The 61,464-nt window shown below is 43.7% G+C and overlaps 1 protein-coding gene across 2 annotated transcripts; it reads left to right on the forward strand.

The window, feature by feature from the left end:
- The first annotated feature begins 32,627 nt into the window (after nt 1-32,627).
- Nucleotides 32,628-60,251, forward strand: prox1a (prospero homeobox 1a). Of its 2 annotated transcripts, none has more exons than XM_058612747.1 (5): nt 32,628-33,082; nt 35,909-37,996; nt 41,771-41,878; nt 46,849-47,043; nt 59,156-60,251. In XM_058612747.1, exons 2-5 carry the CDS (start codon nt 35,975-35,977, stop codon nt 59,339-59,341), a joined length of 2,511 nt encoding a protein of 836 aa, XP_058468730.1. In that variant the 5' UTR covers nt 32,628-33,082; nt 35,909-35,974; the 3' UTR covers nt 59,342-60,251. The 2 variants fall into 2 exon arrangements, with proteins under 2 accessions (XP_058468730.1, XP_058468731.1); XM_058612748.1 differs by lacking the exon at nt 32,628-33,082 and adding an exon at nt 33,117-33,381.
- Nucleotides 60,252-61,464: the final 1,213 nt, after the last annotated feature.

Raw genomic sequence — 61,464 nt, forward strand, 5'->3', positions numbered from 1 at the left:
GGCCCCCACGTCATTTGAGTATTCTGGTCCTAATGAGACATTGTTGTGGTCAAGAAGCCAAAGAGGAAGATGATAACCATGGATGATTGCATGAGATTATGTGAGGAGGTTCAATACATGTACAACTCAGTTTATAGACTACAAGGACATACAAAAGAGGGCAAACTCCTGGTGAGAAATTTCCATGACTGAAATGGAATGTGAGATCGTGTACACATGCGTTGAATGCTCGACTGATGCAGACCCTTGTTTAGTATAAACAGAACTGTGGTCATGCGGTAATGTGAAGCAGCTCCCTGCAATCATGTAATATGGAAAATATGACCCGCCCCACACAGATCTCTAACCCTGGATCTTGCATCTGGTCCATGGATGAAATGTGACAGTGCCTGTTAAAATCTCTATCCTCTAATCTCTAAAATGTTTTACACTTTACAAAGTTCCATCCGGAACCACAAAGGACATGACTGCTGTCAGAGGCTGCACTCCTCAGTAACTAATACATTTATTTCTAAGCATGTAAATGATGATTTTGAAAACAGGGAGCACACTGTGTGTTGGTGTGTTTTCATCGCAGGAAGTGGGTGGCTGTCATCTACATCTGTCAGTGGCAAAGCGATGTCACTGTCAGACACAGGCGACACGATACACATTCATTTCAAAAGGAAGAGATCGTGATGACACCAATGATAGACGAGTGTGTTTATGTGTCTCCTTGAGCATTGTGCGTTTGTGTGTCCATTCCCTGAGCTAACAAGCTGCATGAAGGTAAACCCGGGAGCACCTGCCTCTATTGTCGTGCTCTCACCCACCCACACTCACACACCTTTCCCTTGAGCACACAACACCCAATACTGAGTAAAGATGAAGAAAGGGGCCAAGCCCTGCATGAGGCAAAGGCTGCCTATTCAAATAAAGATGGTAAACCTTCTGTCTTTTCTCTCACTAAGCCTTGATATATTCCTCAAAGCCACTGGGGCCTATTGTGTGTCTCTACCTTTGTTGTCTTGTGTTTAAGCAGCCTGATGATTATAATGATGATGATGAGGATGATGTTGATAGTGATGATGACAGCCACGGCAGTGGTTTAAGGAGAAGCAGCTGCCGAGGGGCACAGACAATCGGCCTGTTTACTCAAGAAAAGGTTCACTCTGGATGTTCAAAGTGACGACTGAAAGGGAACTAACTTAGCATATGGCTGCGTGTGTTTGTGTTTGTGTGTGTGTGTGTGTGTGTCCATCTTACACAGTCTGCAATTACTGCGTCAGTCGTCTGTGTGCTTTCAGTTCACCTTTGCACTTGACATGTTCTTTGAGGGTTTATATGTATATGTGTATTGCTGGTCTGTGACAAAACATTTAACAAGCTAACAAGAATATGACTGATACACATAATTCTGGAGGACAGATTAGTTTCTTGGACAGCAGCCATGTTGACATGTTTTAGCAGTAAAAGCACACTAACAATGGCTTATAAGTCAGGGCAATGTGACAATGGTCCACCGTGTTCCCTGAAACTGAGAAAGCTAAGTGGAACTCAGCCATCATTCATTTCATTATTTGATTTCCCTAAAATGTGTGTGAGATGAGCTTTGCTCAAACACAGGTACTTAAAATATATTATTAAATATATTTCAACTCTAGAGGGACAAGAGAGCTGTTAAAGTTGGAGGCAATGTCTTTCATTTTACATCCAACCCAAACTAGGATCTGTCATTTTTTCTGATTGGAGTTCAGTTTCAAGTCTCCTTGAAGCAAATAAATGACAATGGTACGAGGCTGTTTGACTACTTTGTAGGGAAGGTAGATCTTAGCAAAAGCTTAGCGTGTCACTGTGATGTGACTTAAGGCGCTCATCGATCTGCTCTCATTTACATTTGTGTGGCATGACCTGCTCTTCCATCTTGCAGCATGTTTCCAGGATTTGCTGTTCCCCCCTCACCATGGCGACAGCGATATTTCCACCCTACTTTAGCTCCAGATGCTGAGAGGCTCCTTGTACTGCCACTGCTGCAAGAGGGCCAGAGAGGTTAATGTACCCAGGGAGGAGGACGCAACCAGCTGTTGGCCTTCTAATGTTTAAAACCTCCTCCCCTTCATCCATCCATCGCCTCCATCTATCCTTTTCTTTTTTTCCCCTCACTCCACCCCTCAAAGAAAGAAAGCACAGGCAATAAAAAGAGCGCAAACGAGGAAACATCTGCTGGGAGTATTTCAGTGCAGCCAAGAGCGTCTTAACTCGTCCTGAGCAACAATTTGAGGCCTTTTTTCTGGGCATCGGTGACAGGGAGTAAGAAATAAGTGGCAGTAATGGCTGGATGGAGGACTTGGGGACTGCTAATGCACACTTGGGAGGTCCACACAGAGATGGGGGGGGTTGGAAGGGGAGATGGAAGGAGGAGAAGGATATAGGAGGCCAGAAGAAAATGGTTTGCCAAACAATGCCTCCGCATTAGCATCATAATCTGGAACAACGCTTGATTTAGTTAAAGATGTAGGTTATAATGGGGGAGGAATGTGGGCTGTGCACATTTCTGTGCATTTGGGGGCGCAGAACTGTGCGTGCATTTCTATATGACAGTATTGTCTCCACGAGTGCATGTATGTGTGCAATTCAGACATAGGAACTGTATAATGATGTAAAAAAAAAAAAAAGAGCACTTGACCATGCAGTCACAACATAGGATGTCTGAATGCTAAGCAGATTATGGGCTATTACAGGCTGTCTGCATTACACACTGTTTTGTCATTCAACATTTATGAATCTGACTTACTTGTCCTCAGTGTGGTTCAAAACGTGGAGTAATGCAAGATTAAGTCACTTCTGAAAGGGGCAATATCAGAGTTTTCCTCATCCAAATTAAAATTCACAAGCACTAAGATGCACTTTATGGTCTCATGGGGTTTCTCAGCCTCACTTGGTTTGACCTGTAGCTTATGACTGTGGCTAATGTGAGCTAAATGTTCAGAGACACTGTTATATGTGTGGGTGTGTGTCTGACATTACTGCATAAGTTTGCAGACCTCTCTGGTCATGATTTTCATTTTGCCGTCACTGTGCACTGGCAGTGTGCAGACATTTTATCATTGTCACTGCCAAATGTGAAATATTTTCTTTAAGAGACTGTCTTCCTGTTACAAATGACTGTTTTACATGATCTATGATTATCATTTTCTAGGTTTACTTCTGAAGTTTTTCGTGAATCAATTGCAAAAAAGTGTCATATCACTGTGTTTTGACTCGAACACCGTTTGTATTCATGACAAGGATCAGTTACTTGATCATGTTTTTCACTAATTGAACTAAATATAATCTCAATCTCAAAACCAGTAGATATGGTATAATATAATATAAGATTATGGGCTGAGACATAAGAAGAAAGTGAGAGGAACAGTTCAAAGTAAGGTTTGAGACACACACACACATAAGTGTATTATGTGCTTATCACATGCACTTGTCATGTAATCTGAAAGTGAGGGGGAGCAACAGCTGAGTAAGGCACTGTGTCTGGACTGTGTGTGTGTGTGTGTGTGTGTGCTTCTGTGCGTCCATCCTCCTTAAGTGTGTTTTAACGAACTAATAATGACATCTTTGCCATTTACTTACATGCCTACGTGTGTATGTGCAGTCAGCCTTCATAAATGTGTGAGTGGTGTGAAAAATGCGTGTGTGTGTGTGTGTGTGTGTGTGCATGTGTGTGTCTCAGAGCAGGCGCCACTCACCCTGATAAAAGCCCTTTGACACTCAGCTGTTTAACAGCTCAAACTGTCTTTGCTCAGTGGATTAATCACTCATTCACACACGCACGTGTGCCCACACTACATACACACATACATACGCGGCCTCACCCACATGCACACACAACTTCAATGACCCCAACGGCACCCTCTTACACCCCTCCCCAGTTAAGAAGAAATAATGCGCACACGTGTTTGTGTTTAGGAGCGAGTGCATGCGTACTGAAGCATTTACACACATATCCAGTGGCCTGCTGAGGGCGTCCTACTCCATGCAGCCCCTCTCCTCTGCATTTTAACACTTCGGTGACAGGTGCTGGTCCAAGAGACAATAGAGCCCCTCCAATGCTGGCAGCCAGCAGAGGCGCACAAAAAAGGAGGAGGCTTTTGCATTTGTGAGCCAACGCAAAAAGAGACTTTCCAAATCTAAATTCAAAGGTGCAAATGAGTGGTTTGAAGAATTGCAAGAAAGGAGCGTGAAATGGTGTGGAAATGAGACTCAGGGACTGAGTAAGAGAACTTGAATGCCACAGAGAACAGGAGACACAAATAACAAAGGAGCGCGAAAGACGTGGAGCTACACCCTGTTCACAGAGCTCTCAGCTCAAAGGGAAACTAAAAGACTGTTGAAAGTTTTCAGGGAGCCTTTGATTTCCACCAGTCTGCAATGTGACTCCTCACAAGTACAAAGACAAGATGGCAGAGCCAGAGCCCTTCTGTTTTGTTTTTTTTGCACCAGCCACACAATACAAACCCTCACTGCCAAACTGGCGTCTATGGCTCCGGTTCAACATGTTTGGTGGTTTTCTCCGATTATATTTTTAGTAAGAGCAAATATAAGTTTCCTGGGTGAGAGCACATACAAATAAATAGCTCTGTGTCACTTGGACACTCTCTCCCTCTCTCACACACACACACACACCAATAATAACGCCCCCCTCAAAATTCTTAAAAAGCATTACCCACACACTGGTGCATGCACAGTATGCATGTATGTGTGACAGATTATGTTGTTTAGTAAGTATGTTTAACTTAATCTAAGGCTGATTTTGATTTGAAAAAATTATCAAAAAGTTCTCAAATCAAAAATTCATTCTGTTCTGTTCAACACAGATGTGTTATTTTATTTCCTGAACAATGTACTGAAGGTTATTTTATAAACTATAAGCAAATGGTACTCTCCACAAACCTCTATACAACAAACGATTATGACAACAATCGACCGAAATATGTGCAATTCAGCATAAGTATTTATGAACTGCTGTTTGAAAGTTCTCTATCCACAGTCTTCTCATACGTATGTGGATCATTCAATGTGTGTCTCATGTGTTGTCCAGTGGAACAAGTTTGCGTACTGAAGTGTGTGTGTGTGTGTGTGTGTGTGTACTTGGCATGTCACTGGGGCCAGGTGCAGGGCTGGGTTGTGATCACGAGTATGGGTTCTGCTCAGGATAAACAGGGTCTCTTTCCCATCTCCCTGGGGGCTGCCATTTCCTGGTACTCTTTGTAATGGGAGGGACACGACATCACAACAGCAGCAAAGATCAAACAGTGGTCATTTGCTGAGTCAGGGTTAAGAAAAACTACGAGTCGGCTCAAAAACATGCGTGACTGTCGGAGATAAATCTGCAGTGCTGGGTCGCAGACGTATTTTGATTTAAAAAAAGGTGGCAAATCACACAAAGCAGATGTCACAAGTTTCTCACAAGGTCATTTTCTGCTTAAAACAACAGGTTTAAATTGAATACTACTTTTTTTTGTTGGTCATATCGGTCATGTGTAACATTTTCTGTGACTTTTCTTTTTGTGACTATCCCACCATGTTATATGTTGGTTTTTGTTTCTCTTCTAGCAACAGCACTGAAAACATGCAGATATGATCTGATTCAGTGTGTCTGACCTTATTTTCAATTCTTCATCCGAGCCTGGAGGACAAATGTCTCCGTTTTTTTTTTCTCTTCAGAATTCCCCCTTCAGGCTGTGATAACCTGTTGTCCATCCTCACCCCTCCACCCCCCCCTCCCTCTGCCTTGTGGGGCAGGAAGCGATGAAGCTCAGACGTACTGTACAGTCCCTCGCGTCTGGGCCGGAATCAGGATGTGTAGCTAGGCGCGGGGATGATTGTGTCAGCACTTGTTGGCCGCTTCGTTTCCTTACAGGTGATCTCCTGAATGGACAATGACAGATATACGTTTCCTGCTATTTTTCACTTCTGCAGGAGGGGATCAGAAAAACACGGGACTCGGTGACCACAGGGCCAACTCCACAGGCAGGCAGGCAAGCAGGCTCCCAATGTTAGCAGGGCTTCAGACCAGCTGAGACAAAGACACATTCAGACCTTGCAGTGACCCCCTCACCTCAGGCTGGAGGCGGGTGTAGGGTTCGGTCAGTGGAGGCTGCAAATCCGGGTGAAGGGGCGGTGGATGATGAGGAAATATTGAGGAAGCCACTCTTGATTTCTGACGCGTTTGATGAACTTTGATGGGTAGAGGGTCGAGGAGGATGAGGTGATGGTGTGGCGAGGGGGGGGGTGCAGAGAGGAGGGAGTGGGCGATGGCGTGTGGCAGGATAGCTGAGGTCGTTCTTTTGATTTATGATTTTTCAACTTGCTCTAACTGTGGACACTGCGGAGTGCATGCACTGCAGTGGAGGGGAAGAGGGGGGGGGAGGTGGTGGTGGGATGGGAAGTCAAGGAGGGATGCAGCGGGGTGTTGAAGTGGAGGGGTGGTCACGCTCTTTTGATTTATGACTAGGGTGATTAATGCCTAAGGATATTACCCCTTGGAAAAAAAGTGCTGGCCCCTTAACTGAAGTTGTGTTTTGCTACATGTCTGACAGGCAGGAGCGATTTGGCCTCCTTTTGTTGTGCGACGACGGCGTAAAGAGGGGTCATCTCTTGTTCACAAGTCAGGAAATATCTTAATGATCCACTTATGTAAACCATAAGCAGTAAACTGGTTAGATTTATGAAGGTTACAATTACGCTTTTGATGAGACCAATAAATTTGTGCGTTAGAATCAAATTAAACAAATCAGATAAACCTCCACGAGTGCCGTTATTAAGTTCCTTAAGATCGACACAGTCATAAAATAAATGTAGGTGCACACTACACAACTAAATATAAACAGTTCTATATAAATATATATATATAAATGTTTCCTGTCATTCACAGCAGCTTTCTGGTCTAGACAGTCGGTCTGGACACTGCAAATACAAACAATGCATCAGATCTTGGGGATTTTTTGTCTTAGAATAACACTGATTATATGACGTTTCTATGTGCAGTTTGAGAATATATCTTTAAATCTTTCAACCTTTCTTTGACACCTTTGACAGTAGCCTGTGTTTACTTTTCAGGACAAATATAAATAAAGTCCAATCTGAGTATATGCATGTTTTTGCGTGCCTGGTGACACACACACACACACACACACACACATATGAGATGAAACAGTAAGGTCAGCCATGGTCTGGGACCTTTGCTCAGCCATCTTGTTTTTAAAAGACATAAATCACATTAAATCCACCGGTTCCTCTACTCTTCAAAGGCCTTTGTTTTACAGCCTGGGTACAGAGGTTATCAGTGGGGCAGCAGCAACATTGTGTATAATAGACCTACTTAAACTGCCTGATAAGATGCACTGACAATCCACAACTCTCACTTTGGGCTGTCAATAAAACAAAGGAATCACAGGTTGGGTTTTTTTTTTTTTTTCAGACTTTGAATTATGTTGCATCACCGTGGCTATGACACAGTTTTGGAGACTTTTCCGCCACTATAAACCGTGAAAGAATTGTTTGGGTTCCTGTCTGTGGGTTTCTACGACTGAGCCTGTCTGGGGTGATTAAACGGCTCCGTGCTGCGAGTCTCAGTGCCATCATCCACGGCTGGATCAGAAGGTTATACACACAGCGGCGAACGTGTACTGTAGATATTGATGTTGTCAATAAAAGTGTCTCGGAGTTATGTCAGCCGACTAGATGCTCCAAGGTTAAGCGGTGTTAAGCACACCTTCTACTCTTCGTTAGACACTGTTTGTCCCAGTGTCAATCACGCCATATGTCAGCCTCTTTTATGTTTGCTTATCCACCCACAGTGGCAACTTCTTTCTTGCACGCCTTCCTCCCCCCTGTAACATGCACATCTAACACATCTAATCGTAGGTCACCCTCACGGTAACGCATGTGTTGAACCAAGGAACACGAGTGGTGGTGGTGGGGGGGGGGGGGGGTGTATATCGGGTATTACTAATCACTAACACTATGGCTAACAGTAGTGCTGTGGAAGCAGCAGCCGTGTGATCTCCAGCTAACCTTGCCCACGGGCCTCTTTTGTCTGCACACTGCACACGGCTGGCTCCATCCTCTCTCTGTTATTGAGCGGGTTGTTGGGGTGGGGGGGGTGGGGGGGCTAAATCAATGGCAAATCACTGGCACTGTTCTCAGGACAGTGACCGAAGCCCAGTTTGTTGGCCGCCTTTGCCTCCCTTCCACTGAACTCCCCATCTCCTGCCTCCCTCAAACGTTCTTCCATCCCTCGTTCTCCCCCTCCACAACCCCTCCTTTCTGATTGACACTTGAAAGGTGGCCGAGGATGGGGCCGGAGGCGATGTTCCACGCTCTGGAACCCTCCATGCAAGGGAACAGCTGGTGACATCTGCAGAGAGGCCCACAAAAGGCGGTTGAAAGCGTGCATTTGCGTCCCCTCCTTCTCTCCTTCCCTCGTCTCCCTCGCTCTCTCCTTCTCTGTCTCACCCTCTGCTCTCCCTCCTCCTGATTTCTCTTTCATTCTCTCTGCTTCTGACCCCCCCCCCCCCCAGATGTCCCCTCTATCTCATAAGAGCTGGCCCTTTTGTCTAAAGCAGTGATACAGGCACCCGAGTGCCTTTGAAACCCATGCTTTAAACTTGAAGAGCTTACGCTGCAGCATGTGTGTCTGAGCAAAAGAGAAAAGGGAGGACAGAGAGAAAAGAGGGGAAAAAAGGCAAGGGACAGAAAGTAAACGCTTGCATGTTGTACAACAGCTTAAAAAAGAATGACTTTTCTCTCTTTAAATAAGCTCCCTGTGGTCATTCTGTTCATTTATCCGCCTGCGTCTTCGCTGAGAATTCACCCAGTGTCTCTGCGTTTGATCTTACATGGAAAACTATTGCCTGTATTGATATCCACGTGCACACACCCAGTTAAAAGCTGCCTTTTAAGAGGACCCATTGTCCCTGTTCAATGGCATTACCCCAGCTCAGCTCACAGTGAGTGCTTGGGAAGCGGAAGGGGGTATCGACTCCCGTTAAAAGAATCCAAACGCGTTCGCTGATGAGACACACATCGCCCACAGGAATGTCAAACTTCCGACCCTTTCCCCGCTCCCTCCCTCTTCTTCTTTCTCTCATCACTCCATCGCTCTGTCCCCATGCACAGTCGGATGCTAACACGATGCTATCTGTCCTCTGCCGGGCGTTTTTTTTTTGTGATTTTTCACCTGATTCAAAAAAATTAAAGGAGAAACTTTTCTGTCATGTCACATGTATCACTTTCACACTTTACTGCTCAGGCTCCAATTTTGTTTTTCGGAGCCCATTTTCACGCACAACCAAAGAAATACCCCCAAAAACGTGTAAGGCTTTTCCACCTGGCCACACCTATCACTTCAACCCCCCCAAACATCCTCCTCCTCCTCCTCCGCCTCTGCTCTAAGAATGTACAGAAGAGGTCAAATGGTCGGCGTGCTACAGGTGCCCTCCTGACATCAATATTTCAGAGCTGTGCGAATCCCTCCTTTCAGGGAGCAGCTCTCGCTGACTGAAGGTATCTTCAGGACCCAGAGGCCGGCTGACGGATAAGCACAAAGCACCCGTCAGGTTACGAACAGCGGCACAGCTCGCACTGTCGGTGTTATGTGTGTGTGTTTGTCTACGTGTGAGCCTGTGTGTGTGTGTGTGTGTGTGTGTGTGTGTGTGAGCGGAAGGCTCGGGCAGCTCCCCTGCGGTCTCCTTTGTTGGGCTAACCTGCTGTTTGAATGGAGTGGGAGCTGTGAGTGACAGAGGAAAGTGTAGCTGGCTGTAAAGTGAGATATTGACCTCTTAATCGCCATGGAGGGCAAGCGGGGGGAGTTAAGCAGTCACCAGTTGCGTACGTGAAGGTGTGTGAAGTTTATGAATACGACTGTAAAAAAAAAGGTCAAAGGACGGAAACTGTAGAGATGGATTAGATTGATTTAATTTGGCGCTTGTGGTTGCTTGTGTCTGAGTGTTTGGAAGTGAACTGTTCCTGTCAGGTGATGTGACAGTGCACCCAGCTCGCCTCTCAGTAACATGAAACAAGATTCCCCCCAATGATAATATTCAGTTTCAGCTCTGCCAGCGTGTCCTGTCTGCCCCTGTCCAAAGCCCCTCCAAGACAAAGGGGGAAGGAGCCTGGCGGGGGAACAGTAGCTTCTTGTTATTATGACATGCGGTAACATGAACTCCTTGGAAGACTTCTCCTGTCATCCCGGCCTGAGGTCCTCTTTATTCCACGGGCAGGGGATGTGGAGGTCACGACCTCCTGGATAGATTATGCTGGAACATGCCATGCCGTGTTGAAACCGACTTGAATAAGTTTATTGGCTGAGCCGGTAGTGGCCCTTTGTCGGGAACTCCCTGTGGACGCTGGATACAGATTAGTCCATGGGTTGATTATTCATATCGAACTCTGAGTCCGAGTTTTATCTGAGATTACGCACATATGAGCATGAGCACATCACCCCTGATTTAAAATCACTCCACAGGCTACCAGTGCAATACTGAATCACCTTCAACGTTTGATTTACAGTCGACAAAGCTCTCAGCGGTTTAGCCTCGCAATATATGCCTGTTGATCTGAGAGCCATCACTACAGTCACCACGTGAGAAAAAACTTACCTTGGCCTTCACTTAAACACCCTGTCTCTGTGTGTGTGTGTGTGTGTAATTATGAATGAGTGTTATAGGGCATGTACCATTTGAAAAGTGTTGTGTCGATTTATTCTTTCTGTGCACTTTATTTGATAATTGTTTGCACATTATGTGTTTTACTTTACTTTATTGTTTTTATACATCCTTCTTGCCTTTTGTTGTAAAGCACATTGAATTTCTCTTTGTTTGAAATGGACTACTTAAATAAAAATGACCACTGCCATTACACAACTCACTGCCTTTACTGAGGAATTCTTGGGGCTAAACAAATCACTCCATCCCAAATCACCACAAATCCCACTGGCTGAAAGTTTTATTCTCCTCATTATTTCAAAGCAAAAATATAAAGTGTTACACTAGAAGGAGACTTGAGTCACCAGTCACATTCAAATTTCATCATAAACACCCTCTGTCATGCTTTTATTGATCACTTTTTAAAGTGAAAGTATGAAAAGTTAAACAATAATTAATTTTTCACTCTGGGTGAATTGAGTGTTTCCTGTTTTAGCTAATGTGTCTTATTGATGACCCGAGACAAACTCCTTTGAACTCCAACAAAAAACCCTTCTAGCAATGCTCGTACTTTCAATAGAAGACAGAAATTCAAAGGACTGGCGGGAAGACAGAGATATAATCATACAGTATAATAAAAGGGAGGTGTTTGTTTAGAAGCTTCCGTGAGTTAATGACTTCTGATCGCTAACTTCTGAAGTCCTTGAAAATCTTGTCATAAAACATGACAACAATACTTTATTCCCTCCCCTGTCGGTCAGTCTGCTGTGCAAAAAGTGTCGGCGACATTTGGACCCTGACAGAACCCTGCTATTTTTAAAGTCTTGTTTGTTGCACTATTAATATTCTCACTCTGTAGATCGTGGCAGGGTTCAAAGGCGCACGCCACGGTGCAGGAGATGACAAGTCTGCCGTGGCACGGAGCGAGCCAAAAAAGTGACAGCAACGTGGCTGCTCTCTCTTGTTAACGAAATAAATAAATGTGCTCTGAAAAGCCAATAAGCGGCGGGCAGGAAGCGGAGCCAAGGATCGCTGCGTCAAAAACAACCGCTTCAGCCATTAATCTCTCTAACTCTTTTAGCCCCCCTTCTCACTTTCTCTCCCTCTCTCCTCTGAGAGAATTACTGCCATAGATGTATAATTCACGGTGGTTTGGCTTTAGAAGGCAGCGGTTCTGTTGGAAAACACGGTGACAGCCAAGTTAGCGCACCCTCTCATTCAACTCAGCCACCTGTTCACTGGGGAGGGGGCAGAGAGGGACGCTTGATTTATATTTCATCTTTCCTCCCAGTCTAATGACTTTGTTGCACAGTCAGGCAGGAAATCGTCTCATGTATTAAAGATGACAACTTAAAGGAATCCTAAAAACCCTGACATGATTGAGCACTTCGGCCGACACTTTTGGTTGTAGTTTAGATTGCTTGTGTCAACTTTAACTTGTCAGGTTTTTTTTTTTTTATTCCCAGGACCAACTCATCATTTCAAGTCTAATCAGTGTCATGAAGTTTAAAAAAAAAAAAATACAAAACTTTGTGGATTTGAATGTATGAATCTGTGATGAACAGTTTGGCAGCTTTCCTCGTCCCTCGTCTCTCTCTCTCTCTCTCTCTCTCTCTCTCTCTCTCTCCGAACACTTGTTCTCATTCTTATAATGTAATGACTTAATCAATCAAGACGGGTTGAAGAGATTTTTGTTGTTAAAACTACTATTTGTATGTTTTCTGGATTGATGTGTACCAGTGTCAGTTTGGCTTTTCACACAAACGCATGGCCATGTCAGTGCCATTTATTAGCGTGGCGTGATTTGTTGGAGGTGAGGAGGAATAACAAGTTAGGAGTTTGGCAGCCGCTCGCTCTTGCCCATCTGCACCGCTCCGACATCAGTCTCAGGGTTTTCCTCGCCGATGATGAGGGCTGTCAGGGGCTTTTTAACCTCCTAACTGCTGCTCCCCACTGGCCCTAATCACACATTAATGACATCAGGAAGACCTCGGGGCTGGCTGCGTTACTGCTTGCGCAGGCAGAGTACTGATGAAGAGGGCAATTACCGACCAGCAAACAGCATAACCTCCGCTGATCTGTACAGGGGTTATGGGCTATTAGCGCACAGGTTACGCTCACAAGATACAGCAGGGGCTTAAGGAAGGATCTGGTGCCGAGTGTAATTGGGGAGGTGCGTGTGTGTCTACGTGCTCTGGTGATGACGAGGGCCCATTTGATTTGATTCTATAATAAAAAGCAGTTTTCACTGATACCCCATTCCCACTGGTTAAAAAAAACCTGCTTTATCCAAAAATGAAAACTTCTTTTGAGAGTGGGAATGAGTTTTATCTGCAATTACGCAGAGGTTTTTATTGATCCAACATTAGTGGGAACACAAGACCCAGATGAAGACACTCATTTGTCTGCTTCATTTTTGGCCCAACGTAGAGACATCCATTAATCTATTTGCTGTAAGCGCAGCCATGCGCCATAAATGATTTTAGGGAACCTTAGTCTTTACAACTCGAGACAGAACTCAGTGTTCTAATCTTATTAGCATATTGATGCACTTGTGACGCCGCGTACTGGCTTTGACAATGTTATTGAGTGTCGTTTTTTTTTAAACAGGTTCACCTGTGTGCTCACCTGCTAATTTTACTGTGAAAAAAAGACTTGATTTTGTCTCCTCTATTGTTGCTGCTCTTCCTTGATCTGTGGCCAAACTCCTCACCTTTGACAAACAAGTGTGATAACTGATTACTATGCACAAGGAGTCCCACTGTGAAACACCTCTGAGTGGGAAAACTATTCATATTTCATGAAAATGTCTTTGATTTCTCCCAGATACCCACCTACACACACTCTTCACTTTGCACACACATGCGCACAAAAACACACACACACACGCTCACGCTGCGTTCTCAGTCCTGTCCGTTTCCTCACTCGGAGATGAGTCAAAGTGTTTGTATGAAATATTAACAGGCCATTTGCTCCTCTGCTCCTCTGTTTGAGAGCTTGATGTTGGCCCTGTGTCTCTGGTCCCTCTTTGAGGCCATCTGCTGGGTACAGGCACCAGGGAGGTTTCCAAGAGGGGGGCTTGTCACCCAGGCAGGACAGCCCAGAAAGCAGCACCACCCTGGGGATGGATGCAGTCGACCTGCTGGGTGACAGAGCATCAAAGCTCTCCACCCTGACAGATCACTGTACATGCTACAAGGGCCACTGATATGTAAACGCTGCTGCTTACGATCAGACCCTTAGGGAGCCACCACAGTCTTTGTAGCACTTCTGAGAGGATGTTTTCTGTGCAGTTTATGTGCTATTTATGTAAGCCTTTGTACAGCGGTGGTTTGGTCACAGAGCCCTTGACAAAGTGCCCAGGATCCCTTTGGAGAGGTTTTTGTTTTCTTTATAGGCTGATTCCCTTGTTTAAAAAAAAAACAGCTTGGAAGATATATTTTTTATTCTCTCTAAAAATATTTAATAACGGGGGGATGTGACAACCTCGAAGAAACTGGAAACTTGCTTATCAAGATATACAGTAAGTAACGTCACCGGCTTTTCTCTCCTGATCACAAAGGGGTGCAGCGATATTTGTTGTCACTGTGTTTTCTGTGGCAGAAAAGAGACGCGTTCCTTTTATGACATCAGTCAAACATCTTTTGGTGTGTGTGTGTGTGTGCGTGTGTTTTGTTTGTTGACATTTGATGTCCTTGTTTTGGGTAATGGATTTGTCCCTGGCAGGGAGAGGGGTTGGGCCAGAGGCGTTCTTATGAGGCCCCTGGGTTAAGGAGGCTGCATTAGCCCACTGCTAACTGATTACTGATCAGACAGCTGGTGCACACACACACACACACACACACACACACACACACACACACACACACACACACACACACACACACACACACACGCACACACAGAAAGAGAGAGACATGCCTGTATGCATACATATGTGGAAATACACACACACATGTGTATGCACATTTGCTCTCAACTCATCAACTGTGCTATTCTCCTAATGAAATGCACCTAACATTAAAATGTACTAATGTGAATGGATTTAAGACGATCTGTTGTTGTCTTTTACATAGTGATGCTGGTAAAAATCGGCGCCTGTTAAAATTCCTTAATTTAATAGGCATTAACTGCATTGCATGACTTAAATAAGCCTTGCATAAAAGGACAAAGACGTGAAACATTAAGAGGATTAGCATTAGCACGGCGGTGTCATCATTATACTCATCTGCATTCCACATCGGCACTGACCGTCTCTCAGGCAGAAGTGTCTCCTTCTCCCTCTCTCTCACACACACACACACACACACACACACAGAGCATGTCTTGGCCCTTCTCTGGTTGGTCGGCATGTGCCAGGACACTGGTGCCATGAGTGTCCATGTGTGACACTGGCAGCACCTGGGGCCTCACAATAAAAATACAGCCATCATCAGAGGTCTTATTCACAGACCAGCACACCATTACCTCTCAAACACAAGAGTGCCTGATATGATCCACTGGCCCGCAGCCGCTGAATTCAAACACACTTCGGATCTGTTCTTTTCTGATATAAAAACAGGGAATGATCATTGTTACTTAAAGAAATAAACACTCTACAAAGTGACTCCTGCTAAACATAGTGATCATTTCCACCAAATCTGTCAATGCCTTTGGCTTCAGGGCCAAGGATTTCAAAAACTTCTTATCCATAAAGACAACATCATATTAATACCCACCGTGAACTACAATAAATAGGCTGCATAGCCAAAGCACTAAAGCCACAAATGGCTCATGGAAGTGTGACACAACGGAGAAGAATAGCTTTGATAGTGTGTTAATGGATATTTTAGTGTCAGATTACACCCCATGGGTGCAGCTATACTGTATAGTGTACGCTCACAATACCGCTCAGAGGCTCTCGTTCTCTCTCTATCACACACACACACACACACACACACATATACACAGAGAAGCATTATGTCATTGGTATATAATTTATAAAATTCAGATTGAATTTAATTTCTAAAGAGATTTAGATTTGTGCGTGTCAATGTTTGTTTAGGGAAAACAAAATACTAAAAGTGTGTCTGCACGAGTGTATATGAAAAAGAGAGTTCAATAATGCAGATAGAGGTGTTAACATCATTACTGCACATTTCCTCCCATGAAATAAAGCATTGTTTCCTCCCTTGCCATCACGATGGGAATACCATAATCCCAGATTAAAAAGGAAGGGTTAGCAGACACACAGTGCCGCACAATGAGCCTTTTGTGCTCTTGTGTGTATTTTTTTGTGTGTAAAGCATTATTGTTGTTTACTGTACAGCTTAAACACCTGCGAGAGGGGGAGAAGTGTTCTCATGCATGCACTCTGGCAACGTGCGGGCTCTCTAATCAGCACCAACAGCATCCTCCGATGTGGACACATGGTCACAGAACAGCAACAGAAGTGTCATATGGTGTTTTCATGAAATGATCTGTGACAAGAAAGGAGTCGTTACCATTTCCTGTCAATGTTTTGTCCTCCCGTGACTTTGATATTCCTACTTGTACGTCCTAAAAAAAAAAAAAAAAAGATGATTGCTGAGAGCGGGGAAACTAAGCAGATTCAGTGTTAATCAGTATTACCTGCATTGTCCACTCAACACAGCAGATATTTTACTTCACCGTGTCCGTATTGGGGTCTCCTAGGCTATGGGCAGGGGCTAAGTCCCCGTCTAAAACTCTCATAGTTCTTGGTCAGTCATGCAAGAGAATCCATGGGTCACAGATCGGGGCTGGAAAAAAGCAGCTCACAAGTTGCTCACTGTGACAGATGTCCTCTGGAAGATTTCTCCATCACCCCTCTCTCTCTCTCTCTCTCTCTCTCTCTCCACCTCCATCACCCATCCCTCCCACCCAATTCTCTCACTGCTTCTAAGCTGGGAGTGAGTAGTGAGAGCAAGTGGTGATTCTGGCCTGCTTAACCTACTTCCCAAGACCTTGTGGTGCGCGTGTGTGCGTGTGTGCGTGTGTGTGTGTGTGTTTGTGTGTATTCATCACGATTAACGCTCAGTATTTGTCTTGATTCTTGCATTTGTGCCTGGAAAAGACGCTCCTGTACTTTTCTTACTGATATCAAGGTTATAATAGGTTGTCAAAGACTGTACAAAACTACAACTGCAGGATATAAACGCTGCGTTACACCACGCAGCTGTTTCGCAGTGGATCACAAATTGTATTTACTGATGAGGTCATAAGTTAAAGATCATGTTTACAATACTATAAATACTCAAACTGCATGAACAATCTGTGTTGATAATACATATTTGATAGATAGAAACTTAATATCAGTGTACTGAGATGAAGTGCAGAATATCAAAGGTTGACATCTAAGTTCCACTAAGATGTGCTTGCTAAAGACAAACATTATTCAAGACTATTTTCATAAAGTAGTGTCAGCTAAAAACAGATTGGAACACATGAATAGAAATAGAGAGAGAGAGAGAGAGAGAGAGAGAGAGAGAGATTAGAGATTAGAAAGATACAGCAACCTCGTCACATACGTTGGATTAGGCACCTGGCAGTAACTAATGGCCCTTTTCCATTACACAGTTCTAACACTACTCAGCTCGACTCCACTTCGTTTGGTACCAGGCACGTCGTTTGCCATCACTATAGTTCCTCCACAACCCGCCGAAACTGTGACAAGCAAAGCAGTTATTTGTGATGTAATGTATCATTAGAATCAGTTCATTAGAAAAGATTAGTTCGGTACTTCCTGTATTACATCACTGAACAAAAATATGACTGAACGGGCTGTGATTCGGCTCATGATCGTTAAATACACCGGACTCCTCTGTTAAATGTGAAATGCCCTTGCTAAATGTTGGCGATTAACGTATGTTGTCAGGATTTTTATGTATTTTTTAAGTGATCTACAGCATTGTTTGGTCTGGCGACGTCACATTTTAGTATCTGCTCAGCTCGCTTGGAACCTCACCAGAGCTGGTAATAAAAAAAAAAGCAGAGGGTACCAGGTACTATCCCTAATGGAAACGCAAAAAAAGAGTTGAGCCGAGCTGAGTCGTGCTCCAACTGTGTAGTGGAAAAGCTCCATAACTCTTCCACGTCATTTGCAGGGAGACAAAGATCAATCAGTCCGATTAAGGGAGGGAGTCTTTGGATAAAGAGAAATTAAACAGAGAGCCAGGGAGCGGTGAAGGGAGGAGGGAGTCTCTTAAATAAAGAGAAATTAAACAGATGAAGGGGATGGTGTCTTTAAATACCGCTCAGCCACTCTACAGCGTCCCTCATCCTTTAATGTAATGAGAAGAGGAGGAATAAAAGGCTTGGCCCTAGGATGAAAAGGTGACTGTGTTTTTTATTCTTCTTTTTTTTTCCACCCCGTGCGGTGAAAGCCTTATCCTAATGTAGATTAGATGTTAAATCTCACACAGAGCACGGAGAAGCTTTGGGTGCGAGTCTGTTCACCTCATTTCACTTGGCCTGACCACAGATTGCATGATGTTCTTATAAAAATGAAAAGTAAAAATAAAGAAAGAATCACACCTGCACTCGTTGGCCTTATAGTTCCATTTCCTGTGACTGGCTCTTTGGATGTAATACTGTACATCATCACAACTGGCAAAGGCACAGTGCACGTACACAGGATTTTCAGTGTATCACAATGTGTGCTCATCTCCTCCGTATACTGAATCTGAGGATAAATAACATTTGTTGGTCAAGCAGGTCATTAGTGAGTGACAGAGAGGCTGTGCCTGTGTGTGTATGTGTGCAATTTTATTTCAAATCTATCTTTTTGAGACATTTTGGCTGGACCTCACTTCTTTAAAGGGCTTTTTGGGGGTTAAGACCTGGTTTTAGGGTTAGGGTTAGAATTGGGTTTAGGTTAGGGTAAAGGTTAGGGTTAGACACGTAGTTGTGATAGTTATGGTTAAGGATAAGGTAAAGGGGCAAGGGAATACATTATGTCTATGTTGTGTCCTCGCTGTGAATGAAGTGCTAACGTGTGTGTGTGTGTGTGTGTGCATTTTTTTTTTATCTGTAATAATCCCTATGAAATCCAGATTTCTCAATCCAGTAGCTCAAGCTGACACTTTAAATAAAATCATTCTAATCCCACATGGTAAGAGAAATGAAAAAGTGAGGAGATTAACATGGGGATCGCTGCCCTCCTTCTCCCGCTCTCATCCTTGAACCCCTTCTATTTCTTCCACTGAGACTGTCCTGACAGAGAGACAGACAGACAGACAGACAGGTGGGAGAGACAGAGAGAGTTCATTGCAGAATTAAAATACTGACAAGGTTTTGGGTTTGGGGGGGACTTGTTTGGACATTGTTCGCTCAGTTGCGTGTATGTTTTTGTGCGCACTATTCTGTCTTTCAAGTCTTTCAAGGGAATACAGTAATTGAACACTGGTCCAATGACATGACTGGAATTTAGCTCCAATTATTAAAAAATGTCCAAAAGAAACACAAAGTGAATGGATAAAAGTTAAAAGTTTTGAGGTTGAAATATAAATTTTACATTTTGAAGAACTGAATCTTTCAAAACTGTCACAGGAGATGCACAGGTATAAATAATAATGGCTGAAATCCATTTCTATTTCCATTATCTTCAGTTTGAACTCAGCTAACACTCTGTCATTGTTCACTGGGACCCAATAAGCTACTGGTGTCCTTTCAGTTCCTCAAAAAAGACTTTTACTGGAATAAGATATCTTGTATTATAAGGTATAGGGAAATAATTGAATGTGGCTGTGCTTTGGGGTTGGAGATGGTTTCCATTGACAGAATCACCCACGTACAACATGGAGGACAAAGAGCTTGTGTCTAGTGGCAGAGGTGAGCTTGTGTTCACCATGTGAACAAAAAATAAATAAAAAGCAGGATGTCAGAGTGCACATACACCAGCAATCATAGAAAATAATGACAAAATAAGCCACAATCAAAGTTGCCTTGTTCAACTCAAAGAAACCTCTCTAGTGAATTAACTGTATGTGTTCTAATTTCAGCAGAACACAGCGCGTTCACTCAGGATCCTATTATAGTCAATCAAACTTATTCCGTACCGAAAAACGAAGATGATTAGTAAACTTTTGACCCAAATGCATCACAATTAATCAGGTTTATCTGAGCCAATGTATTGTCGACGCGAATGCAGCAATTATGGACAATTACCAATAGTTCATTATTTTACTTCAGATAAATTGGTTTAGAAGAACTGCCTCCACTCTTGGCTTCCACTCATCCAACTGTGGGGTCGACTTTGCATGTTACAAAATCTCAGCTATTACTTGAGGCTACATCCACGTTACTCCGTTTTAAAAAAAAGTTTTTTTCATCTAATCTGAGAAAAAGAAAATAATGTCAGTTATATAAACAACCAGCTAGTGAACTCTCAACCTTACTGAAGATCTACGGAAGATCAGAACAACGTGTTCCAGCACATTCTCTACGAACATATTTGAAAAGTTGAGTGTTCATCCCCTCAGTCTCGTCCAGACACTCAATACCAATTTGCACTAAAGTTATTTGGATAACTTAATAAGACACTTAAAGGTGTTTAGAAGCATTGATGATACATTTATCATACTATATAGATGATAAACCCCAAAAGCTCTAAAGTACATTCTATTGGCCAGAAACTTTGTAAACATGGAATTAAAAGGAACATTAATCTAATTCTAGTTTTAGGCAATGGCGGTGTTGATATGACAGTATGTTTGGCACACGGTCCAATGCCCCTAAAAACATTGGCTAAGGTCTTCAGTTTTGGTAGTGACCACTTTATAAACAGTGTTTTCACTAGTTAATCCAGCTCTTGTCCTCATCCTTCCTGCTTCCTCCTCTCTTTATCTCTCCATCTCATCCCCTCTCTCGCTCTGTCACCTCAGCTCCATCTCGGGCTTTTCATTTAGATGTTTTCCTCAATGCTGCGTTTCTCCCTTCGCTTTTTTGTTAACCCTCTCCCACACACACTTTATCTCCATATGATTCATTTGCCCTCTCTCTCACTCCATCGCTCTATGACTATCCTCGCAATCTCTCCCTCCATCCACCCCCTCTATTCATCTCTTAAGCACATCCCTCTTTCTCCTTCTCTCCTCCATCTCCACTGCCATCCCTTCCTTTTAAAGGATAATCTTCAGCTAAGTGGACAGCACTTCGCTCGCTCTCTCGTTCCCTCTTAAGTGACCATTCGATAATCTCAGGACTCTCGGTTGAACCCCCACACACGGGGGGAGAGTGGACGGATCAAAACGTCCAGAATGTAAGCCCCAAAACTGGGTCAAGACAAGGCCACTGCCGGGCCAGAGTGGGATTGAGAAAAGGATGACGTAAGACAAATTTGGAGAGAGGTCATCAGAACAGGTGGACACCATCTCTCCAAACTAAAACTCCAAACCAAAGAAAAAATGAACACCACTTGACTGATGGGGGAATCATTTTGTGTTTTTTTAACAGAGGCGGTTGAAAAGAGGAAAAGAAGATGCATTCATGTTGACAGGGGTCACTTTAAGGACAATACACTAGAGGCCCACACGCACGCACGCACGCAGTCAGGTTATGCTGAATGAACAGGTTTCATCGTGCAGCCTTACTGGTGAGAAAATAAGCCCTTAGTCAGGTTACACATACAAACTTGTGCTGGTTTTATTTTCTTCCTCTGTCGTCTTTATGGGTCAGTGGGTAAATAAAGCTGCTGTCACTTTCCTCTGGGAGGCGTCAGTGACAGGCACGCTGACCAACATCAACTTCCGCTCAGGAAGAAGAGATTCCTGTAAGGAAAAGATCAGGAGGAGCAGGAACAGCCCCAGGCATCACTTGTCCTCTGACACTGGAAACAGCACTGTGGGTGTGTGAGTGTGCATGCGCATGAATGTGCATGTAGTTGGTGCTGAGGTAAGTAAACTTACTAAATTAGCCAATGAGTAATTACATTGTGAACACTAACGCAAACCTTTGTAGCTATATAACAAAAAAGCACAAATACACCAAATTAAAAGCACATATAACATATGCTTGTTTACCTTTTACACAATGAACAGTCTTACTTCAACCTGCAGAGGTTAGAAGTAATCATTTCTGATATCCATGGTCTTATTTTCTTCTGAATCATAATGTTTAATTTCAGTTCACTATGCAAAAAGTCTTAAATAGTCTGACTTATAGTGGCTATCAAGGCCCAAACAGCAATGAGTCTACAGCCAAACTGCAAAATAAATGATTTTATGCTGTTGTTTGGTAATAAACATCCAGCTTTTTTATACTTTTCCAGGTACAATTCATCCTGAGGGCCACACAAATATTAAATGAAAACATTAAATAACCTTGTGGCAGTACGTATGGGGTTAAAGTAGCCTTTAAGGTTTGTCCTCTGGAGACCATGAGATTACTGTTGCTGATGACAATCTATTGGCCAATTTTGACTAAAGCAGTGAGCCAAGAGACGTAAGAACCATCCCACTTATCATCTTTTTTCATGCTTTAAAATGATCATTTAACTAGTTTGGGTGAGAGTTAAATAACTGCTATCAAAGCTAAAACTTACATTTAAAATAACTGAACTGTCCGAGAGCGAAGAAAGACTGCATGTATTTTCATGTCCTCAACAATTTGAGTATATTTGAGTATTAAGTTTTACAGAAGCTGCAGATTAGCCAAAAACAAATAACACCTTCATTCATTAATCCTCCACATGAGCTGGAGCCAATCCCAGTTGACATAGGGCGAAAGGCGGGATACACCCTGCGCAGGTCACCAGTCCATGGCAGGGGCAACATACGGAGATGAACAACCATTCACTCACACATTCACACCTACGGGCAATTTGAGTGTTCAATTAACCTCTGCATATTTTTGGGACTGTGGGAGGAGACTGGAGAAAACCCATGCACACGCAAACCTGGGTCTTTCAGCTAGCAACTACGCCGCCGTGTGGCCCCTTGACATTTCTAAGACACTAAAATTATATTTTGGAAAATAGGATAGAACTCCTTTGTATCTACAGGGGAATTCTTTTCCTCCACGCCACATTTTTCCTCTATCGCACAAATCGCACAGGTACTTTCTCTGCTGTGTAAAATATGAGCTGCACCTGGAGACACTGACAGTCAACCTCAGGACATTTACAGGACAGCGTTGGGGGGGGGGGGGATTAGTCTTATGTTCATACCAACAGAACAAAAGAGACGCCTATTATGGGACTCTTCTGTCCCAACACTTGATCTGCAGCGGCACAGGTGCCACTGCTGCTCATTTATAGTCAGGTTAACCCATGGTAATCATCAGCCACACAGACACACACATTTGCACAGCATTCATCATAAGGACACTCATAGACTTGCATGCATTCCCTAACCCCTTACCCAAATCTTAACCATCACATCTAAATGCCTAACCCTAAACCTAGAACCAGGTCTTGACCCTGAAAAATCCCGTTAGACTCACTTTACCCAAATGTTATTGTATTAATTGTATATGTTTTTCAGTCCTAACAAAGATACACACAAACACACACACACACACACAGCTGAGTGAAGCTGCTTATGGGCATACAAAGAGGAGATCACTCAACTGTCTCTTCTAGGAACTGTGCGTGTATGTGTTTGTAAGTCTGTTGGCTAAGGCCAGCACAGTGTGTGTGTGTGTGTGTGTGCACGCGCTAAGGTTTTAAGTGTGGTTAAGTTAAAGTTAGGGCTATATGAATTGGTTATGGTTAGGGTTTGCGGTAATGCTTTGCTTTAGCTGTCAAAATTAATGGAATTTAATCCTTAAAAGGATAGGTGGGTGAACCTGTGTGTGTGTGTGTGTTTGTGCGCGCGTGAGCCTAACGGTGAGATCTTTTATCTCGCTGACAATGATGCCACAAATAGGCACATGCCTCTCTATTCTTGTCCTCTCAAGGCTCCTCTGGTGTTCTGGTGGATGCATCCAGGCATATGAAAGGGGTTAGTGAGAGATTTGGACTTTATGGGTTTGTGTGAGCGAGAGAGCGAGAGAGAGAGAGAGAGAGAGTGTGTGTGTGTAAAGAACCATGTTGAATCCTGTGTGCTCATATAAACGCGTAAACTTTTTTTGTATGCGTCTAAAGGTGCAGTTTCATCCAAAATCAAAATTCCAGGTGTCTCTTGTTCTCCGACTACATCACTTTTCAAAATTAAAACACACTGTTGCATTTCAGTGAATCTATTGGCAAAACTGAGCCTTTCACTTAGAAATGACACTTTAGGGGAAGTAATCATTTGTGTGGTTGCATGCCAAACAACATACAGCAGAGTTTTCCTTTTCCACCGAGGGTTTTGTCTGGCTTTGTCCACAGTAAGACCTCCTGTGGAATGCCAAGAACCAACCGCTGTGTGGTTTGTTTGCTTAGTTTCTCCCTCTGCAGCCCTAAAAATCAAGGGAAATAATCAGCAGATAACCCAACGCTTCACGCATTCTTTATTCTTTGTTCACTTTTATGTCTCTGTTGGGTGGTGGTGGTGGTGGAGGTGGGGGTTAGTGCACTATTATGAGACTGTACACTTGGCTCCTCTAGGCGGGAAGTCAAATCATCTCCTTTTCTTTCCAGAAACATTATACTTCCTCCAGGGGGGGTCATGAAGGAAAGGTGCACCGTCTCAGCCAAATGCGGCACACCCTGAGGTAAATGGAGCGTAGGAAGAAGGTTGGCTTGGAGCACCTGAACCAAGCCGGCACACGACAGAATGAGGGTGTCGGCATCCTCTTGTTAAACGTTTGCTTCCTGCTGTTTTGCTGCTCTCTTTCTCCCCCCCTTTTTCTTTCCCCCTCTTTCTCATCCCACTCTCCAAGCAGGAAGTCATTGGAATAGGAAAAAAAAAAAGAAAAAAAGTTTTTAAAAAGTAGATGGGACCGAGACGGGTGGTTTGTGTGTTGTTCCAAACAATCAGAGCCCTGCCCAGTGTGTCCACTGCAGCCAGTGAAATTCCTAAAGATAGAAAAGTTAGACAGAGGAGGAGGAGGAGGAGGAACAATAGCAGGGATGGAGTGAGGGATGAGATGGAGGAAGGGAGGATGGAGGTGGGGGTGGAGGAGTGGGTCTTCTCTAAGGTCGTGCTCGGAGGGTGTCGGGCAGCACGAGAGGCAGGATGTTATGGTTTATTCAGCCCAGGAGTGGGGGCAACGTGGACAAGGTGTGCCTTGCCCTCAGCACCAGCATCTACGTGATTTATAGCGGTGCTGGCAGACAACTCTGTCCACGGGGATGTCTTTGAAAATGCTGGAAGTGTGTGTGTGTGTGTGTGTGTGTGTGTGTGTTTGCTTGAATGTAGGTCTGTATATATGCAGAGTACGTACTTGCGTGTGCACGCTGTCAACTGTTTCTACGGGTGTTTATGTGCGTTCATTCGCGTGCACGTCCACACTTTATAGGCTGCTGGTTTTTAACCTGTGACTGGAGCATGTTCATGTGTGGCACAAGAGAGGACAGATGTCAAGCTCCTCTGATTAATCACAAGTTACACACATACATTACATTATGCACTGTATACAGTGCAAAAACGGCTGCAGGCAACACGACACAATGTGTGTAATGTAGTGATATAAAAATGGCCATAATTCCAGTGCTGAAAAAAGTACTGTCTGTTACATTCAAACCACAGTTCACTGAGGTCACACAATGCTGATTAAGCCTCTCAGCTCCACACGACTCTGTATTTCTCAGTACGGCAGTGTTTTGATCTCTTGTCGCCCAGCGACTTTCCCTTGCTGCTCACAGGAAGCGATTTGTTTTAAGTCATGACAGACAGAGACAGACAGCAACACTGCAATAATAAAGCAAGGCGACTACACACATACGGAATATGACCAAAAATAGGGCTGAATGATTTTGAATAAATATCTCATTTCGATTATGTTGACAGGAATTGCGATTGCGATATGATCCACAACAACATTATTCTCATTTTCATTCTGAAAACATGATTAAAAATGATTACTGTGTGATATTTGTGCAGATCTGTGAGAAACAAAGACGCTCTCTTCAGTCTGTAGAATAAGATGTGTATAGATCAAGACAATAAATAATCAAAAATAACATTTTGACACGTACTTTGGCTTTAACAAATATTGCACCTCTTGCAATTTGAAAGCTGCAGTACGCTGTGTTGCGATTCCGAAGAAATTAATTGTTCAGCCCTAACAGAAAACCTGAAGACGTGCCCACAAAGGAGTGAATTCTACTGCTCAAAACACACGGTCGTTCTGGAGTTTGACGGGATAACCGCTTCTTGCCCCTGCCCTCCCCTGTGCTGCCACTGCATACACACAAATGCTCCCTCAGTGACGTCTGACATAAGTTGCCCGAAACCGTTTTCAGACAAAGGACACAGCAAACAAACAATGGCATATTATTTCTGCTCAGAAAGACAAGGCAGAATTATAACAGCAACAAAGTTACATAAGAGTAATTACGAAGAAGAGCAGTCACTTTTAGTCTGTGTATGAACTGCAGTGGGACATTTGCGTGGAAGCCCTATTGTCAGGTGGCACTGCTACTAAACATGGTGCTACTTCGAGTACTATGGAAAAAAAAAAAAAGTGTCTCTGTCACACACATCACATGACTCTCCTGTCTTTTCATACCGTCCTACAACCACAACAACGCTGTACAACTTGGTGAAGAGAACTTCAAATGTAGGTGATTTGGGTGCAGCGCCACCATACATGTGTGGCAACAGCAGGGATAGCATTAGGTTTATTAGTGGAGTATGTAATGAGCAAATAAACAAATATTGACTTTACTATTATTAAGTTATTTATTTCCGGAACCTTATTGTAAAGAATATCAAGTAAGCTTTCAGGGGAGCTTTTCATTAGTATTATATTATAGTATTATATCCCATACAGATTATTTCTTTAACTGGGTGAAGTAGTGTTGATTTTAACACTGTTTAGAATGCTTTATAATTACTTTGCATAAGGCATCATATTTTATAGACAAATAATTAGGTTTAAAATTATCAACTGTAAAGTTGATTATAGTTGATACAGCTGCAAAACATACACATTTCCCTCTGCACTCTCAAGTATAAACTGAGATAACAGTATTTCATTAAAAGATCCAGTTTGTCAGAGGCGGTAAATTGTATTTTCTATCAGCAAGCGACAACCTGAAGAAGTCACTCCCCTTAATTTGTGCCTGCGTGTGTGTGTGTTTGTGTCTGCGTGTGTTTACAGGCCAATTATAACAGCGTTACCCTCCATGTGACCTCCCGCGAGGCAGCTGAACCTCCTCTAGAATGACAGGTCGGCGGGAGGTCAAGAGGGGTCTCCAGCGAAAGGCCCCTCTGCTGGGCAGAACCCGCTGGGTGCCGGGTCAAAACTTCCGCACGGGGGATCAAAGGTTATACAGATACACGGTTCTGACAAGAGGGTGTCAACAGGTACAAGACGTGTGAATGTCCACTGCTGTAACAGGAGAGCAGACTGTTGCACCGAGCTAAACTTATAACTGAGAGAGACTGTGTGTGTGGTGATAGAGGAGGCACTTTGAAGCTACTTAGGCCTCATATGTGTCACTTCATATCATATGACTCTTCTCTTTATAGTATTTGGGAGAGTGCAGAAAGGCTGAAGCACAGGTTACTGATCACTAATTACTATTAATTGCCCCCGTCAGCTGGAGAAAGCTTTCTGTGTGTGTGTGTGTGTGTGCGTGTTAACCAACCATACAGTCGTAGAAGCTATTAAAAAGTCATTAACCTGCGTTTTATTTGAAGCCCCCTGCCCCCGTCCGTCATCACCCTAATGTGTTTTCCGTGAGGGTTTTTTTTTCTTTTTTTTTCCTTCAGATTTAATTTAGCGACTCTTTGATTTTATGACTTGTCTCTGTTATTGTAGGATATCTTCTCCTTTCCTTGTAATTTTATTTTATGACATGGAGAGAGTCGAGTACAATACGCCCCCCGGGGAGGACCACTTACCTCCACGCCAACAAATATAATTACTGCTGATCAGAGGAGTGAAAACAGACCGCCGCTTATCTGCCACGGCCCTTTTTTTTCTTTCTTTCTTTTTTTTTTTTACAGTATAGCTGCAGCAGAGGATAAAAGCTGTGGAAATCTAAAAAGGGAAAACACAGGGAGTTGTGCATAATATTATGTGAGACACTTCTTTGAAAAATATGCAAATTCATTCTTAGGTGCGCACACTGCACACAGGAAGGGGCTGACAAACTTTAAAAAATGACTTGGTAAATGAATAAATTAAATGAATTCAAACTAAAGTACGGAAGTTGTCCTCCTATAACTTAATTCATTTAGGTGTCACAAAGACCTGGATGCATTTTGTGTAACCAGTGCACAAAATACTGTTCAAAGCAAGTCAGTGCAGGCCACTTTTTGATCGAGTATTTCTTCAGTGCCAAACTGTCTCAGTGGGGCACTACAGAGAAGCATGGACCAAAAACCTAATCCAGTCATTTTGTCCAAGTCCAAACAATAAAATGCCACTCTATTTAATCTCAAATAATGCCTTTCGACATGGCACATACAAAATAACAAGTGCTCTTCCAGAAAAAATGCACTTTAAAAGGAGATCAATTTAAATTGTTCCATTACTGAGCATCGTTTTCATGGATTAAACCACTGCCTTGAAATGTACACGAGGAGAACCAGCTGTGACCGCAGCCTTGCAGTGAATAAAACGGGCCAAGTCACTGCCCGAAGTAAACAGCTAAAGTCCTTTCATGTTTACCAAGTAAAGTCCTCTGCTCCATGTTGACAGGTGAGAGTTCATAGGAGCAACGTTGGTTCCTCTCCCGATGAAGTGCGTGTAACCCCCAAGAAATGGTCTGTGTGTTGTGTCTGTGTGTGTGTGTCAGGCGGATGCAGAGATAAACAGGGAGCGTTGCTGAGGGGGATCTTTGACTTTGAGCACATAAGCCCTTATTTCATGGCGCCATTGTTTGTTTTAAGGATGTCAGGCTTAATACAGTTCCAGGCGATTTCCCAACATGTCCGTCCACCCAAGCACCTCCAAGGCGCTCTGTGTTTTGTGTGTCCTGTTGACTTTATCATAACTCCTGTCATACGCACTGCATTTTTTTAACATTCATACACTTTCAAGGTTGTTCCTAAGACAAAAATATACAATTAACACGGATCGTGCAGAAATTACAGCTCGATTTTGTGCCAAAGAAATATCGCAAATATATTGTAGATCATTTCCGTGGATTTTGCAGACGGCTAAGACTAATAATGACATTTAGAATATAGGCTATGTGATTTTAATGAGTTTTAACTGCAGCCATATTTCCGTCAGCATCACTGAGCAGCATTCTTTTAATTGCCTATTACTTCTACATTGGCAAAACATGGAGGAGGGTTATAATTTTACAGCAAACAGGGTTTTTATCTTTATCTGAAAACAAGGTCTGTTAATATCCACAAAGATGTTGCCATAGTACATTTTATTTCTCTGACTGCAGGCCAGGCACGACACGTACTGTAGATGATGAGAGAGATTCTTTAAATGTAGATTCCTAAAAGGAAAATAACTGCAAGTGAAAATGTTTCCCATGTCACCACTGATTTGTCATCATTAGGTCACTCACTGCATGGCTGATATTTCACTGTTAGGTTGTCTTTATAATGTGCCATACATTTGCTTCAGTTACAATGGCCATTGACCATTCATGCAAATCAACCCTATTTGAATCTAAGTGCACGTATGTTTGCGTAGTGTGCAGTCCTCTCATTTAATGTTTATTTTTAAAACAGGACACTGAGAAACTAACTTCCCTCTATCTTACACACACACACGCACACACACACAGACCACTGCTTGGGTGTGGGGTCATGGGGGCAACACTGTACCAAAGGAAGTAATATCACTAATAATCACATCTGCAAATTGCTGTTATTTTACTGCAGCACCTAACAGTTGTCTTCTTATATCATGTCCCAGTAACACAGGCTCCTTTTCTGTCTGTTTGTTTGTTTGTTTTGTTTTTTGATGACAGAATCAAGTGCATGTTTTTCTGAAACATCCTCATCTTTGTCATGGTGGTGGAGGCTGAATACATCAAGTCCTGCACACAGGGTCCAACAAGGACTTAAGAGGACATGAGAGTCAGACGCCTACTCACTTATTACACTCAGGAAAATCCTGTATCCTTCTGTCCTCTCCTCGCCTGTGTCCTGTCTCCTAAACCTTTTTATTCAGGGACCCGGAGACCTCTCCGGAACAAAACAGCTTTTAGCGCTACCATCTCTATCTGATTGCGTTTTCGCAAATAGCTCTCTCTCCGTGTGAGTGTGTGTGTGTGTGTGTGTGTGTGTGTTTCTCTCTCTCTCCTCTCTCTCCTCTCTCTCACTCTCTAATTTTTTTTTTCTGGAAACTGTTGTCTGTGAAAATAAATGGCACTGTTGTAGGAGCTCATCAAGACATTATCTGATTAAGGCCTGTTTTATAACCGCCGCTGCTCAAGAGACAATATTAATTCAAGCAAGTTTAAATCATGAAAACTCAACTTGGATCATAATAACATTACTTGTATAATTATTATTATATTACATATTGATAATGAGGCGCCGTTGATTAATAATGAGGAAAGCCGAGCACTGGCTCGTCTCCATCCCGACATACCATCACGGCTGGTGCGCGCACTTGCTTGTGGTCAGAATGTGATAAAAACGTACCTTTATAACACCTTGGGGAGAAATATTGTTCTCACCGCCTCCCTCCTTCTTCATTTGGGCCCAACTCTAATAAATATGTCAATAAATTCAGCCATCAGTGCGCAGTGCCAGAGCACATTATCAGTCTTGGGCATCGAGGTGTGTCGCACTCGGCCCATATGAAGGGGGGAGAGTGAGATTGAAATAAATACACGCGTTGATCCACCTGGAATGGGCAGCGATAAGAGCAGCCGGTGTTAACTAACGCGTTTCCCCTACACCTCATCAGAGTCTTCCTTTTCCAAACACGCGTTTCTTTAATGTCCCGGCCTGTTTTTCCAGCCTGTGTGCGCACCGACGGCACCCAGGGGAGCCGAGGCCAAATCAGCCACAGGCCAATGAGGGGAGCAAGGGGCCGGGACACCTGCTTTGGAAAAGACACTCTAGACACTAAACTTTGCTGACTTCGTTGCAATTCGTTCGTCCTAAAAAAACACTTGCTTGCGACATGGAAAAGAGACTCGCCTTTTCCTTTTTGGCACCTGACAGAGAGGCATATGGAAAATAAGATTTCTCGTTAAGTACTGTGGGATCCTGTTTGCGTAGAGGATAAAAAAAGGAGATTCTGCTTGAAACAAAAGAATCCAAAGAGAAAAGCACGGGTCAAAAAAGGGCAGAAATATGACAGACTTATATTTGGTACAAACCTTTAACAGGTTTCATCCAACTGATGCGCAGAGAAATAACATTTCACATGCGGCAACAAGACTAATTGTAATGATAAAATCAACACGAATAATAAGTGTTTTTATTAATAAATCTATTGATCGTATGTGTAAAATGTCTCGGGTTGACTGGAAATATATGTAAATGTGACCTCGATTATCCATAAATGCGGTTTCAACGGATGAAACAAAATCTTCTACACGAAGATTAATTTAATTGAAGAAAATTAACGATAATATCTTTAAACAATTTGTGCATACACCTGTTGTGAAGGTCGAAAGTTAAAGTGTTTACACAGCGCAAAAACAGAAGCATAATTACAAGTAAGGACGCAAGAGGAACGAGGGCAATCAGCCGTCGTTATTTCATAAATCAGAGGTGTCACACTGGATTATGGAAAGGATCGGGTGTCAGAGTCCGCAGGGTTCGGCGTTACAGGTGCAAGTCTAAGTTTCCAAAGAGAGGAAAATGTAATCATTCCCTCAGAATTTGGAGTTGAAAATATGAACGTTTAGTTTTGCATTTTTTTACTTTCTTTTCACTTAATCATAATAATTTCTGATGACAGTGCCATCTTTACGCACGGGGATTTGTTAGTGGCAGCAGGTTGTAGATCCCACTGACAGACGTTTTATGATGAAATTCGGCATTCCACAAAGAGACGTTTATCTCTCCTCGGATATTGGCTTCTCTGGATAATCTAAATTCCAAACCAAAGCTGGGAGCCTCTGTGCTGCTTTTGCTTGTTCATAAATCAGACTTTGCTGATGCAACCAATGAGAAAAAGATGCGCGTAAAATATCCCTACATGCCACTTTGAACCCCCGATACCCAAGTGACCTAGCACTGTTAGTCCCTATGAGAAACTGTCGTCTAAATGTGTAACTACCAGTTGTCCGCGGGGGGGGGGGGGGGGGGGAGACACACACGCATGTAGTCATATTTAAAATACAACTGCATCATGCTTCCTAATTTAGACATATAAAGGATCAAATTACAAAGCCATTAATCATTAGAAATAACCTGGCTCAAATTAAAACATTTAACTCGACTGTCATAAACATAATTGAAACACAAGCGCACAGAAAATCGTTAGTGCAGTCAAAAAAAAAAAAGACTGTTAATTTGTGAAAGAAGACTGGAGACTGTCTGCTTTACATATGTATTTATTTCATTAACTTACTGTTGCACCCATTATCAAGTCGTCTTTCCTCAAAAAAGTGAATGGGATTAAAAAAATAATCTAGTCGTTATTTTTGATATTATTCTCAACTTATTTTCAAAAGAATCAAGAAGCCCCACTTTACAGTTTAAGCTTTCACTTCAAGTATTAGATATGAGAATAAATGACATCATGTTATTATGTAGTATGTGAGTTTTATTGCAAAAATAAGTAAATGTAATATCAAAGTGCGTAAAGAGTCTTACTCGCACAGTCGGGCGATTTGAGATTTAAAAGAGTGGTAATTCCTTTTTTTCCATCTCTCTCACTCTCTCTCTCTCTCTCTTTAGTTGCATGCTCAAGTCCCCATTCTCTGGTCAAGTTCAGTGCGTTGTTCTCTGGACCGGACGGACGCCTCTTATTGGTAGGTTGCGACAGTTACATCACGCCGCTCGTGACGCGCACGTCTTCCTGTTTCCTTCAGCCGTGTCTTAAAGTGAATCTTAGTGGCGGAGGAGCGCTCCAGCATCCAGTCCTCTGCATCCAGTGCGCCTCGGAGACGCACAGACACAGTCGCGTTCTCTCGCTCGCTCTCTTTCTCTCTCTCTCGCTCTCTCTCCCTCGCACTCAGTCTATGTCTCTCACTCTTTCAGTCCCGGCAAAGGATCGAGGGAGAGACCGACGCGCGTGAAGAGCTCTTTCCATCTTCTGTGTTTTTCCCATTTTGTTCCTTTCGGTCGCGTCGCTGACTTTATTTCCGCCCTTGCGTCTCTGACACATTGTTGTATCCCCCAGCATCCAGCAGTCCACCGCGCTCTGCCCATATTCTCTCCTCTTGTTTTGCCGTAGGAGTTCAGGTTGTCCCCCTCTTCATCTAAAGGGTAAGTAACCTTGTCCTCGGTTATACCTCCCTCTCTTGTTCTCGTTGTGCCTCGCCTGCGTACGGTGGGCGGAAAAAAACAACAACCCCGCAAACAAATCAAACATCACTAATTGGGGAAAGTCATTGTAGTGATCACATCACATTTATAGGAGTTTATTTGCTGTGTTTCGCTGCCCTCGTCCTGGTGTGTGCTCAGAGTTGTGAGAGCTGATGTGCGGGTGAGAGGGTGATTTGCGGACGGTAGCCAAAACCTTCCTCATCCAAGTACAGATCAAGTCCATTTTGCAACTTTGCGAAGTAAGTTAAGAAAGTTTTTTCTTTCTTTTTCCGAGACGAGAAACGTGAATAGATTGACTTTGTATATGTGTTGTTAGTGTTAGAATCTTGGAAACACCATGTAGTCTTTATCCTTTGGGTAAAATCGTATTTCAATGATTGGATATAGACTATATGTCCTTTTTATTTAGTCGTAATCCAGGCAGTTACGAGCTTGTCACCTCGGACAGCTGTGACAAAAAGGCTGCTGATGGTGTATTGTTGTTAAGGGATCTGTCTCTCGTGGGTTTTCAAACCTCTGTCTGTCCGCTCACGGCTAAACGCACAGTTAAAGCCAGTGCTGGAGTCTTTTAAGTGAAAACGCTTCAGAAAGTTGCAGCTGCTGCAGACTGTGTTATTTTCAATTGAGAAAAAAGTTGTTTTTGAGTAAGTTTTTAATGTTTGGTTGGGGGTTTGAGGAGTCAAATGAAGAGGTGGGAAAGTTGGAGTGGTCATACAGTATATGCTGCTCATTGTTGCTTGATTTTTTTTTTAATAGTGGGGGAGAGATAGAGAAAGTGCGCATGGGCAATAAAGACAGGTGCGCGGTCTGGAAAAGACAGGTGCTGGTGACTATTTCAAGCTCTTTGTTGAGATCCTGAGGCAATCAAGCCAGTTTTTTTTCTTAAATGTATCACCTCTTGTCTGAACTGCTGCATATAGCTGTCAAGACTTGGGGCAAAGCCATTTATCAAAAAGGGTTTTATTTTAGAATCCTGGTGTTACTTTATAATGTGTGTTTTTCTGGGGAGGTCTTTAAGTCAAGTTGTGCTTAGCTGATTTGGATTGTTTGTCTTTAAAGTAAATGAAAAGACAAACTCACAGCAAACTGTTTATGGCTCTTGTGTTGTGCATCACGGACTGAACAGTAAAAAGCAAAGTTGTGTGTGTGTGTGTGTGTGTGTGTGTGTGTGTGTGTGTGTGTGTGTGTGTAATGTGCCTGATGTGGAAAGTAGAGAAAAAAGAGGAGGCCTTTTCAATTACAAATAATAATAATCAGATGCAGCAATATAATAATGGTTTTCTTTTAGAGAAAGCAAATAATCAACATCTTTAAATGTCACTTTAGATTAATTGTATCTCTCTTCCCCCACTATCCTTTAAAACTGAGTTTAGAAAATGTCTTCAAATGATTTTCTCAAGTGTGCAGTGATAAGATTATATGTACATATATTTGAATTAGTAAGGTCACATTTTTTTGTATTTAGAATTTAAATATTTTTTCTAGCCACTTCAGCTCTACATAAAAGCTAATAAAATAAAAGTAATTCAGAAATGTTGAGTGCAGGTGCAACTGTGTAATTTAAGTCATGTTTTGCCTTGTATTTTTAAAACATTATTTTATATTTACTTATTTTTGTAAATTATTCTTGGAGACTGGAAAAAAAGGAAACAATGAACATTGTTGCTGCACTTTTACAACTTTTAATTTCTAAATTGTTTCATTTGAAAATGTATACACAAATGTTGGATTTTTATTTGAGGCATACAGATAAAACGTATTTAAATATCTTTATATTTCAGAGTGGATTCTTCTGACATGGCTCTGATTAAGACACTGCTACCGCTGTGTACGCAGCATTATTCATGCAGGCCTGTAGTGACAAAACGTTTTGCTTTCAGAGGGGCATTAGGGTTTTTGTAGGAGCGCTTTAAGTTGCTCCTTGCTAGCGGTGACCCCTGTGACCTATTCATTTGAGCAGAATTAACTGCCCTTGCCAGATGAAAAGACAAACAAAAAACACAGAAGTGAGCTCATGCTGGCACTAAAATCAATAGGCTTATTTTGTGTTTCTTTTATGTGTCACTCTCCGCATTGCTCAAGACATGATGGCCATATTGATAAAGGTGGAAATAGAACTGCCATTTTAAATTATACCACATGTTACCGTGTTTCACATATATATTTAGCTGAAATTACCAATTTAAAGTTTAGTTACAAGACAGGATTGTGTGTGTTGGGAATATGCATTGCCTTCATATGTGTATACAATTTAAAAAAAAAAAAAAAAGAAGAAGAAAAAAACATTTTTATTTAATTTATTTCATTTTGAGAGTTAATAACCTCTATCTTGGCTCACAGTATGGAAATGAGGACAAGTACTTAAGTAATTATTATAATTTTATGCAGCTTTGTGTTCCGTGGGAACTGGTTCAGTGTCGCACGGCATGTAAGAGGGGACAGGATAAAATGTAGGACTTTGCCCTGGAATGTAGAGCCAAGGCCTAATTCTGACCCCGTCTTGTCTGCTCACTTTACCCCGCTGTCATTGGTCCTTATTGCTTAAATGTACTCATCAATGTCCCTTTCTTTGTAGAAACAGAGGGACTGTCTGCTGGCTTTAGACAAAAGTCTTTAATTTGTGTCTAAGCAGATTCAAGATTTAGTCCTTTCAAAACGTTCATGCTTTTCAGTTTAATGTACATAGAAATTTCAATTTGGAAGTAGATGAAGACCCTGTCTAAGTGAGTGACATTGTTTCACGCGTCTGTAAATTTGTGCCTACAGGTACTCTGAGGCTTTGATCCAACTGGACTGGGTTTCCAGGATATGGCCCAGTAGCAGCAGCCCGTGATGCCGGACCATGACAGCGACTCCCTCCTGAACAGACAGACCAAGCGAAGACGCGTGGACATCGGTGTTAAGAGGACCGTGGGTAGCATAGCCTCATCCACAGCAGCAGCCACAACAGCAACCACTGATAACATTGCCCGTGCCAAAGCAGCCATTTTCAGTGCCATGAACTCTCTGAGCTCCCACTCTCACCACGGATCAGACACAGACTCCATGGAGTGCTCTGTAGTGCAGCCACATGGTGGGCCAGGCGTTATGACAGCAAGTGACAGTGAGTCCAAGTCCAATGTACTCAGAAAGCTTCTGAAGAGGGCCAACTCATATGAGGACACCATGATGCCCTTTCCTGGCACCACCATTATCTCTCAGCTTCTCAAGAATAACATGGCTAAAAATGGAGGGGGACATGAGAGGGGAGAAAGAGGGGACAGGGGTGATAGAGGGGAGTCAGGCTTCCCTGGGTCCGGGCTCTCAAATGCAAGCTCAGATGCTCCTCAGGAGGATGCCTGCAGTAACTCTTCCCAGGGCAGCACCCCTCAAGAGTGCTTGTCACCGTTTGGCCGCCCTCCTGGCCTGGCCACCTTTGATATCGAACGTCTCAATGATGAGCACCTGCGTGCCAAGCGAGCCCGGGTAGAGAATATTATACGTGGTATGAGCCACTCACCTAGTGTGGTAGTCCCTGCTGCTTCCCGTCATGAACGTGACCATGAGATGGATGGAGACCGGGAGATGGAGCTAGACTGCCCACCTCCTCAGTCACAGCAACAGGCACCAAGCAGCCCACGGGGAGGCGAGGTGTGCGGCAGCAGTAGCAGCAGCCGTGAGAACAAGCGTAAGCAGCGACTGCCTCAGCAGCAACAACAGAGTTTCACCCAGCTGGTGTGCCAGAGGAAAGAACAGAAGCAGGAGGAGCGACGGCAACTAAAGCTACAGCTGGAGGACATGCAGAAACAGCTACGCCAGCTGCAAGAGAAGTTCTTTCAGATCTATGATTCAACTGACGACTCAGAACACACGGACCTCCACAATGACATCCACAATGACATAGGAAACATGTCTGAAGATAGCCCGGCAAGGTCCGACACTGGTGGCGATGACCGAGGTGGAGATGACTTGCGCTCTGACAATGAGATGTCTGACCTCGACCCAGGCCATTTCCTGGACAGGGCACGAGCATTGCTTCAGGAGCAGGCCCTGCTGGCTAACAGAGAAAAGCCAAGAAGAGAGGGACTCGGCCGGAGCAAAGGACAGGGAGGTCCAGGGTCCTCCATGCATGCTGAAGGTAAACAGCTGGCAGAAACACTAAAGCAGGAACTCAACTCAGCCATGACCCAGGTAGTGGACACAGTGGTTAAGGTGTTTGCCAAACCTCCTCGCCCGACACCTCAGCAGGCCTTCCCCCCTCTTTCAATACCTCCTGAAAGATTTCCCACCGCTGTCAATGGAGACAACCCAAATTTCCACACTGCCAACCAGAGGCTGCAGTGCTTCGGTGATGTCATCATTCCCAATCCACTGGACTCCTTTGCCAGTATGCCCGGGATGCCAGGAACCACCAACGACCAAACTGAGGCACTTCCCTTAGTTGTGAGGAAGACACCCAGCGAGCACCACCACCACCACCACCACCAGTCCTCAGCTGTGGGTGCCCATGGTGGTCACCACCACCCCGCCCTTCACCCCTCCTCCCTCTCTGCCTCAATGGGCTTCAGTCCCCCATCGTTTAGACACCCGTTTCCACTTCCTCTCATGGGCTACCCTTTCCAGAGTCACCTTGGTGCACCCACAGGTGGCTACACAAGCAAGGATCGTTCCTCTCCAGATTCCATGGACCTATCCCGGGAGACCACCAGCCTGAGGACCAAGATGTCATCAGGTCACCACATGGGGCACCACCATCGCTCTTGTTCACCAGCGCACCCTGGCAGCACAGCTGAGAGTCTCTCTCTGTCCCTCATCAAATCTGAGTGCGGTGATCTGCAGGACATGGCTGACATCTCACCTTACTCAAGCAGCAATGTATCCTTTAAAAAATATGGTGGTGGGTTGTGCATGAGAGAAATTGTATGTGTTTTCAGGGGGCTGACAGGCAATAATGAGTGAATGTGTGTGTGACAGATGTTCAATTCAGACTACCTCATGTCTGAGTAAGCCAGCAAAAATCCTCAGGTGGTAATTCCCTCCAGAGACAGGTAGAAAACATTGCAACTGAACCACAAAGAGTTAAAAAGAAAAATCAAAATCTTTTTAGGCTTGTTTGAAAGAAGCTGAAGAAACGGAGAATGTGTTGATGAATCACTTTTCCACCCACTGCTGTTCACCATTGTACTGCATTGTTGTATTTATTTTTATACCCATACCTCTTATTTCTCACAGCCTTTCCTTCCATCTTCAACCCTGAGTGCTTTAAAAGCTCTCTTGTCACATATCACTTACTCACAAAGATTAGGTCCCCACGACATTTACTGCCCCAATTCCTTTTATAAAAAAATGGCCTGAAAGAACAAGGAGACAGATAGCATCCTGAAACTTGGCACACAATAGTGTTATATAGCCTCCCTTATAGTTTAACCCCAGTGTGCCCCAATCGTGCCCTGTGGAAAAAGAGGCTATCCCCTATGGGAGGCTCAAATTGAATCCCCCAGGGACTCGGGACTAATAGCCTTAACAGATACATTCAGTCCCTTCTCTGCTTCCCCGTACCTCCTTGGTCGCTAAGTATACGAGACCTCTTAACCCCTATGAAAGTTTGATTCGTGTCACACCGCCTGTCCAACCGTGTTTTCAAGTCATTCAAATTCATTTGAGCCTTTTACCTACTGTCATCACATTAGCTAAGAGAAAATGTATATTTAACTCTTTGTATTCCTTGTTATTAGCTTGTTGTGTGCACCTGAGTGCTTTGGCTTTGTGTGTGTGTGTGTGTGTGTGTCTGTCTGTTTGTGTGTTCATGTCACAGAGGGTTCACCTGAGGACTCTGTAAAGATGTATATTTATGATTGCTTGTGTTTTCTCTTGTGTTCCTCTTATCGTCCATCGCTGTTGTAAAAAGCCCACAATCATTGTCGTTTCTTTTCTCTTTTTTTCATTTCATAAAGATCTGTCAACAGCCCGGGGGGCCCTTCGGCTGTTGCTTGGCAGCCAAATACTTCTTTTTTTGTTTTCCCTCCCTGCAAAACCCCCCCTCCTCCCCGTCTTTTCTTTGAAGCGGACGTTAACAGGTGTTTGCAGCGAGCTGTTTATCTTTCATTACCTCGCCTTGTCTTGTCTTCTGACCCAAGGGTGAACGCTTTCCAGAGATCCATAATCCTTTGCTTCTATGGGTTCCCGATGGAGGGATGAAAAGAGAAAAGAGAGAGAGTGAGAGAAAGTAGAAAACAATCAAACAATAACCACATATGCCAGATGCTGTGGCTTTCATTGTAGCATTCATAAATTCAGGGCATAAACCGATGAACACCCTTAAATGTAAATAATAGGTAGAACACTAGCTTTTATTTTTTGATTCCCAGTGTTTATTCCACAGATTAAGGAGTTTGACATCTAGAGGATGTTTAAGAAATATCTATAAACAGTATATATATATATCAAATTATGTTGATGAATAGCTTTATTTGTATTTATAGTGTTTACAGCAATTTCTTTTAATGTAGAATTTTTTGATTTTAGTTCTATTTAAATTTTTCTGATCCTGTGAATCAAGAGACAGCTTGTTGTACATTTTGCGAGGTATGTTCAAGTTCACCAGCTCTCCGTAGCGTTGCGGAGCAGATGGCTGCTATCAATTTCCTCATTTGTTCTCAGTCCGACTCCAAATTTTCTTGTCTTTACACCTGGAATTAGGAAGTGGAGCAGCTATTTTCCTCTCATGACTTTGGGCTTTGGGGAAGTGTTGTGAGAAAGATGATGTCTTGTCAGATGTGGCAGGCAAACAGTGGGCCAGCTGGTATGAGTGCACCATCATGACAAAATAATAGCCTTGCAAGCCACCCCTAAGTCCAATCACAATTACATTTGCAAGCTGTGAGTGAATTGGAGATGAAAATGCCTCATCAGGAGATATGAAGCTTCTTAATTGTCGTCTGAAGGGAGGTGATATTGCGTTAATGGCTGTAGAGTTGAGACCTTGATGTTTTTATTTTAATAGTAAATTTTGATTTAAAGTATAAGAAGCAATGTCACTCCTAATTGAAAAATTAAAAAAATATATCAGTGTGTCAGTGTGCAGCTTCCACAGCAAACAAATCCCATCTTGCCTTACTGAAAAAGAGGTCTCTTTTTCTGTCCCTCTCTGTCTGAGGAGCCTTTGTATTGCCTCCACTTGGAGCAGATGGTATGGTGTGGAGAGTGAAGTGCTGCTCTTTTGGCCAGGCCTGACAGAGTAACACCAGTCTGCCAGGGTTTCCCCCACAAGACCCTCACTGCGCATACAGCTAACTCTCCCTCCCTCTCTTTCAGTGAATCAGACAAAGTAGACAGGGTCTTTAAGGAGCCAACCCAGCGTGGTTCAGCCTTTGCTGGCTTTGCAGTGTAACCCTGAGGCCAAGGGCAATCTAATCTAGCAGCTGATGCCTTCTTCAGACTCTATAGTTACAGCTACATCTGGACACTTGACTGATTTTAATGATCACAGCCACCCCTGTAGATCATAAATAATATCAGAGCAATGTATTTGTCCACTCATGTGTAAATAGTCTTCGTGAAAACTTGAGGCTGCATCTTGTGTGTAATTTAAAGCCCAGTCTTGCTCCTGCTTGATGAAAAACCTTGTTGAATCAGCCTGAGGTTTTTACGTGCAGCCCACCCCCAAGCCTGTTCCCTTTGCAATGTCTTATCCTCCAGATTGATATTATCAGATGCATTATACGGCCGTTAATTCACCATGGAAATGGCTTGGGCCGTTCAGTGGCGCAGATGTGTTTCAGTCCCCCCGTCACTGGCTGAGTCCAAAGCCTCAGAGCCCCTCTTCTCCTCCTTCTCCTCCTCCTTCTTTTGCTCCTCCAAGGGTTTGGCAGCAGCAGAGGGGCTGGGGGTAGGGGTGGAGCAGTGGGAGGAGGGGGATGTAATTGAAGGTTGGAATCATACTTTCCCTCAAGGTGCCCCTACAAGCCCATCTCCATCTTCTGTGTCGGTCAATCCAGGTGATCCATTAGGAGGACAAGGCCTCTGCCATGTATTTGACTATGGCCTATGTGAGGGTGGGAAGGTTTTCATGTTGCATGGGCCAGTGCTTGAGATCGTCTCCTAGACCTTGTTTTGTCACTGATATGAAGCCAACATCAGACAGTCATATTCAGGCTTGGCATGTGTTGTCGCCAAGCCATTAGGCCTTCTTGCCTGTCACTGGCGTTAACTGCTGTCTTTGTCTGTGATATGCAAATGTAACCTTTTTTCTTCTTCCTTTTTCTGGGTGGAGGTTTGCGTGGGGTGTAGGCAAAGGCGTTTGCTTACTTTGACTGTGAAATGAGTCTCCTTATGTAAAAGCATCAGCTGTAGTGTTGGCCAGCACTTTATTTACCGTGACGCTCTCACACCTGATACGGACGATGCTAATTGCAAGCAAATGGCTTTGCCTTGGTGCACTGTCTTCAGCAAACACACATCCACCCCCTTCCTGCATTCATGACTGACATGAAATTTGGTTACCTTTCACTAAATGACATTAACTTTTGCCAAGCATACTGCCAAATATTATCAAGTGTACACTCTATTCCTATAATATCAGCAGCTGTATTTATTGCAGTGTTTTCCCACAAGTCAATAGATAACGTCCTTAACGGAAGCTTTTTGCAGATACAAGAAGGTCTGTCCCCCAATCACCTGAAGAAGGCCAAGCTCATGTTTTTCTACACCCGATACCCGAGTTCCAACATGCTCAAGATGTTCTTCTCTGATGTCAAGGTGAGTGACCTTCAGTGTTTCTTTACTTTACAAACTTTTTAAAAAGTTAGCCATATTTCTGTCACACAATACTGTGATTAGTTTAGCTATTTTCAAAGTAATTTGTTGTACCCATATCATTGAAATAGAGACCATTGGCAGTTTTTGGAATACGTTAAAAGAGAACATTTGGTGATTTAAGTTTGAATCATTCATTTTAATCGACCAAAGTAAAAAAAGGGTGCTTTTTTCAATCTAAATTTTTATTCAAATAATGCTACTGGACAGTCTATGATTTTTCTAAAGATAAAGAACAGGATGAGTAATGGGGGGCAGAGGCCAGAAAGGAGGATGGAGCCTAGAGACAGAGGAGTGGTTATCTGAGCAGGTGTAGGGAGGATGATTTGATAGAGGGAGGGGAGATGAGAAAGAGATGGTTTTCGGGGACATGGCACGGATGAGCATTAGCTCCTCTGGGATTATAATGAAGGAAATTTGGAAAACAAAGCATAACTTGTAAGCCGTACAAAAAAAGGCACAATGGCCGTTGTGGTGCGCAGGATCATTTGTGTTGTTGTTGTTGTTGTTTGTGTTGTGTGCCCCAGTCAGACCATAAGGAGGGGTAAACACAGTGACAGATCCAGGCCATCGTATTCAAATCGGGAGATAAAGATTCTCTTCTCTCCCAGCTGCCCCCTCTTGGATGCTGTTACCACTTACATAGTTTTCTAAAGATTTCATTGGTTAGGGTGAAAACACTGCACGTGTTGGCAAAGTAGGAATGCACCTGTTAATGGTCATTCACTACACAATTCTCAAAATGTACACTATTTCACTGAAAATTGAAGCAACAATTAGTAGTTAAGGCTTCATCCACTTTATTTCACTGAGTTACCTTTCCCAAGGAGGTGGCCTCCTCATGAATGGCCTCATCAGATAATTTAACAAGGTCAAGCTAGTTAAGGGGATTATGAGTCACATTAGTTTGTTTTTGTTTTTGGTGGAGAACAATGGACTCAAGCTTTAAGTTAGCAGACATGTATGGGAATGAGACTGACTATCTAATTAGATTCAGCCTGCGTGGCCTCTTAGCGAGTGGCTGTCTTCAGACAAAAGTCTTGGGGGCTAATCAGGTCTTTACTGTCGAGGACCTAATGAACGTGGGAAGTGGTTTGCCCTAACAACTGGGGGAGCTGTAGCTGTTGTTCCCCTTGATTAAGCTCCTTTCAAGACGACTCTGACTTTCTATTTTAACTTTTGGTGTTTTTGAAATGTTTTGACAGATGTGTGATAATGCCATTGTCAGGGCCACTGCTTTGAGACGCCTCATTATTATCACAGATATTGCTTCCTATAAAGGGTTTATGATTATAAAAGATTAATTAATTAAATAAATACAGTACACAGTTAATTAAGAAAGTCGGACAAAATTCTTGCCTTGATGAAAGAAAAAGATACAGTGGGTGGATGCATTAATACATACATTAATTATAGGATATTTGAACCGTGATGTAGACAATTTTGTTTTTTACGTGAATGCAGCCAAAATTCCCAGTTCATTTATCTCTCTTTAGTCACGAGTTGTGCTGTGTGGAGTAGTGGAGGTAGGGAGGGCTTTCCCTTTTCTATATGTCAGTCCTTCTTGTTTTTTCTTTTTTGCTGATGGTGTGGCATGGTATGTGTGCCTCGGCAGTGCTGGGGAGAAAGAAAAGCCAGCAGCTGGATTTTGAGTCGCCGCAGTAACAAAAGCCCGCTTTCCAGGGCTGCTTTTTGTGTGCAGTCAGCCAATAGGCAGCCAGAGATTATCTCCCACAATTCAACCCTGCGAAAACAGGAAATGTTGGAAAGCTCTAATGACTGTGAAGGGGCTTACAAGAGAGGGAGAGAGAAAGAGAGATGGAAAAGGGAGGCCCGTATAGGCCTCTCTGTCTTTCTGCTCTTATTTATACTTTAAGCAAACTATAATACAAAACCGTAAAGTCAACTTTACTCTGAATATTAAGAAATTAGCTTGTGTGGAGGTTTGGAAGGTCGTTTAGTCCAAGGATACTTGAGTGTTTTCCTATTCTGGACTTAAGTACAGTATGTGTGCAAGAGCGCAACGGGTGTGTGTTACTTTCTATCTTGTGCTGTTAGCACTGAGCACTGACCTTTCACAGGCTCTTGAGTGTGAGTGTGAGAAACATGCTCTCGTTGTCTCCCTCTCATCTGCCTCTCAGCCAGACGCACACACAAATACACACACACCCATATACATTATGCTTAAATGCAGTGTGATATCTCAAATACACACGCGTGCGCGCGCACACACACACACTCCTCAGTGCACATCATGTCCATGCTGGCTGACCCCTGCCATCTCTGATTAAGGAGTTGCAGTGATGTGCTTTTCTCTGAACCGATTCCCTCCTTTTAAACTGAACACACACGTGTCCTTGCTGCTATCAGGGGGTCTCTGTTCCCCACCAGCAACTTAATGAAGCGTTGTTGCTGGAAGCTGTGGGGTGACTTGCCAAAACTTAGTCCCTGAGTGTGTAGAGTGCAGTAAAAGCAGATATCAGGTAATTTACCTGCATGTACCTACAGTATATCTCTTGCTGCTTTGTGCTTTGTGCCATTCAGTTCTTAAACACAGGCCCTAATATATCTTCTCCTGAGCTCTCGGTATAATAAAGTAATTCTGGTCCAAAGTGACAAATCTATCTGTCACTCAGCTGCAGTGACACCAAAGGTCTCCTCCATGAGTGATGGTAACTCATCCACTGACTTTAATCTCAGCATGTAGCGCTCAGATTCATATATGCACACATGCATGCTACCAATTCACTTATATCTCACATTCACTCCCAGAGTAAGACTTGTGCTGATCTTACATAAGAAACAGAGTTTATATATCATGCTGACAACTTGAGTGTAACATTGTGTTTGTGCTCCGTCACCCTCCGACTGTCTGCTACATTGTGTGTGTTTAAGAATAGCCCCGTGCAGCCGATGTATCTGTGTCAGTAGTTTGTTTGTTTGACACTCCGATGTCACGACCCCAGCTTGCTGACTGCTCACGTTCCAAACCTCCCTCCCCCCCACAAGCAAAACGCCATTGTCCAACAGCGCTGACCTGCACCCGTCCTCTCCTCCCAGCCCTCCCTCCCTCACTCATTTCCCCATTTATGCTCACCCTGCACTTTAGGACAGCTACCACGCTACCCTTCCTCTCCCCCTATACACACACCCTCCCAAACCTCCGCCAAACAATGTCAAGCGGACTAATTCTTTTCCACTCTGCCATTATGTCATCATTCCAGAAAGGCACAGCCCTCTCCTTCAGCCTCATCCCACCTTCATTCAGCTACCTCACTCTCTTCCAACTTTTCTTCCCATCCTACTGTTCTGCTGCATTTCCCATCCACCTTCATGTGTTTGTATGTGTTTCTCTGCCGTCCCAGATTGTGAAAGGTGTGAGTGCATGTCTGTGTGTGTGTGTGTGTGTCTGCGTGCTGTCCAACAATAGCCAGAGCCTAATCTCCATGTCAAAACCACTCTGCCTCCCCAGCGAGCAGTCCGCTCAGCGTTTAGTAGCGTTTTGTCCCCCTATTCTTCTAGCACCACAAAAAGCAAGGGTGTGTGCATGTGTGCGTGAATGAAAGGGAAGGGAGAGGAGAGAGGAACGGGGCTTCCAACATTTTTAAGAAGTCAGACTTTTGAAATTGTGTGAGATACCATTACAGGGAGTCACTAAAGTAAATACAAGGTAATGTTAGTAAGTCTTAATGGGATCAATCAGTGTTGACTGGTCTAAGAGTGATCGTGAGGCCCTCAGTCCCTTATCTAATGGTTTAAATGTTTTGACTGTTAGTGCATTTATAAGCATGACAGTCAAATAAAAGTCAAATTAGTGCGTTAGTCTACAGACTACAACTGGACTTTTGAAAACATGCAAACATGTCAGTCAGCTTAAAATTGTACTAAACAACTAGCCCAAGACAAACCAGAAACTGCCTTATGTTAACGAGCTGAAAGGGGGACATTTGGGGCGTTTAGACACACTTTATTCAATAAATAAACTCCCACTAGTGTTTGTATACTGGGACATCTAGTCGTCCATTTGAACGGTTCAACTGTAGCTCGACTTAACTCATGGAAACTTACTGAGTGTGTTTTTCATCGCTGAGGCCAGAGCCGGGACCAGCCGATGGTCTTAATAGGTTTACCTCGCCCTATTGAATCCAGCCGAGCGGCACAGATCAGATAGCCACAGCCTTCTCTGTAGCACTTATCGCCTCTGCCTCTCTCTCTTTCTTGCTTTCTTTTTTTTTTCCTTTGCTCTTTTTCTTCTCTTTTCTTCCAGCCTGGGAGGTGCGGGGAGGGGAGGAGAATCGGGGTGTAATTGGTGAACAGGGTTAAGTACATGTTTGAGCCCCCTGCGGGCCAGGGCGCTTCAGATGATGACTTAATCGTTTTTCTGGTCAATTATGTGTTTGTGGTCTTGCCCCAACCCCTCCTTTCCACCTCTCCCTCCACTCCCAGGGTTATGATAGGGGGAGGTCTGCTCCCAGTGGGGAAGATGAACTACACACACACAGATAAAAACAGACTGACTCGTCCGTTCCCCCCCACAACCCACTAGCTGTCTAACTTAATGTCTCTATTATCTTCCCTCGCCTGTGACCTGTGTTCTCTCTTATTCTTGTCTTGTATCTTTCTCTTTCACTTTTATCAAAGTCTTTTAATTCACCACCTCACATTACATCTCCCTGATGTGAGATGACTCTCTGTCATCCTCACACTTTCTCCCTCCCCCTCACGCTCACATCCAGCAGTTTGACAAGGTTTACAAGCAATATGCTCCCATCTACATGAGTGTATAAAGAAACCATGTATTTCCACTCAGAGTGTCTAAGGAGTTTTAGAGATAATTGAGTTGAGTTGTGATAAAAACACATACTGAGACCCTGAAGAGTGCTAACTCCCCGTCATCCATTTCCTTGTTCCAGTTTAACCGCTGCATAACCTCCCAGCTGATCAAATGGTTCAGCAACTTCAGGGAGTTCTACTACATCCAGATGGAGAAATTTGCCCGCCAGGCCATCAATGACGGAGTCACCGGAGTCGAGGAGTTGAGCGTCAGCCGCGACTGCGAGCTTTTCCGAGCCCTAAACATGCACTACAACAAGGCAAATGACTTTGAGGTAAACACAAGCACCTTCAGTCAATGTTTGAGGACGTATGTGTTATTAGAGCTGTGTGTGCTGAGTGAGAGGAGGAGCTGAGAGCTTTAAAAAACATTACATTTCACCTGATGACATGATGCAGGCGGGTAGAGTGACAGCTTTGACTGTTCTCAATGCTGAGTTGAAGTCTCTTCTACACCCTGCCACACTCCACTCACTGTATTGAAATGTCTGTTGTCACTTTAGAGAGAAAACTCTCTCCAAAAAGGTCCCAGGTTTCAGAGTATTTTCACAGAAATAACTATGCGATTTTAAAGGAGTAGAAGAATTGTGCGTTTCTTAAAAAAAAAAAAGAAAAAAAAGAAAAGAAAGAAGCACACAAACAATAGCGAGCCATTTACAGATGTGAGGAAGTCTCCTCTAATGAGGAAGAAATCTTACTGATACCTGGTTCGTTATGCTTTTCTTCCTCACAGTTAATTTCCCCTCAGTGCGTTTGTGTATGTGTGTGTGTGTGAGAAACCACATTTAACTTCCCTTTCCTCATTTACTTATCATCTGTGGTGAAGTGTTTATACGTGTGTGACCGTCTTACAGTGTATTGTAATCAGAAATTCTCAGCAGGCAACTTCACCTTTAATACGTTTCACTTTTCCCAGTTCTCCTTTTGCCACCTTGTGTGTGTGTGTGTGTGTGTGCGTGTGCATGTGTGTGTGTGTGTGTGCGTGTGTGTCATTTCAGCCAACGCGCTCTCAATGTCAGCTGACAATAGACCTTTTAAAGGCTTGTGTTAAGAAGGACCTGGAGTGATCTGGGTTTGTGTGTGCGTGCGTGCGTGTGTGTGTTAGAGCGATCACGTCTATGTGTCGGTGTATGTGTGTGAGTATGTTTTGTTGTTGCTGCATTTCCCAGTGTCCTGTTCACCTCGAAGGGTACAGCCGTCCCTTGGACCGGGCCTGGCATGCTGGCAAAGCACTTCTCCAGTGTGTGAGTGTGTGTGTGTGTGTGTGTATGTGTGTGAGTGTGTCACTTTGAGGGGGGAAAAAATCTCACTGTTATCAAGGTTAAGCGTCCTACTGTTTTAGTGAGAGGAAGGGGAGAGAAAGAGGGGGAGAGGGGGAAGAGGGAGATGGATAGATAGGGGATGGGGGGGTGGGAGCTTGGAGACAAAGGGATGAAGGGAGGGAGAAAGGGAATCGAGGGAGAGTGGAAAGGGGAGAAAAAGAAGGGTAGAAGGAGAGAGGGGTTGTAAGAGAGATGACGTGCAGGAGGGAAGTGCCCTTGTGAGCAGTGGGAGTTTTGCGAGCGCTCACATTTAAAGTGCTTCACTCTCTTTCTCTCCCTTTCCCTCAATGTCTCTCTGTCCGTTATTTGTCCACTGGGGCTCCTCTCTGTGCACCTACACAAACACACACACACACACACACACTTACCCACATCCATCTTCAGGCCTCTTCAGGGAGGCTTTGAAAGACTCGAGCAGGCAGAGGCACTTGTGTATATGAGGTCTCAATAAACTCAGTCCATCAGGGCAAGAAGACAAAAATGACACCATTCCTTCTGTTCTGCTACTCATGACATGAAAAATGTATTCATTTACTGACAGAAATACAACTTGGAATATTTAAATCAACCAGAGGGCTACTTTAAATTTTAGAGCAAACTTAAAATGGGTGCTACAGTTTTACATTTTGCATGATAAAGGGTAGAGGGCTAATTTTAATCCAAACGAAAAATAACAGAATTTGTTTTGAAGTCCGTTCATTTTTCCATATGCTGGAGTCAGTGTTTCTCTCTCTTTCCCTAGAGGCTTGTTTTCAGTTTCCATATCAAATTATGCTCTCTTTATGGTAAATCACCTGACACCCACGACAGGAAATGAAGTCCCTATAGGGAAATAATCTTCCATAAACACACAGCTTCACAAACTCAAGCTACCATATTGGCGGGTGTTGGAGGCATTATTGAAATATGCCATGTAAAATATTTTAATCAGAATAAAAGTATCTGATACACCAGGAAGTGACATGTCACAGTGGATATGCATACTGGTGTATGTAAGTGTTGGTGTATATAAGATTGGGATTGACCTTCAAATTATGTTATACAGTATAAACATAGATATAATCTTAATGGGAGCCGAGTGAGCAGATCAATATGAAAACAACTTTTTTTCAATGTCAAACTCAGCACAGTGAATTAAAACATCCAAGTGAAGTAAGTAAGAACTTTAAATCTAGCGTTGACTTGACTTTGGGCCTAAAAATGACGTAATGTTAAAAAAGAACTATCTGAAGCATGTCCTAAAGAAAAGGTTGGCAGATGTAAACTGGTTGTAGACATACAGTAACTTAAAAACATACTGTATGTCGTTATATACAGGTTTGCACGACTCGCACAACCAGAAACTAAGCAATTACAAATTCCAACAAAGTTTACATGCAGCACCCAATACTGTAAATATGCCAGGCCTTTTTTTTTTACCCTGCTCCAGCACCATCTTTCGCTGCTTCTTTCTGAAGCATGCACTTCCTGTCACACCTCAGACAAGAAAATCATTCTTTTCCTGGCACCAGGAACTACTGTTGGGAAAAAAAAGGCTTAAGGGGAACAGCCTATTTGCATACATAAATGTGAAAATTTGCAAGAAGGCATACACAGAGGAAAAGAGTGAGGGAGGCCAGGTGAATAAGTCTTCTGTTGGCCGAGGAGCTGCAATCGTGAGGGAAGCTGTTTTGCATATGAAGGTTTTTTTTCTTTTTTTGCCGGGCAGGTGTCTGAGAGATACAGAAGCTGATTAGAGTTTAGCACAAGGTAAATTTGCCCATCCATGCAAATTTTGCCCCCCCCACCGACAAACCAACCGCCTTGGTGAGCACGAAGACTCTGTGTTTGTGTGTGTGTGTGTGTGTGTGCATGTGGGTGTTAAGTATGACCATGTGTGTCTGAGTGTGGGTGCGTGGGTTGTGTATTTTTTGATGTTTGTGTGGGAATGATGTGTTTCTGTGTGTTATATATGTGCAGGGACACATTTGATTTATGTGTGTGTGTGTGTGTGCCTGAGTCATACAGGTAACGTGGTGATGGAAATACTGGATATGTATCAAGATGCCCCCAAGGCCCTTTTCTGTGGATCTCTCCCCTTTTCTCCTCCACCACCACCTCCTCTTCTTCTTCTTCTTCCTCTTCCTCCCCTACCTACCTGCACTGGCACTTGAAACAGGAGCCCACGCAGATTCAGCAAACACACACTGACACACACACACCAAGTTCTCCCTTTGCCAGCTTCTGCATCATCAAAGTTCCATCCACCTTGGTGGCGTCTTTGGAATGAATATGTCCTCTGTTTCAGTGATCTCTCTCTCTCTCTCTCTCTCTCACACACACACACACACACACACACGTCTGTGGCCTTTCTTGTTTGATGCTAATCTGCTCTGTCACTGTGCTGGCCTAATACGCTCCCCATCTCCCTCCCAGCTCTTCTTTTGTCACGATTGTTTCCCCTTTTCCTTTCATATCCCTCCTCCCTTCACTCTCTTTCGTGGTCCTCTCTTCTCTCTCCTTTCATTCTTTCATCCTCCTTTTTTGCATGTCTTCCGTTAACACTGCTTCCTCTTCGCCGTCCCCCCCGTCCCCCCCATTAGGAAGTTTTAATGGCATAATTGTCACATTCCTTCTGGCACAATGAACATCAGCGGTAATTAAAGAGCTTGCCGTTAATTACCTAGACCCTGGCTCTACTTTCCTCTTTTCTCAGCCCCCCCCCCCCGATCCCCTCTCTTCTCCTCTTTCTTCTCCGCTTCTCATTCGCTCCGTCCATCACCATCAAAGTCTTCCGAAACACACCCGGCCTCTAAAAGACTTGACTTTGAGCGAAAAGTGCTTTCATGTGAGGACTGAAGTGAAAATTCTCGCTTAGTGTCCTTTTCCTTTTACTCCACAGCTCCCCCCATCTGTCTTTGAACCCCCAATGACAACACACATCATCTTTCATAAGACAGGAATGTGTGTGACCTGGTAATGGGCTAGAGCGGTGAGGGTGAGAGGGAAGAGAGGTGGGGTTTGATCAAGAGGCGGTTTTTATGATGGCTCTGGGAACCTCTCAGATTTCAATAAGACAGACGAGGCCAAGTTTCCTCTGTCAGTGACCACTCCTCTCACAGAGGACACGCACACTCACATGTACAGTGCACGCACACAAACACACACCTTGACATTTAAAAGAGGAAGTCCCTATGATCTGTATGTGAGAGGGTGGTACCAGTGAAAGCAGCGAGGAACCTTCATCTGCACACACACGCACACACACACACACAGGTGTCGTGTGTCCTCCCTTATCAGCTGCTCTTTCTCCTCTTGGAAAGATGCGTCACCCCTCTTCTTCTTTTGTCCATCCATCTGTCTGTCATCCTCCATTTGAAATCAACACCCTTCCTCATACACACTCTTGTCCACTGTGCTTTTATTTTTCCACAAATAACGACAGAAAACTTTCTACAGTTGGACTCCGAGTCCTTGCTTGCTCGTTTCCATCCTTTACCTTTTCCCTCTATACCCTCCCTCTCCTGTCCTTTGCTGATTTTCATCCAACTGTTCTCTTCTCCCTCCTTCCTGCACTCTCTGTGTCTCTCCATCCATTACCAGAGCCACAGAGAGCTGAGAGCAGATGCTGTCTGTCCAACCGCCATGCCCCATAGTATTGTGTGCTTCACCTCTCCTTCCCCCTCCCTCCCTCGCTACTCCTCTTCATGTCCCTCCCGGGTCTCCATTTGCTCTCCACCCAGAGAGGCTAATGTCTGTTTTCTCCTCCTCCTTCCGATTTTCTCCTTCATGCCTTGCACTGCTTTTTTTCTGGTCTTTTTTTGTGTGTGTTTTGTTTTCTCACCTCATAGGACAGGGTGTGTGTCTGCTCTGTGTGTGGGTGTGGCTTGGGTCTTTGACCCAGTGTCGACCTCAGGGAATTAGAGGTAAAAAGGTCAAGGCTGTTGCACTGGATGCACCGGCCGAGACAAAGATTCAGAATCAGACATAACTACCTAAAAACACACTCATACACGTACACACACACGTTTGTTGTTTCCTCTAAAAGGCTCAAGGGTTCTCTTTGAAGAAAGACAAAAAGAGGTAGACGATAGGCGAGATGAAACACTGCATGGGCCTTATAGATTTAGGTTCAGAGCTGCCAAAAATACAACCAAAACAATTTGCCCGTAGGTTTATGTCAACAACACACACATACACACACACACCTCTCACCCTCATCTATGGCATCGCCTGTCATTCCCTTTATTTCGATTTAGGAAAGGTCTAATTCTACCAAACATCCCTGTACATGTGCATTTATCACCATAGCAGCTGTACAGCATAGATGTGTACATGTATGGACACTTCTCAAACAAATTAAGGGAACACAATCATCACATTTTGTCTGTGATAATAAAAACCAGCCCTCAAAGGTTTGGTTTGTGAGATTCAGGTGTTCCGTTAATCTTCTTGAGACTTATAAAAGTGATATGACTTTGGACCTGCTCTTCTAATCTGCTTATATGTTTTCATTTAAGTTTAAACTTGACAGATTTGACAGATGATCACAGACATAGAAAGACATAGTGACAATTAATACAAATGTGATGTACTAGGTGTTCCCATGTAAAAAAGTAAATAATGCCCGTTTTTATCTGACTCAAGGATTTCTGCCGCCTATGTGTAAACCTCAATAACGTCTATAAACAGTGTTCCTGTTATTCTGGATGAGCCACAGATCACAACGCAATCCATTTTTACTGGAAATACTTTCTGTTGGAATAAAAAGGTGCAGGTGAAAACTGTTGACAGTGTGTCATAGAGCAAAACCAGAGCAAACAAAACAGGGCGACCTGCAAGACCAGGTAGCACAAATGATAAGTGAGAAAAGAGTGTATTTATGTAAATGAAAACCAGTTGGTTGACGACTAAAGAAAAAATCTGATATTAGATATTACCCCTGACCTTCACCGTGTAATGAGCTTCATTTAACTAGTCCCATGGCTTTTTAATTCTCTTAGAAATAAGAGTTGTGAAAAGAATAGAGGGCAGGATCATCTGCTTCTCAGCAAATAGCTGGGGGCCAATGAGGGCCCCCGTTTGACATAGGCTGACAGGTCCTTTCTTCATCATGTGGTGTGTAAGTATCTGTGCATATGTGTGAGTGTGTATGTGAGAATAAGCCACTTTATTCTGTCCACTGATGAAATGACCATAAGTGTTTGAAGCCTGGGGCTTCAGAGGAAGCAAGGAATCACTTTAAAACATAAAAAACTACTTGATCCCCTCTGTCCTTTTCTCACCTGCACTGTCTCACTCTCTCACACACAAACACAAACACACGCACACACAGAGAAACATATTGTCTCGCTGCTCTCACTCAGCACTTCTCCCTCGTCCCTTTTCCACCAGTCCCTCCTCCTTCTCATGCTTCTTCTCCCCTCTCCTCCCTCCTTCCTCCTTCGTCCCCTCCTCCTCCTGTCCCTGGTCACCTTGTGAGGGGCAGCCTGCTCAGTGGCACAGCTGCTGATTATGTCATTATTTCTAGACCATTTTGGTCTCCCTCCGTGTGTGTGTGTGTGTGTGTGTGTGTGAGACTAATGAAGCGTGGTAAAGGGACTCTTGCCAAAATGACCAAGGCGTGCATCAGAGCTGCAGATGTGTCAAAGCAACTCCCCCCTTCTCACACACACACGCACACACCCGCACACACGACTTCAGAGGACATTATCCTGACTTATATTCATTTCCTAGAGACTTACTCTAACCTTAACTTACCTTAAAGCATATTTTTACCTTAAAATCTAGCTTTTTTTGCCCATAAGAAAGCCAACTCCCCAAAATGTGAACATGTAAAAAGATGTACAGTAGGTCCTCACAAGATAAGTAATAGATATAGTAATAGATAGATCACACACTGACGCACACTACCTCCTTAAATCCAATCTGCAGTTTATTATTTGTCTTTCCTCTCCTGCCACCCTGTTCCCTCACTTGCCCTTCTTTCCCATCGTCTTCTATCCACCCATCCATCTTCCATCCTCCCTTCTTTGGCTGCAGCTCCTTGCTCTCCATCCTTTATTGTTTGCCCGCCCACCCACCCACACCCTCCTATTCTTCCACTCCCTCCCTCCCCGTGTTCTCCTCCTCTCCAGATGTCCTGTTCCTATCTTCCAGACTCCCTTGCTCCTTTCTTTCCCTTCTGCCTCCTGCTCTCTCGGGTCTTTCTGAGCCAGGCTGACTTTCTGACCTCCAGAGGCCCCAGTTACAGCACTGTGTGACCCACCCCCACTCATTTAGATCACTTTCGCTCAACCTCAGTCTGCAACACAAGCTCAGACAATTAATTTATACGTCTCTGGCTTCCCCCTAGTCTTTGCAATTATTAGTAGAGATTACTGTTCTCTGTGACTTCTTTGGCTTGGTACAAAGCCAACTTGCTACAACAACTCCCAATTTCTATGGACAGAGAGAAACAGAGAAGAGCAAGAGGGGTGGAAAAAGATGTCAAGAGAAGCCATGACATGATATAAATTCTCAGCCTGTGCGTCTAAATCAGAGGAGGCAAGGAAAGGGGGAGGGAGAAGCGAGGAAGACAGGATAGGAGAGCATCAGCATCTTCAACCCTGTCCTGTCCTTGACTCCCCTGTGGAGGTGGCACCTTGAAAGAGAGATGTGACAAGTACTCCTGCACCCATGTGTACACAAAAACACACACACACACACACACACACAGCAGTCCTTCAAGGCTCAATGTTCTCAACGCTATCAGTGGACTGAGGTTGGCTGCTGTTTGTTCAGCTTTGAGGCCTGTTTCCCGGCCCAGAAGTCTCCTTGGCACTGATCCACACATCACAAATTAGAAACCCTGGTGAAAATGAAGAAAAATCAAGCACTTGAGACAACAATACAAAAGAATGAATGAAGAATCCCCTGAGATACCCTGCTCAATCTTTTCCAAGTTGGTCAGACTTTTCAGCCATGGCACAGTCTTATCAGTGGGAGAAAGGGTAAGGGACAAGTGCAACGAGGTGCAGGAAGAAAGGGGCCATGGGTTGTGTTTGGCTAAAGTGACAGTGTGGGCCAAGAGCTTATCAAGGCCTTTGTAGATTATTGATTTGAGCAGATATGTGAGGCTCTGGGGTCTACATGAGAGTGTGTGTGTGTGTGTGTCCCAGGTTTGGGAAGTTCTGGCTTGACTCACCGAGATCGCACAGTTTAGTTTCACATCTTGTTTTTAAACTTGTGTTTTACTCTCAGCAGAAGTGAGAATATTCTTGAGACGCAGCCACTTCAGAGGGAGATCCATGCCAAATGAGCTGGAATTTAGTGTATTACAAAAATCTATAAATTGTGTTTTTCACACACAAAACCATGGGAAGTTCTGGTATTCCCAGGCTGTGTTGGGGTTAGGAATTAACCTGACTGGCAGCAGGGGCTAATGTGTCCCTGCATTTCATCCTTCAAGGCTACAGCTTGCTAGCACACACACTCACACTCACACATACATACACAGCCTTATCTTCCAGGGTCTTGTCTTGTTTGGCCAACGCTGTGCAAATAGAAGGTGCAATACATCTACTGACAGTTCCCAAAAGCAAGGGGGAGAAACATGTTGGCCAAACAAACAGCCAACCCTGAGTCACCGAGAGAGAAGAGATTTCTCAGGCTTTAGCAAAACACATTCACAAACACACACACACACACACACACACACACACTTGCAGGCAGTATATGTAACACTAGTCTGTAAGCGCTTGGGCCTCTGGCTACTTTTTTAAACATTAATCTGAGCAGTCTTAAGACAGGGGCTGCAGCTGAAGTGAATAGCTCCCAGCAAGCCGTCCACAGGCTCCTACTGTCCCCCGTCATATTTTATTATCTCATCAAAAAGCAGGAAATCCGATTCCCTCTCACTGAAAAAGAGCTTATCCTTCTGTCTCAAAGCAACCTGTCATGAGAGAGGGAGATGGAGAAAATGGGGGGGGGTTTGGGGATCCTTGAATGAGAGTGATTAAGCACCTCATTGCTGTCAGCAGTCCCTCGCTCTTTCTTCCTTTCTTTTTTCCTCCTTGATTGCTATTTACCCAACACACAGCAGGATGCAAAGTTTAGGGCAAAAAGAGTGTATTAGAGACAAGCTTTATCCCCCTTCGTTGATTATTTTCTCCCTTTTCCCCTCCCCATCTTCCTCCTTTCATATTGTGTTACACAGTGGTAGATCAGCAATTACATCTCTTTTCACTAAAGCTGTGGGTTTTTTCTGTACTCCCCGCTGCACACACACACTGCCCCATTCTCTGGATCTTTCTTGCACCTATCCCAATACAAAAACACTCCTCGGCCATACCGTGAAACTTTGTGAATAGCATGTGTGTGTGACATATGTCAACCACAGTCACGCTAGTCCCCTCTTCCTCTCTTTATTCAGTTGATCGACAACAAAACTCTGCAATACAACCTTCTAAGAAGCAGGAAAGAGAGTGCAACTCTTTTTCATATTTTCCTGCTTTGTAAGCTGAACTAGAAAGAACTAGAAATACATGCAGTTGACCAGGTGAACCATATTCCCTGCACTGCAAAACTGTCACAATTTTATGATCTATAATAATGTTTACGATGATCATTCACAGAGAGTAAAAGGCGTCCCAAAGTTGTCTTCTTGAATTAAGGTGTGAACATTTCATATTCCATGTCCATCGTAAAGCAAAGTGCAATTTTTTTCACTTTTCCCTACCCTATTTCATAAAGTTTTCTTTTTGAAATGAAAAATAAACACTGAAGCCAACGAAAAAGAAGATTACATTTAGAAATCCACCTGCTGTTGTGTGGATGTATGCTGACAGTCACCTCATTTCGCCTTTCCCAGGTATCATTCCTCACATGCACAAAAAATTTCTCCACCCCTTAGTATTATTTTTTTTTCCTTCCTTTCCCTCCCTCCCTCCCTCTTGGTACATCTGTCCTTTAATTTCGGGCACTGCTGAGAAGTTGTTAAAAAGCCCTATGAAATATGTATGAAGGATTGTTAGCCACACGATTGGCCCCATTTACCGGACAGCCGAGCAAACGAACGGCCACACTGGATAATCCCCCACAATACCACTGGAACAAAGGCCCAACAGCTGACCCTAGAGAGACAGAGGGAGAGAGGGAGAGAGAGGGAGACATGATGATGAAGAAGGGGGAGTGACGGGATAGAGTGGAACAAGGGAGGGGTTGCAAACAGTTAAGGCTCACTGCTGGTCAGTTAGGAGGCAGCACACTCGCATACACAGCTCACATGGGCTCGCAAAACAAAGGGGGACAGGAATAACTCCCTCTATTCTCCCTCTCCTTAAACTCATCTCAGCCCCTCCTTCTTTCACCTCTCTCTCCCTCTCTCTCTCTCTCTCTCTCCCTCCCTACCTCCCTCCTATTCTCACTCTCAGTCAAGAGGATCTGAAATACCAATACCCTTTTCTCCTTGACATTGCGTTCTCCTTGCAGTCAGCATTTTGCTGTCCTTTTATAGTCAAAACGTCAGGAGAAATTCCATGCAGGAATATTCTTAGTAATGCGGCACTCCCTGCATGTAACGGCGAGGGTGCCATACTGCACCGGCCCGTAAGCGAGGTCTTTTGGGAAAAAGTGTGCGCATGCTCACCACACACACACACACACACTCTTACTATACAAAACACACACACACATACACAAAGTTGCCTCAAACCAGGGTCATTTTGCCACATGAGTCCAACCATGAATTATATCTACTGTTATCTCTCCAGAGGGGAGATTTAATATTTGGGGAACTGGGTTGACTTGTGTTTTCTCTTTTGCCCTGTCAAAAGCCCCCCCCCCCACACACACACACACAGAGAGTGAGAGAGAGGGCAAGCTCCTAATTCACATCTCACCTTTTCACTTGACCAGTGAACATATGCACACACACACCAGACACATGGGTATCTAAGCCTCCATTCATCACCCCAAGGGGAGGCGGGTGACTGTCCCGTGTGTGTAAAGTAGCCTGCCTGTGTATTTAAATGTCCATCTATGTATGTATATGTGTGTGTATGCATGTGTGTGTGTGTGTGTGTGTGTATCAGTGGCCACTAACCTTGCTGTGTCCTGACACTCCTGATGAGTATCTGCAGGACACTGAAGGAGAGGAGCGGCGAGAGAGTGCGCACTGTCAGGCATTTGGAGCGAGTTGCTCTTGCTGCTGTATGTGTGTGCACGACTGTGTGTGTACGAGCATCAAGGGAGGTGGGCAGGGAGACAGTCAGCATTATCCAAGCAGGTGACCCCTGAAGGCTGCCTCGCCCTGGAGCTTTGAATCGAGGAAAGAGACTCAGCCAAACACAACAGGGTAGATTGTGCGTGTGTATAGCAAGCATTATGTAGAGCTCTGTCACACTGCAGGATGTGTCATCTCCTTGGCACAAAGAGGTGTGTGCGCTGGTGTGTGTGCTCACGCCTGCATGAGCGTGTGTGTGTGTGTGTGTGTGTGTGTGTGTGTGTGACGGAGTGTTGGCTTGGGGGAAGGTGTCAGAGATCTTTGCCAGACTAATCATCTCCATGGTGTCGGTGAGTGCTGCTGTCAGGGACACTAAAGAGGCAGCGTGTATCCCCGTTCCCAAAGCATTTAGTACTTCCTCTTTCGCCAGCACCTCTCTACTGCTCGTCGCTCAGCTCTGCTCTCGTATGGTCACAGATTTACAGTGGGACTCATAAAGATGTCACGCTCACCGTGTTGCGAGGAGGGAAGTGTGGGGAGTGAGAAACCTGAGAATTCACAAGAAGTGACTTTTCTCAGGCCTCGACTTGCTTTTAAGGAAGTAGATACTAAGAAGATTTATGGTTTTACATCCACTGTGAAAATATAAAAAACTTTCTGCAGCTCAGAGGTTGATAGTGTTTAAAGTCAAAGATGGATGTCTGTGTACATAAGGCCAAATCAAGTCTGACAACCATGAAATAAAGTCTTCAGTAGTGTATATGGACCTCTCCTGTGTTTTTATGTCAAGGAATATTGAGTATAATGCTAAACAGTTCAATAGTTGATCAAACAGATGATTAACCACTTCTTTTCTTTCCTTTTCTTCGTGTCTCTGTACAGGTCCCTGACCGCTTCCTGGAGGTGGCTGAAATTACACTGAGAGAGTTCTTCAACGCCATTGTGGCTGGCAAGGACGTGGACCCATCCTGGAAGAAGGCCATATACAAGGTCATCTGCAAACTGGACAGCGAGGTCCCCGAGATCTTCAAGTCCCCAAACTGTCTCCAAGAGCTTCTACACGAGTAAATTTCTCCTACTCCTCCTACTGCTCCTCCTCCTGGCTCAACGCTTTGCGCTTTTTTGCCTGATTTCATAGAATTTCAGAATGATTTCTCTTCTTTATTTTGTTTTCATTTCCTTTTCCTTGACTCTGCGTTTGATTTCCAGTTTTTTTTTATGAATGTATGAAAGTTATGAAGTAGCATTCCCGATCTGAAGCCTCTGTGGCAGTTCCTAAATGACCTAGCTATTGTGTTGTTGTTGTTCTACGATAATTATCATGATGGTTATAATTTTTTTTGTTGTTGTTTTTCTAAGATTCTGTTGAGCTGAAGAGACTTTAATCTTATTGGGTGTTTTTTTTTTTTGTTTTGTTTTTTTTTGACTGTGTGATCCCTTATCTGTTTAGGCTTGTTATATTATGATCAACACTAAGTCCTCAGTGTGTGAAAGGATTTCTTGAGTTGACATTTAAACTACTGAGAACATAGCCTGGGTTCCTTAAAGACTATTCAATGGCATCCAGCAGTGTTCCCTACAATCTACTGGGTGTCCACACTGTACCCACAGTGAGAAAAGAGGTTGGACAACAGAGTGTCCCTCAAAAAGACTATCACACACACACACGCAAATACACATGCACACAAAAACATGGCCTAGTGAGGTTGTTATCTGGACTAAGACTGGACTTGAGGTACTGGTCTGTACTGGTCTGTGGGACTGTTTTAAATAGTTACTGGGCTCTACCATGTTATGAAGTGTGTTTTCCCAGCAAGAAGGGCATTGTGTTAACTGGGTGTACATTATTATTTTGATGATTATTATTGTTGTTTATGATTATTATCTGTCATGATTGCTTGCTGAAGATTGGCACTTCACGATTTGTTTGTCCCTTGATGCCGCTGCAGAAAAAAATAAATTATTGCTATTAATATTATTCCACGAGAGTTTAGATTCTGAAATACTTTGCACCCATTCCCCCTCCGCCTCCTTCCTGTTTTATTACGGCCATCTCTAAAGTGGACTTTGCTTTTTGTTTAATTTATTTTTGATGCTCGGCTTGGTGGGTGACTTATCTAGAAAGTCACAATTTGGGTTTTATAAAAAGGGCGCAAGCGTGGACTTCTTTACATACCTGTAGCAATTAGTCTTTCCTGCACAGGACAAGACTGGCAGACATGCTTGAAGTAAATGGTGCAGTACAGGGGTATGAAAAAAATGTGACATTTTGGCTTTTAAAAGACTCAACTCCAGCTTTGATACACTACTGCCAGTACATGAGCTATCAAATAAATGACGATGATGATGATGATGAACATGCACTGCAATGACTACATAGATTTTGCCTATGTGTGAGATGAAGTCAGCCGGTTTATACGGCACGCTTTTCGGTTTATACGGCACGCTTTTAATGCGATTAGCCTGAACAAGGTGTAAATTTCAATGGCGGTTGATACTTGAATATATCATAATATTGTGGCAATCTAATGAACAGTGTTTCTGAAACAAAAACTGGACTCCCTAAAAAACAGAAGTACGATTAGATAATTCAAGGAGGACAAAGAGAGAGGTGAAGATGAGCTGAAACACAGGCGTTCATTAATTCTCCTCCTCAAGTGGAACTGACTCTAGAAAACACACACTTACACACGCGCGCACACACACACACACACACAGCTCCTTCCTTCCATGTTCACCTGCCTTTGAGTGATCTAGCTCTTCTCTCACTACAACAATGGTAGGTCAAAGGTAAGCACTCACCCCGGGGGGTAGATGGAGAAGCTTTCAGCACTACAAAGAACACGGACAAAGACGCAGAGCGAGGAGCGATATGCACCTGAAACCCTCCTCTCTTGTCCCACCATCCCACGCTGGCAGCTTTTAAGACCCAAAGTATGATTCTGTTGAAGCCACTGTGCCCACGTTGTTAAACACCATTCCTTTCACTTTTACCTGAGATAATCATCCCAGATTTTCCACTCGAGTTATACACGTTGATCTCGGTGTTTTGTTACTTTCATCCACCCTCTCGGATATTGAGGAGTAGTTAGTCTTAGCTGGCTTTTTGATGAGGTAAGTTTGAAGCAATGAAAGGACTTGAATACTTTCTAATATGTGTGTGTGTATGTGTGTGTGTGTGTGTGTGTGTG

Source organism: Solea solea, chromosome 17 (assembly GCF_958295425.1).
Source record: "Solea solea chromosome 17, fSolSol10.1, whole genome shotgun sequence".
Classification (NCBI taxonomy): Eukaryota; Metazoa; Chordata; class Actinopteri; order Pleuronectiformes; family Soleidae; genus Solea; species Solea solea.

Excerpts from the sequence above, each read along its gene's own strand:
- prox1a (XM_058612747.1), top strand. The coding sequence starts at position 35,975 with ATGCCGGACCATGACAGCGACTCCCTCCTGAACAGACAGACCAAGCGA. Across the intron at positions 37,997-41,770 it reads CACCTTACTCAAGCAGCAAT|ATACAAGAAGGTCTGTCCCC; the intron begins GTATCCTTTAAA and ends AGCTTTTTGCAG. Across the intron at positions 47,044-59,155 it reads ACAAGGCAAATGACTTTGAG|GTCCCTGACCGCTTCCTGGA; the intron begins GTAAACACAAGC and ends GTCTCTGTACAG.